The 53486-nt window shown below is 40.9% G+C and overlaps 1 protein-coding gene and 2 long non-coding RNA genes across 3 annotated transcripts; all 3 read left to right on the top strand.

Annotated features, from left to right (window-relative positions):
• Positions 1–11024: 11024 nt before the first annotated feature.
• Positions 11025–13524, top strand: LOC145431417 (uncharacterized). The gene is made up of 2 exons (XR_013911723.1): positions 11025–12274; positions 12453–13524. It is a non-coding gene; the product is annotated as an uncharacterized LOC145431417 (long non-coding RNA).
• Positions 13525–28389: 14865 nt separating this feature from the next.
• Positions 28390–28796, top strand: LOC145431416 (uncharacterized). Its single transcript, XR_013911722.1, has 2 exons — positions 28390–28531; positions 28615–28796. It is a non-coding gene; the product is annotated as an uncharacterized LOC145431416 (long non-coding RNA).
• Positions 28797–41550: 12754 nt separating this feature from the next.
• Positions 41551–43454, top strand: LOC145431415 (claudin-4-like). The gene has a single exon (XM_080307155.1). The coding sequence runs from the start codon at positions 41886–41888 to the stop codon at positions 42570–42572; it is 687 nt and encodes a 228-aa protein (XP_080163281.1). The 5' UTR covers positions 41551–41885; the 3' UTR covers positions 42573–43454.
• Positions 43455–53486: the final 10032 nt, after the last annotated feature.

The raw sequence follows: 53486 nt of genomic DNA, 5'->3' as shown, positions 1-53486 counted from the left end.
ATTTGAGAATAAATGTAAATATATGTGTGAAAATGTAAGGAAAAACAATCACGTGTACTTGTAATGGTGTGAAGATATATTCACATTTCTCTAATTCAGATCAAATATATTTGCATTAGTCTTTATATTGTAAGATAAAAACACTACACTAGTAACTGACACAAGCACTGCAACACTACACTTTTATGCTAACAACAGCTTGTTGAAGGAATACTCCTGACTTTCACCTGCGCAAACCACGCTTGTCTTAAAGATTCAGAAGCTAAAACGATGCACTTCAGACCTAAAGGGAATATAAATGCCTGATGGTCTGCCTACAGGAGGGCTCTTCCCTAGAAGAACTTAATGCTCCATTTCTGAATGGAGTGATTAGATCTAGTATAAAGTTTATTTGTGATCGGCAAATGAAGATTTCTGAAGCTACTGACTCTTGTACTAAAAAACGAATTACTCAAAGCTTTTCAACACGGTTCTCTTTACTTTACTGACATCTGGCGGCCAAAAATATTAAGAGCACCTTGAATCTACAAATTGAAATGAACTACCTCATTGTAACTCTACAGAGCTGAATCTTCTGTTTAATATCGTCTGACAGTTCTGTCTAATATCGGGCTACTGCTGTTACAATGTATTTTGTTGGGTGAAAAAACTATGTTTGATTAATTAATAACGATAAAATATAACTATATGCACAGTGTGTGCAACAATGGCAGTGCTGATTTTATCAGCACTGCTCAGTGTTAGTCATTGTTAATCTTCAAAACTGACTAGGTTACTTTTACACATATAGCACTGTCAAAAGTGTTAATTTAACACTCAATTTAACACTGGAGATTTTGCTGTGATAGAACTCTAAAAATGTTTCCTGCAATCATTAGTCACCAAATTTACTGCATAATTTACAAAATTTACATAATTTAAAATAGACAAAAGTAAAGCTCACGCTAATAGGTCTTTGGAGTTGACGTCACGCCGCAATGTATATTGGGAGCTGTTGAAATCTCCCAATTCTTTGAATCTTTGGGCTGAAGGAAGGACAGTACTCGGTGTATAAATGCTCAATCAACAATCATTTATTTCCATACAATTCAATACTTATGAGCATTAGAACCATCATGATGGGGAGACCTGCCTTAGGGCTGGGACAACGCGTCGACGTAATCGATTACGTAGACGCAAAAAAATCTGCGTCGATGCGTCGTCACTTTCAAAAAAAGACATGGCGGCAGCGAGTAGCGGAATCATGAATTTATTTATTTTTTTCTCAAATCTTTATTTAAACATCAGTACAATACAAAATGGAATTAAGCAGTATTACAATAATGGTGTTGTACTTACAGAAGAATTGTATGCATAGATAAACAAATACAAGAACAGTATTCAAAAACAACAATATAAACATGCTAGGGGGAAAGTAACTAATCAAGCCAAAGAATAAAGTGATTGAAAGATCTTAAATTTTTCACAAACACCAATAGTTTTTATAGCTTTTGGGTTAGTGGAGTTCTTAATAGAGTTAAGATACTGTACAAGTTCAAAGGAGAATACATAAAAAGAGGGATGTCTTCCTAAATATTTGGACTTGTGAATATGAAATTTAGCCATTAAAAGTAACAAGTTAATCATATATCTGTTATCAAAATTGAATTGTTTTTGATGTTTGTGCAGACCAAACAAAACATATTTCCAAAACAGTACAAATCCTTTAAATATATTTTCTGAAATAAAAACACATAAACTCTTGTACAAGGTTACAAAACCAAAAAAGATGTATAGTATAGTATAGTAGATTCCTTGGAAGTTTTACAAAAGCTACAGCTTGTATCAATGTCTAATTTGAATTTGCTTCGAAGATAATCTTTAGAAGGATAAATTCTGTGTATTAATTTATAAGAAATATCTTTAATTTTGTTGGTAATTAAAAACTGATTAGGGAGTTTCCAAACTTCGTTCCACATAATACCATCTGACAGCCGGTTCCAGCAAAAAATAACATATGGTAGCGTGGTTATGGTACTCTGAAATAAAGCTCTAATCGATTTATTGTTGTTTTTAGATTGCTTAGAAAAGCAAATCTTGCCAACAAAAGTTTGTATGGGAGATGTCAACGGCCTGTGGAATGAAGTGATATTAGGTTGATTCTTAAACAGCATACAAACCCCTGATGGTATTGAGCCAAATACTTTGGTATAATCATGACGATTTATAGCTAAATTGAAGTGTAAACAAAATTCTTCATAGGAGAAAAGCGTACCATTTGAGTCAAATAATTGGTTGACTAAAACAATGTCATTCCTAAACCAACTATCTAAGAAGAGAGATTTTCTTTTAAATAAAACATCCTTATTATTCCAGATATAATAACTGTGTGGACTAAAGTTATGCTTGTAAATAAGGGTCCAAGCTAAAAAAGCTTGACGATGAAAAGCAGAGATTTTTAAAGGGATTTTATCAATATCAAAATTACAAGTAAGGAAAAATTCAGTGCCACCTAACTTAGAAAACATGAACACAGGTATAGCATTCCAAATGGAAGTAGGATTAGTAATTAGATTTTTCAACCAATTTATTTTGAATGTGTTATTTAAAGTGTCAAAATCTAACACATTAACTCCTCCATTGACATAGGAGTTCATAAGAACTGTTTTTTTAATGTAGTGTGTCCTATTTTTCCAGATAAAGTTGAAAATTAACTTATCAACCTCTTTTATAAGCTTTTTATCAAGGTGCAATGCCAATGCAGCGTATGTAAGACGAGAGATGCCTTCTGCTTTAGTTATTAATACTCTGCCTTTTAACGACAAATCTCTTAAGAGCCACTGATTAAATCTGTGTTTGAGTTTCTCTAGAATAGGATAGAAATTTTGAGTTATTCTACTTTCCTGGTTCTTGGTTATTATGATACCTAAATAACGAACTTCTTGTTTAAGTGGAATGTTACACAAAGCTGTTTTCGAGCAGTCTTTTATCGCCATAAGTTCACATTTAGGAATATTCAAGTATAATCCAGAAGCTTTGGAAAATATGGAGATTGAGTCAATAGCAATAGAGATTTGATGTTCATCTTTTAGGAATAATGTAGTGTCATCCGCTAACTGTGTTATGAGTAAATCTTTGCCAATTAGCGATATACCTTTTACATTGCTTGATTTCATATGGTTAGACAATAGTTGGGCAATTAACAAAAACAGGTATGGAGAAATGGGACAGCCTTGTCTTATCCCTCTTTGTATGTTAAATCTGGGTGAAGTACCGTTTGTTAATTTAATACTGCTGTTACTGTTATGGTATAATGTTTTAATCGCTGTAGAGAAGTAAGAGCCAAAACCATACTTATCCAGAGCTTGAAATATAAATTCATGCTCCACCGTATCGAAGGCCTTGTAGAAGTCTAAAAATAATATGAAACCATTGCAATCTATGAGGTCAGAATAATCCAGAACATCTAAAACCAATCTGATATTGTTAGTTATGTGTCTTTTGGGCATAAAGCCAGATTGTGTTTCATCAATAACAGAGTCAAGAACCATCTTAAGTCTGTTAGCTATAATTAGAGCAAATACTTTATAATCATTATTTAGCAACCTAATCGGTCTCCAATTATCAATCATTAATAGGTCCTTATTAGGCTTCGGGATCAATGTAGTCAGACCTTGATTCATCGTAGTGGGAAGCTGTTGGTTTCCTATGCTTTCTGCAAATACCTCAAGAAGAAAGGGAGACAACTCTTCAGAAAAAGTTTTATATAATTCAGCAGTAAGACCATCCGTACCTGGAGATTTATTATTTTTCAATAGCCCAATTGCAACTTTGACTTCTTCTAATGAGATGGGTTGATCACATAATATAGATTCTTCTTGGCTGATAGATTTGACATTCAGCGATTCTAAGAGATGATTTGCAGCTTCCTGAGAAAATGTAGAACTATAAAGTTCCTTATAGAAATGACTACAATATTTAGAGATTAATCTGTAATCCTCTGTTATAACTCCATTTATCATTAATTTGCTAATATTATTTATACTTGAGTGTTTCTTTTCTAAACTGAAGAAGTAATGGGAGTTACGCTCACCTTCTTCAAGCCATTTAGATCTTGATCTGATAAAAGCGCCTTTTGCTTTGTCTGTGTATAAACGATCTAATTTATCTTGTAATTTAGCAAGGTTCATTTTATCCTCTTCAGTTAAAGTGTCAATTCGTTTATTAGATAACTGTGTGATTTGAGAGATTATATTTTCTTCCTCCAATCTTTTGGATTTTGCATTAAGGCTGCCAGTCTTTCTTAAATATTTGCCAATTTCAAATTTTAATAATTCCCAGTTATTACCATATTTTAAATCTTCTTGAGCTATAGACCAAAAGTTTGAGATCAGTTCTTTAAGATCCTTTTTCACATCGTCTTTTTGTAATAATGAGCTGTTGAGTTTCCAGTATGTAAATTTAACAACAGAAGAATTAGGTAAAGAAGTTAGATTTATTTTAATATATATGGCTTTATGATCTGTTGCTGGAGAAGGCCAAGCACCTACATCTATGCTATTGCTGTCAAAGCTCTCTGAGACTAACCAAAAGTCTATCCTTGAATGTCTCGAGTTAGAATTGTTGCACCAAGTAAACATTTTGGACTGAGGAAATTTGAATCTCCAAATGTCTGTAAGTTTCAGGCGTACCATAACAGCCTTCAACGTGGTATTAATTCTTTTCGAATGTCCTGGAGGAAATTTATCTAATTCAGCATCCATAATACAGTTAAAGTCTCCACCTAGTAATAATTTTGCATTTGGAAATTTATTTAACCAGCTAGATATTTTTTTTTCAATCGTCAAAAATAAATGATCATTTTCTAGCTTCGTGTTAAACCCATATATGTTAGTAACAATTAAGACTAAGTCATTATATCTTATGCCTTGACATATGTAATGACCTGCAGAATCACATTCTGTATGTAAAACATCCCCATTATATCTGTTTTTTAGGATTGATACCCCAGCTGATCGTTCAGTTCCATGAGATAACCATATAGAATTTCCCCATTGAGATCGCCAAAAACTAACATCGTCGATAGTAGAGTGAGATTCTTGCAAAAACACAAAGTCAGATTTAAGTTGCTTTGCATAAAGAAAAGTGGCTTTACGTTTTAAGTTGTTACGAAGACCCCTAGCATTAATAGAAACAAAAAACAAAGAACACAAGTTGACAAAGAAAAGATATGTATTAAAAAGTAAATCGAAGATAAACTTTTTAACCTAACACTGAGATCAGCACTAGAATATGAGAATGTTCACAGTATAGAGTAAATATATATATATAAAAAAAAACTTTAGACGCCTAATAAAAGCATAACAAAAAAAGTTTTACCTATTTAACAGTAATTTGGCTTTTTGCTAACACCAAAGAGCAATTTAGACAGCCAACTATTAATATCTACAAATATCAGGCACATCAATATAAAGAACACCTTGTAAACAAACCTGAGAAGAACTAAGGGTCAGGGAATATTGAAGAGTTTATGTGTGAACTTCAGCACCATTTACAAAGCCTCGACCTCCAATAAAGTAAGCAGACTTCCCTTCTTCACGTGCTTTCTGTATAATGGGCCACAGCTTCAGTCTGTTTTCTTTGTCCTCTCTCGTCAGGTCTTCAGTAAACCTCAGATGATTATTTTGAAGGAAAGTATTGTTCTTGGCAGCTTTCCACACCGCATCACGAATTCTTCTTGAGATGAACCGGATGATGATCCCTCTGGGTCTCGGGTCATTTTGTTTTGGTTTCCCCACTCGATGAGCGATGTCTAAGACCTCTGAAAACTTTTCCTTCTCCGCAGGTAGAACCGTTTGGCATATCCCAATCGCCTTTGCGCGCACATCTTCCTTCTCCAACTCCGGTACCCCATACAGTCTCAGATTCCAACGGCGGTTGTAGCGTTCAACTTCAGATATGCGTTCGTCACATTTCTGTGTAAGCGTTTCGTTTTTCTCAACCCTTTTCTCAATGACCATAATCTTATCACTTATGTCCTTTAAATCCGTACGAACTGTTCCTACCATTTCTTCAATTGCGTCACTTCTGGTGTTGATCAGATTAATCAAAGTGTTGACCGCATCAGCTTTCAGGGAATCGTCATCAGAGTGACTGGTAGACAGTGTTGGTTTTTTAGCCACTGGAGGCTTGGAAGGCGTAACTGGTAGGGGTGGAAATTCTTCTTCAACCATCTGCTGACACTCCATTTCTCTTATGTAGCTATGGTCGCTAGCTAGCATGCTAGTTGCATGTGGTTTGCCCGAGTTACTCAGCCTTTTCTGAGCAGATTTCGACATGTTGTTGTTGCAGAATTTGGTTTCAGGTTTAGCAGGTTTAGTGCGTTGATCTTCAAAAAAGTCTTGAAAGTTACAAAGACGTCAAATAAGCGTTGTAAAAATGCTTTATATCTTTCTAGTGCTGAGAGCTCGAAAAGACACTCCTCATCACGCCGCCATCTTGCTCGGCCTTCGGTCTAGCGGAATCATGAATGAGGCAGTTGCAGTCAACTTAAATCACTCCACCCGAACACGCAGTTCTACAGTATGGGATATTTTAACAGAAAAGGAAGTGATTCAGTCGTTTGCCGGCTTTGTGAGGTGGAAATGGCCTATCATAAAAGCACGACGGCTATGCACCAGCACCTCAAACGACTGCATCCAGGAGCAGCTTCTGCAAAGGACAAACCACCGTAAGTTTTCAACTTTTTTTCTAACGCTAGTTTTTACCTGTTAATTCATCCAGACCCCCCCACGTAGACGTACACTCACTCATAGACACAGAGATAAACACCCAACCTCCGTAAATGCAAAACTCATTTAAGCTGCTTAGCAGTAACATATAGCAGCTGCTGTTTAGTTGTTATTGTTTTTTTGTTTGTGGCCCATGCTGGCAAAATGAGTCGGAATGCACGCAGGCTGATTATCAGAATCGGCGAAAGACAAAAATGTGAGACAGCGAATTGGCCGCAGGAGAAATGTTAACAAGGATAATGCACCACCTGCTAAACGTAGCCGTCGTGGACACTATTACAACATTGTTAAAGTGCTTGCAAAAGCAAAATGACAATGAACTCTTGATTTGTCAAATTTAATGTGTTTAATCCTATTTGAACGCTGTTTTAATACATAATGCTTCTCCAGCTTGATCTTAGAGGTCAAAGTTATGCCATCTAATGACTAGAAAGCAGTGCACCAGTAAAGGTGCCATCAGCTATGGCTATTTAAACGTTATCTTTTCCAGCCATCATGATTACTGCATATCATATGTTCAACATTGGGGATTATTATTAACCTCTTACTGTTATGCTATGAAACCACATGGCATAACAGTATGTGTGTGTGTGTGTGTATATCTATCTATCTCAACCAGATCCTTATCAAATTATTTTGATATTATGCTTTCCATATAATTATTTTGTAATTATTCGAATTCATCTGTGTGCTGTGTGTGATTTATGATTTCAGGAATAAACAGAAAAGTCTGGAGGACTACTGTCAGAGAAGAAGTACACCATGCATCCCCCAGGAGGTGGCTGTACTTACTGAGAGCGTCTTATCTATGATTTTAAAAGACAAGAGACCACTTGCTGTGGGTGAGGGATTCAAAGAAATGCTGACCACTTTCCAACCAGGTTACACTCTGCCGTCTAAGCGTCATTTTACAAGCATGATGGAGAGAAAGTATGAAACTTCAGTGGAGAAACTAAGGAAAGAACTAAAAAAGGCCACATCCAAAATCTCCCTTACCACTGATGCTTGGACAAGTCTGGTCACAGAGTCCTACTTAGGGGTAACTTGTCATTTCATTATTTGTTCAAAGACGCCATTGCTGCTGTTTGTATATTATTAATTTTTTGCTATGATTTCCTTTGTTATATTTGTTTTGCAAAACATTAAATTTTTTGTTAAAAACAGAAGATTGTAGTACAATGTTATTGTATTTTGTTTTGTGAATGAAGAGCACTTTTTGGCAGAAAGCAAAGTGAATGTTACATTTTGTTTGTTTAAAGACACCATTGTTGCTATTTATTTGAAATGTTTTGTTAACTTTTCCTTAATTTTATATATGTTTGCACATTTCATTTCTTGTTAAATGCTATCTCTATTGTATTGATTGTACGACCTCTATAACTTTATTTTGCAATTTTTTTTTTATTAAAAGGTCTTCAAATGAATAAATTTGTGTTTTTCATTTATATACATAAATTAGTAAATGTGAAATTGCTATACAAGTCAAATAATGGGGGAAAAAAATCGTTAATCGAATCGAATCGAAATCGAATCGGATTGAAAAACGAATCGTTAGATTAATCGATGCATCGAAAAATTAATCGCTAGATTCATCGATTAGGAAAATAATCGTTTTGCCCAGCCCTACATATAATACAAAAACCAAATATGTACATTTCAACTTTTAACTATTTAAATTTTCAGCTTTTTCCTTTTAAACAAATTTAAAGTGAAACAACACAAAACGCTGCAAACCACAACACAATTAAATTCAAATATGAAAACGTGAAAACAAAAAGAAGATGCACATTCTCTGTCATATGGGTCTGCATGAATAAACTTTCTGAATCCTTTATCATCCGCAACTGAGAATAGTTGTGGATGATTACAATACCTTTCTAATGTGTTGTTGTTGTCCCTGGCTCTCTTTCTCTGTCTCTCCCTCTTGCTCTGTTCCTGTGCTACTGCGAGTGTAACTACCGCCCCTTCCCCCTCTTCCCATCGCAAAGCACAAGGCTCGCGTGTGCATGTGCATGGGGTTGAGACGCACTGGTGACACCTGAAAGCATAGCTCAAGCTCTGGTACCAGTATCCTGGAGAGGGATTGGACTCTATTCCAGTCTTGAATTGCCCTTGGTAAGAGGTGGCTGTCATAGAAAGGTATTCTTAAATCACCTCATCTTGCTGTCTTTTCGTTTGAGTTTTTAATTGGCAGACAAGGGGGATTCTTTTCTGCGCCTTCAGGCTGATCAGTGGGCCCTGACTGTCATATGCGGTTATGTACACATCCTTCTTGGGTCACTAGGTGCAGTGCTTGAGAGTACTCCATTTGGTGACTCTGCTATCCTACTTGGAAAATTCACAGATCCCGTGGGCATTTACAGAGAGACCAGGATTGGTGCAAAGTGAATGAATAAAATGTTACAGTTACAGTTTTCAAGGAAGAGATGACAGCATGGATGTTCTTTTCTAAATCCGGCCACTATGGAATTCCCTGCCTGAGCATCTCAAATGGGCAAACTCTGTAACCTCTGTAAAATATCTTTCTAAAACTTCCCATTTGGCTTTTCATAACCACTAATGCCTTTTAATGTCCTGGATTATATATATCTGTGTGTATCTAGTGGTTTTTAACTTGTTCAATTGTATTTATCTAAAAAAGGTTGTATTTGTTTGTTTTATCATTGTTCATTGCTTTGTACTACACAGTCTTCAGACTCAAACAACATTAAGCTGGTTTGGGATGAAGTGGACAGAAGAGTGAAAGCAATTCACACACATTCATGGGAACTTCTGCAACAGAGTTTCAGAAAATATGACTAGTATGTGAGGGATGCACTTTCCACTTCCCCTCTAAGTTACTGAGCAGCAGTTTTGTCAAATATAAATTACGGCAGCTCTCAAGAAGACACTTTCCTCCTTGAAGAGATTTACAGAACTTCACCATGAGAGCAGACTGTAGGCAGCGTCTGGGTTTGACCTTGGCTATCTTCGGCTTTCTGGGGACCATCACCACCTGTGCTCTCCCCTCATGGAAAGTCACAGCCTTCATTGGTTCCAACAACATCACTGCTGAGTTCATCTTTGAGGGCTTGTGGATGTACTTGTCGCCATCATCATCGGGTTCTTTGCAGTCTTGCTTGGTGTGATTGGAAATAAGTCCGTCAAGTAACTGTGGGACAAAAAGCAAGAGAGGAAAGTATATAGCTATAGCTTCTGGAGTTGTCTTCATCATTGCAGGCATCTTCGTGCTTATAGCAGTTTGCTGGAGTGCTAACACCATCATGAATAATTTTTACAAACCTTTCATGAAGATGGAGCTTGGAACCTTGCTCTACATTGGCTGGACATCTGCAGGACTCCTGCGCCTGGGAGGAGGCCTCCTGTGCAGCTAGTTTCAAAGGGTGAAACTAAATGTGAGGTCACGTACTCTAAAGCTCACTCCTATGGAGGACCACAAGAGCCCCGTGCATCAAAATAAAGAATTCTTTAGAATTTAGTATATTCAGATTGTTAAAATACATTCACAAATGTACCATGATTTCACAAATATCTGTCTGTTATTTGAAAGACTGAACTGTTGAATTCAAATGTAATGCTATGGGAAAGTATATAACATGATTCCTATAAGCTTGTGTTACATCACATAAGTATTATTATTATCATTGCTATTTAGGGCGATCGTGGCTCAAGAGTTGTCAGTTCGCCTTGTGATCAGAAGGTTGCCGGTTGAAGCCCCGGCTCGGACACTCTCGGTCGTTGTGTCCGTGGTCAAGACTCTTCACCTACCGCCTACTGGTGATGGCCAGAGGGGCCGATGGTGTGATATGGCAGCCTCGCCTTTGTCAGTCTGTCCCAGGGCATGCAATCCATTATTATTTAAACCAACTGTTAACTGTATATTTCTGTACATTTGCGTATTATGATTCATATTGCCACATTCATTGAACTTGTTTATAGGTAATTTCATTGTTTGATCACATTAAAATCACCTTTGTGCTCAGACTAGAACCTCTGTCTGAGGGGCTTTTGACCTTCATTACAGTTAAACACACTGTTAAAAAAACATCTTAAAAAAACTGTAATATTCCGGCAGCTGGGGCGCCAAAATACTACCGTAAAATAACAGGAAATAACTTTCTCATAAAAATACAGTTATTTTCAGTAATGAAAATAGAGTTTGTTGCGCTAATTTTACATGGGATTCTGCCTTTTCCAAGTGCTTTTAGACAGTCATCCCATACATGGTCCACCCGTTAAAGGGGGACAGAGGGCCAAAGAGGGAAAAGAAGCATAAAGAATTGACACCTAGTGGGTAAAAAGGGTATGTGTAATATCTGGAGATATGTGCTGCACTTTCATTCCCAATAACATGATCCCAGATGGTTCTGTAACTAGAGCCCTGGGAAGATTCAGGACATCATTTAAGAAAATTAATAAATAGAATAGAATAAATGCATGAATATTTGGAATTGATGATTCATTGGAGGAGTGGATGGCATCTGTCCTTGGGCAATGGAAGGGGTGTATTATGTCCATTAGGGTTTCCTTATCTGTTTTTACAGCTTAGTTGGGTAATTTGTGGTGCTGTGCCTTCTATCTGAGGATGCTTGTTAAGGTTGATTAAGGTTATTCTTCAATAGAAGGAAGGCTAATCAATGCCGTAGCAAACAACCCGGAGCCGTATGACACCAGCTGCTTTCTGGACCGAGACAGGAATATAAAGGACCGAGCTTGGAGGAAGATATGTAAAGAGATCGGGCAACCTGGTAAGTTCATTCATTTCTCTTAAGTTTTCTCTAAAGTTTTCACTGACCCGGGGAAGCCGCACAAAAGCTAGCAAGCCACCGCTATTTTCCCACTGATGTACAAATACCGTTCTGCTTTTAGGCATGTTGTCATTTAAGAATATATTTTATTGTTTATTAATAAACAGCACACAGTGGTCCCGCTGTTCATCCGTCACTGCCTCTTTTTTTTTATTTTCTTTTTCTTTTTTTTGCACCGTACAGCATTGCATTCTGCAGCCTGATTGACAAATCTGCTCCGTGTCGTGTCTCCTGCGCTTGCCAAATTTATCATGTTTGGTTTTGATAACCATCACGTCCAATAGAAAAAACAGCACAAAAACACCCATAACTATGAGCCTCATTCGGAAATAGACACCTGCACCGCGAGGGAAAAAGGCGCACGAAAGTGGTGGGCAGATGAAGACAAACGGCGGCATAATAATACTTTTACGTTTTGCAATCTACAAAGGTTTGCACTTTGAGAATCAATTGTGGGAACTGTGACCAATGTTCATGTGTGTGTGTGGAAAAAAGTGTATAAAGTGCGTGGCCAGGGGCTAGTTATTCGGAGAACCCCTGCTGCAATAAATGAGGGACCACTGTCTACTCTATGATTATTATATTCAACCTGTTAACATTTAATACTGTATTGATAGAACCAACTGATGAAGCAGAGCATCCACAGTTGCTTCTCCTGGCTGCCCAGTCCCTGAGCTCCTGCTGCTGCACCCACAGGTATGTACAGCAAACACTGATACCTTTTTAGTCGGTGGGATTGCCTGTGATCACCTTTACTAAATATCTACAACCAATCTGATCATATCCTGTTTTTGGTTTGTTTGTTTTTTTCAATGTTGAAATTAAAATCCAGTAGCAGCCTTCTCATTTCTTTGTGTTTTGTGCTGTTTTACAGGCCCACAGGGGAGGACGGCTCCGAGGCAGATGAGGGACGGGTCCCAGGACGGTCCATCGGTGGTGGAGCTGGCCACCCTGGTGTCCCTGAAGAGTCCACACCAGTCTCCAATGGAGCATTTGTAAAAGGTTAACATATGTGTTAAGTTGAAATGTGTGGCTGGTAAATCTGGATTACACTAATAGTTAAAAAATTAAGAGATAAAAAGACTTGTGGGGATGTTGGTTCAGTTTGTGTCTTCATACAGGGAAGTGGAGGGAACACCCCAGTTGTATTTTGGTCTTTGTTATGTCGTTCAGTGTTAAATCAGTATTTTCTAATTACACTTTACATCTTCCATGGCATTACTTAAAAAATACCACTAGGTGGCGCATAGCGGCCAGGAGGAGCGTAAACCCCCCTGGGAGGCAAATCTGCAGAATAAATCCTGCAGTTGAAACGTAAACAAGTTCATGATCTGTGCCTCTTTATTTCAATACACAGGTGGGTTACTAGTCCTCAAAATGACTAATAGGTAACACAGTAGAAGCAATAAGACTGTTGTGAACTCGTGAATGAAAGTATACCGTTATAAGTTAAGTACTGTTTAAGTATTGTGTTTTGAATGAGATCGTGATGTGAACGTGATCGTGCTAGGCTAATGGACTGGCTAGCGGGGGAAGTGAGCCTCAAGTACCGTAGCGATGCTAAGGCACGTTCTCAGTTGTGTGTTCTCTATATGTCTTGTTGAAGTAAGACAGGATGCAAAGGCTGTAATTAATGCTTGCATAGCTGCTCATGTGCTGTATACGAATGGTTATACTGTGAGTTACAGTACATTGTATTTCTTGATGCAGTGATATGTATGTGTAACCGGAACAAAGGCTGAGGCAACCTGGTCACTGCGAGCCAATGTTATCTATATTTATGATGGTTAATGTATACTCGGCAAGGTTATTCCTGTACTTTTGACAATGCGCTGACAGCTGTTATGCCACACGTTACAAAGAATTGCTGGGTCTTATGAGAGGCGATTAATGATTTGTTCCCCTGTTGATGAGCTGAATAAATCCTGCAGTTGAAACGTAAACAAGTTCATGATCTGTGCCTCTTTATTTCAATACACAGCTGCAGGATCTAGGATCGCACCCCTCCCAGGCACCTGTCACACCAGGGGGGCAACAATCGTGGGGGCTCGTCCAGGATTAGTGCCTCCTCTTGACGGCAGCTAATCATAAAGTAATAAACTAAGACCAACGTGCTACGTCTGCTCCATCTGTGGTACCAGAATGGCGGCTGTGCAGGAGCTGCGACGAGGAATACAGAGTGGCTGCAGATGAGGACTGTGAGCTGGGTGCAGAAACAGACTCTGTGGTAACACCTTCAGTAGTTAGTGTGAACGCAGATAGAACCTGCATGGTAACCAGTCAAGTAACTGATGTTATAAAACTGGCAGATGTTGCAGCGCTCCTGCCTCGTAGAGAATTCAAGCTCCACAGTGGACAGATTTCTGACTCAGATTCAGATGTTAGTTATAGCTCTCTGTGTAGACAGATTGATGAAGGGCTAGCTGAGAATTTTACAGAAGCAGAGATAATCCGAACTGTCCTAAAGATTATTAAACCAGGTACATTTAAGGATATGCTAATGACCAAACCTGGATTAACGGTGGCTGAGCTCAAACGGTTCCTCAGAGCACACCTGAGAGACAAGAGCAGTGCAGAGCTATTTCAGGAGCTTAGCAATGCTAAACAACAGGACAGAGAAAGTCCACATCAGTACATGTACCGGCTAATGGGGCTAAAACAGCGTGTGATGTTTGCTTCTCAGCAGAGTAGCTCAGAGTTCCAATATACCAGTCAACTGATTCAAGGAGTATTTCTTCACTCATTGTATCAGGGAATGAGTGAGAAATACGCTCATGTCCGAAGAGACCTAAGGCCTCTCATTTCTAACATGAGTTGTGCTGATGACTTTATTCTAGAGATAATGACCAAGTCAGTTAGTGAAGAAGTTGAGAGACAGACTCGCCTAGGTCAGACACAGAAAGCAAAAGCAGTCACAGTTAGTGCCATGCAGCAGGGTGAAAGACAACCCGCAGCTCAGCCTCCAGCCGAGGTCCAAGCCACCGTCCTGCAAACCCAAGCTGAAGTTCAGGCACAACGAGCAGCCCTGCATGAACTAACAGCACAGGTGTCTGTTTTGGCCAAGGCTATTGAGAAGGCTCTCACTTCAGAGGGAAGTCCCTCTGGGTCCACACAGGTCAGCTCACTTAATACTGCCCAACCATCCAAGTCCTCTGTGAAAGGAAAATGCAGGCCCTGTATAACCCAAGGGATTGCCAGTTGTAACCACTGTTTCCGGTGTGGCCAGGAGGGACACCGGGCGGTGGGCTGTCTGTCCAAGAACAAATCGGGAAACATCAGAGGGTCACTGGGGAGGGACCACCAGTGATCAGACAAGAGCCAGGGTCCCAAACCATTGTAACAAACCATGAGAGCAGGACTCCAACTGATAATCAGCCACTCCTAAGGAAGAGAGCGGGGAAAGGAAACCGTGTAGCTCGACTGATAGGCAAAAGGTGTATGCTTACCTGTCACCTTAATGGGGTACCAACTGAGGTGCTACTGGACAGTGGTGCTCAGGTCACGATAATGGCAAAGTCGTGGCTAGAGAAGCACCTACCAGACACAAAAGTCAGGTCGCTTGAAGAGTTTTTGCCAAATGATCCACTCAGAATAACAGCAGCTAATGGGACGGATGTCCCCTTTGAGGGTTGGGCTGAGGTACTTGTGGAAATCAGAAGTGAAAAACATGGCCAGATAGCCATACACGTACCCATGCTAGTGAGTCAGAGCTGTGTGAACGGTTTGTTACTAGGTTTCAATGTGATAGAGGAGCTCATCCTTGAAAGTCTGGAAAGATCAGGGAGTGTCATGTTAACACTAGGAAGGCCCAGGCTTCTACCTTTCTACCTTTAAAACCCGGAGAGCAGCCAAATGGCTGGTAGGCTTTTAGCTAAGCTTTAGCTTCAGGCAAGTGGAAGCTAAATTGGCTAGTCATTCATATGTAAATTGGGTTGTTACCTGGGAATTCTGGAGGGAGGGGAGTGGGGGTGTGTGGATGAGGGGGTGGGGGAGCTGCTAAAAGCGGTGAGCTTCCTTTTGTTTCATCTTGATGCATTCTCAATCATCCAGGGAAACAAATCTCCAAAAGTCACCAACTTGGAGTGTTTCAGTTTGCCATCTTAGGGAGAAATCAACACACATGGGTGTATGTCCTTTGTTGCTGAGATTTATTGATAAAAACAGTACAAAAAATCAACCATTTGTACACATTTTTACAAATAATTATAAAAAGTGAGTGAGTACATTTCAACATTTTCAGCAATCACTCACAATCCTGGCACTGCCATGGTATCTGTAGTCTGCATTTACCTTGGCTTGGCTTCCTGATCAATTGTCCACTACCAAAAGGAAGCCAAGCCCTGTGATCACACCTTGTTTTGTTGTAAAGGGTGGCAGGGCTTGGCTTCCTTTTGGTAGTGGAGCATTGATCAGTCGTCCATTGTGGCATCAATGTGATCACACCTTGTTTTGTTGTAAAGGGTGGCAGGGCTTGGCTTCCTTTTGGTAGTGGAGCATTGATCAGTCGTCCATTGTGGCATCAATGTGATCACACCTTGTTTTGTTGTAAAGGGTGGCAGGGCTTGGCTTCCTTTTGGTAGTGGAGCATTGATCAGTCGTCCATTGTGGCATCAATGTGATCACACCTTGTTTTGTTGTAAAGGGTGGCAGGGCTTGGCTTCCTTTTGGTAGTGGAGCATTGATCAGTCGTCCATTGTGGCATCAATGTGATCACACCTACAAAGTTACAAAGTTTTCAAAGAAGAACTCAAGCCACTTCTTCTATCTTGCTTCAACTGGACTCTGAATCAGGGAATAGCTCCACCATCATGGGGAGAAGCTATTATAACAATCTTACCCAAAGAAGGAAAAAACAAAGAATACTGCAAGTATTGTAGAGGATATCTCAGAGATGGAAAAAATAACACTCAACATTAGACTGATGGGAGGTAAATACGACAGACTATGGAGGAAGTGGAAAACATTCAGAAGTGACACAAATGAAATAACATAATAGGTTTTCTTTTTTTTTCTGCAATGTGATAAATGGAGAAAGATATGTAAACTCCAGACTCTGTTTGTTTATATGTATGTCTGTTTGTTATTTTCTTTACTGTATGTCCACAATGATAAAATAACCTAATAAAAATCAAAGTAAAAAAAAAAAAAAAAAAGGTAGTGGAGCATTGATCAGTCGTCCATTGTGGCATCAATGTGATCACACCTTGTTTTGTTGTAAAGGGTGGCAGGGCTTGGCTTCCTTTTGGTAGTGGAGCATTGATCAGTCGTCCATTGTGGCATCAATGTGATCACACCTACAAAGTTACAAAGTTTTCAAAGAAGAACTCAAGCCACTTCTTCTATCTTGCTTCAACTGGACTCTGAATCAGGGAATAGCTCCACCATCATGGGGAGAAGCTATTATAACAATCTTACCCAAAGAAGGAAAAAACAAAGAATACTGCAAGAATTATAGACCCATTTGTATGTCTGTTTGTTATTTTCTTTACTGTATGTCCACAATGATAAAATAACCTAATAAAAATCAAAGTAAAAAAAAAAAAAAAAAGGTAGTGGAGCATTGATCAGTCGTCCATTGTGGCATCAATGTGATCACACCTTGTTTTGTTGTAAAGGGTGGCAGGGCTTGGCTTCCTTTTGGTAGTGGAGCATTGATCAGTCGTCCATTGTGGCATCAATGTGATCACACCTTGTTTTGTTGTAAAGGGTGGCAGGGCTTGGCTTCCTTTTGGTAGTGGAGCATTGATCAGTCGTCCATTGTGGCATCAATGTGATCACACCTTGTTTTGTTGTAAAGGGTGGCAGGGCTTGGCTTCCTTTTGGTAGTGGAGCATTGATCAGTCGTCCATTGTGGCATCAATGTGATCACACCTACAAAGTTACAAAGTTTTCAAAGAAGAACTCAAGCCACTTCTTCTATCTTGCTTCAACTGGACTCTGAATCAGGGAATAGCTCCACCATCATGGGGAGAAGCTATTATAACAATCTTACCCAAAGAAGGAAAAAACAAAGAATACTGCAAGAATTATAGACCCATTTGTATGTCTGTTTGTTATTTTCTTTACTGTATGTCCACAATGATAAAATAACCTAATAAAAATCAAAGTAAAAAAAAAAAAAAAAAGGTAGTGGAGCATTGATCAGTCGTCCATTGTGGCATCAATGTGATCACACCTTGTTTTGTTGTAAAGGGTGGCAGGGCTTGGCTTCCTTTTGGTAGTGGAGCATTGATCAGTCGTCCATTGTGGCATCAATGTGATCACACCTTGTTTTGTTGTAAAGGGTGGCAGGGCTTGGCTTCCTTTTGGTAGTGGAGCATTGATCAGTCGTCCATTGTGGCATCAATGTGATCACACCTTGTTTTGTTGTAAAGGGTGGCAGGGCTTGGCTTCCTTTTGGTAGTGGAGCATTGATCAGTCGTCCATTGTGGCATCAATGTGATCACACCTTGTTTTGTTGTAAAGGGTGGCAGGGCTTGGCTTCCTTTTGGTAGTGGAGCATTGATCAGGAAGCCAAGCCCTATATATATGATACAATCTCACTACACTTAGCCTAATCCTTCATTGCCCTGAAGAATTCTGTGGTGTACGGACCTCCTCTCCAAGGAAAGAAAATGCAGAGAAGACTCACCACTCAGCAGGCCTTGGAAATGATCCTGAGGGAAGTCGACCCTTGTGACTCGGATGGAGAAGACCTACAAGTTCAGCCGGATTCGGACTCAGAGCTGTCTGATCAGTCTTCCGGTTAGTTGCATTTCATGTTATTTCCTATTTCATTTCAAATAAGTAAGTGGATGTAGTTTGTAAGTAAGATATTTCAGACATTATTCTGATACAGAGGAGGAGATACTGGACCTTCCCATTGCTCACAATTTGAATTTGTTCACACTGCAGATGAGGAGACTGCTTCTGCACCTAAAAAGAGAGCTTGTTTGGGGACTGAGACAGCGAAAGATGGCACAGTGTGGCGTGAAGAACAGGTGGGGACCTGTCTCCCTTTCACCCCAATAGAAGCGTACGCTGCAGATGGAGAGCCAACGGCTAAGGCCAGGAGAAATATCACGAGTCGCCTTCGGAGCTTCCTGTGTTTCATCACTCTTGACATGCTTCGTAGCATTCAAGAATGGACTGTTCAACATGCACAGCAAACGGAGCATGTTCATTGGTTCATGGACCTCCCTGAACTAATGGCATTTATTGCAATTGTCATCTTGCGGGGGGTTACCAGGGTTCCATCTCTAAATGACTGCTGGTCAGCAAACCTGGGAAACCCACAGATAATTGGAACTATGGCACGAAACCGCTTCAAAGAAATCATGCAACACCTACGCTTTGATGACAAGTCCACCCGCAGTGATCGAGCAAAGACTGATAAGTTCGCTGCAATTTCCAGTTTGTGGGGATCATTTGTCACCAACTGCATCACGTGCTACAACCCTGGTCTACATATCACCGTTGATGAACAGCTTTTCCCATCAAAGACTCGGTGCAGTTTCCTGCAGTATATTGCAAGTAAGCCGGACAAGTTTGGGATCAAGTTTTGGGTGGCTTGCGACCTAAAATCCAAGTACATTTGCAATGTCTTCCCATATCTTGGCAAGGACCCCAGTCGTCCCACTGGGGAGAGACTTTCTGAAAATGTAGTAATGAGGCTGATGGAACCATTCCTAGACAAGGGCAGAAATGTTACCACGGACAATTTTTTCACATCGCTTTCACTTGCGCAAAAACTTCTTAGACGGAAAACCACCATCCTCGGCACAGTCAACAAGATTCGCAGGGAAATTCCTCAATCCACTAGACAGACAGATCGCAATGAATTCACCACTCAGGTATGTTGCAGGTCTTTTCTGGTTCTATGTTTATGTGTTTCATTGTGTGTAAAAGTGCTATGGAAATAACAATTTATCTTATTTCTTAGGTGTTTTCAACCTCTGCTGCCACGCTGACGGCGTATGCGGCCAAACGGAAGAAGACAGTCTATATTCTTAGCAGCATGCACGGCGTGGTTCAGACTGATAACACTACCAAAAGGAAGCCAAACACTGTCACCCTTTACAACAAAACAAAGTGTGGCGTGGATGTGATGGACCAGATGGTTCGGGAGTACACTGTCCGCAGAGGAACACGGCGCTGGCCAGTTGCCGTGTTTTATAACATGATTGACATGGCAGCACTGAATGCACATGTGCTGTATCAAGCATGCTCCGGGACGAAGGAAAGACGGGTGGACTTCCTGGTGGAGCTTGCAAGGGAGTTAGCTCACTCTCATGTAGCTGCGAAGAAGGCAAGAAAAGAACAGTTGCCTTTGACACAACCCTCCACACCGAGCCCTGGAAAAAGAGCCATGTGTCAGGTCAAACACAATTGCAAGAACAATCATGCCACTGTGCGATGTGTTCACTGCAACAGATACACATGTGGTAAATGCAGACTACAGATACCATGGCAGTGCCAGGATTGTGAGTGATTGCTGAAAATGTTGAAATGTACTCACTCACTTTTTATAATTATTTGTAAAAATGTGTACAAATGGTTGATTTTTTGTACTGTTTTTATCAATAAATCTCAGCAACAAAGGACATACACCCATGTGTGTTGATTTCTCCCTAAGATGGCAAACTGAAACACTCCAAGTTGGTGACTTTTGGAGATTTGTTTCCCTGGATGATTGAGAATGCATCAAGATGAAACAAAAGGAAGCTCACCGCTTTTAGCAGCTCCCCCACCCCCTCATCCACACACCCCCACTCCCCTCCCTCCAGAATTCCCAGGTAACAACCCAATTTACATATGAATGACTAGCCAATTTAGCTTCCACTTGCCTGAAGCTAAAGCTTAGCTAAAAGCCTACCAGCCATTTGGCTGCTCTCCGGGTTTTAAAGGTAGAAAAGCCAAATGGCTGGGCTCTGGGCCTTCCTAGTGTTAAGTGATTTGCTAGCAGAGGCATTAAAACTCCATCGAGATACTGCTGAAACAATTGTTTCTGTTGTCAGCGAAACCCCAACGGGCCAACAAACTAGGAATGAGATGATCAGATTAGGAAAGAGAGGTCTCACAGTTCCTAGTGGCCAAATATGTCAAGTGAAATGCCATATCAGGGGTTGGCCTGAGGAGGGGACAATGTTATTTGAACCAGCATTAAAAAGAGATGTCCCAGATGGACTGGATTTATTTCCTGCTTTAGTTAATGTGTCTCCTGGTGCATCTAAGACTGTAAAAATCCCAGTCTGCAATTCAACCAAACATGATATCTTCTTGCCACCAAGGATGGCCTTGGGCTGCATAGAAGGAATCATAGACAGCAGGCCGATTGATTTTGGTCCCCCTTATCAGCAGTCAGGGCAGTCAAGTACTGATACACATATACGTACCACGCAGGGTAGCCAAGCCAGTCACAACAGTATCCCAGAGACTTATACATCAAAAAAATGGCATCCTCCTGTTAACTTGGAGCATCTTGATCAGCAGCAGCAGGAAGTTGTGCGTCAGATGCTCTTTGAGGAATCTGATGTGTTTGCTAAAGGGGAGGGAGACATAGGTTGCATACCCAACTTGCAGCTGAAGATTAATGTAACCGACAACAATCCAGTCCAAAAGTGCTATAACTCTATCCCTAAGCCTTTGTACCAGGAGGTTAAAGACTATGTAAAGAATCTCCTAGACAGAGGTTGGATCCGCAAATCTGTGTCCTCTTACTCCTCTCCAGTTGTCTGTGCCCGTAAGAAGGACCAGAGTTTGCGGCTATGTGTGGACTTTAGGGGACTGAACAAAAAAACAGTCGCAGATCGTCATCCCTTGCCGCGCATACAGGACTTACTTGACAACCTGGGTGGTAACACATGGTTCTCGATATTAGATCAAGGAAGCGCATATCACCAAGGGTTTGTAAGCGAGGAATCCAGACACCTTACAGCTTTCAGCACACCGTGGGGGCTTTATGAATGGATTCGAATCCCATTTGGTTTGACAAATGCACCTGCAGCATTCCAAAGGTGTATGGAGGGAGTGCTGGACGGAATTAGAGATGAGTGCTGTGCTCCATATCTTGATGATGTGTTGTGTTATTCTACATCCTTTGAGGCACATGTCAACCACCTCAGACAAGTTCTGGGCCGCATGAGAGAACACGGAATCAAACTGAGACCTGCGAAGTGTGAGTTGTTCAAAAGAGAGGTTCGTTATCTTGGACGTTTAGTATCAGCAGATGGAGTTAAGATTGATCCAAAGGACTTGGAGGCCGTCATGGCTCTGAAAGATAAAGTGCCTCACACTGTTGGAGATGTTAAGTCCTTGCTGGGATTCCTGGGGTACTATCGCTCCTTCATTCAAGACTTTTCCCGGTTGGCCAAGCCGCTGTTTGAACTTCTCCAGAAACCTAGCAATCCTGACAAAGGTAAAAACAACAATCAACATGAGACAAATGGAAACAAAAGCAGAGCTAAGAAGGAAGAAAAAGGACAGCTGCCATCAAAAACACCCATCAGATGGGCAGCAGAGCACCAGGCTGTTTTGGCTAAACTTGTGGATGTGCTGACGACTCCACCCACCCTAGCATACCCAAACTTCAACCTTCCATTCATTCTACACACAGACGCATCAGGTGACGGATTAGGTGCAGTGCTGTACCAGAGTCAGGAAAACAAGTTACGTGTCATCGGATATGGCTCAAGAACACTGACATCGGCTGAGAGAAACTATCACCTTCACTCTGGTAAGCTCGAGTTCTTAGCACTCAAGTGGGCCATCTGTGATAAGTTTCGAGACTACTTGTATTATGCCCCGACATTCACAGTCTACACTGATAACAACCCCTTAACATACATTCTGAGCACTGCCAGACTAAACGCCGTTGGACATAGGTGGGTTGGTGAGCTAGCTGACTTCCACTTTGACATCAAATACAGACCAGGGAAGCTGAATATAGATGCAGACACCCTGTCAAGGTACCCAGTAAAACTCCAAGACAGAATGGCAGATCACACAGAGACTATGTCATCAGAGGTTGTGTCCACAGCATGGCAAAGAAGCAAAGCAAGGCAGGGAGATGAGGTGCCCGGGGCAGCAGCCTTACAGGTGAATAGGGGAAATGCAGACACTGTGCCACCTGAGAGTATTTCCAATATTACATCTGCAGATATTCAGGCAGCACAGCAGGATGATACAGCCATAAAGGAGGTGCTTTCGCTAAAGCTCAGAAACTGGACTCCTAATGAAAGGGATAAGAGAAAAATGAGCAAACAAACGAAAAGACTGCTTTACGAATGGAAGAAGCTAGTGGTGGAGGAAGCAATACTGTATCGACTGAATCGTCAGCATCAACAACTTGTGCTTCCTGAAAAGCTAAAGCCCCTGGTGCTGAAAGCACTTCACAATGACATGGGTCATGTTGGCGCCGATAAAGTAACACACCTTGCCCGGGAACGGTTTTACTGGCCCAACATGCAGGATGACATAGAGGACTATGTAAACAAAAGGTGTGTCTGTATTAAACAGAAACGTCCTAATCTTCCCCAAAGAGCTCCGATGGAACATATAACCACCAGCAGTCCTCTCGAGTTGCTTTGTATTGACTACCTACACCTAGAGCAAAGTCAGGGCTATGAGTACATTCTTGTTCTTGTCGACCACTTTACACGCTTTGCCCAGGCGTATCCAACAAGGAATAAATCTGGGAAAACCGCAGCTGACAAAATATTCCATGACTTTATCCCTCGCTTTGGATACCCAGAGAAACTCCACCACGATCAGGGGAGGGAGTTTGAGAATACCTTGTTCAGCAGGTTAGAACGGCTGGCTGGTATTGGTCATTCACGAACAACGCCATATCACCCGCAAAGCAATCCAGTAGAGAGACTTAACCGGACCCTCCTTCAAATGTTGCGTACTCTGGAGGAGGAGAAAAAGATTCAGTGGAAAGACCATCTGGCTCATGTTATACATGCCTATAATTGTACAAGGCATGAGGCCACTGGGTTCTCCCCATTTTTTCTTCTATATGGCCGATCTCCACGTTTGCCTGTGGACTTGTTGTTTCCGCCCAAAAGAAATCCTGAAACATCGGATCGACAGTCATATGCACAGAAATGGGAAAAGAAGATGCGTTTTGCATATGAAATGGCAGCAAAAAACAGTGAGAAATCCTCTGCTAAGGGCAAGAGACAATAGGACCGTGCAGTGAGAGGTGTTGTTCTCTGTCCAGGCGACCGAGTGCTCGTGAGAAACCTGTCAGAACGTGGTGGACCCGGCAAGCTGCGGGCTTACTGGGAGCAGGTAGTGCACCGTGTGGTGGAAAGAGTCGACAATGGACCGGTTTACCGAGTACAGCCTGAAAAGGGTCCCAAAACAGTGCGAGTACTCCACAGGAACCTACTGCTTCCAGTAAATGAACTGCCCCTGGAGGAAACTCCTCTTTCACAACCTGAAGAGAGACCGTACAAGGTAACAAAACAGAAAACGGCAGTTGTTGACACACATGACCAAAACACAGACAGTTCTGATGAAGAATACTCTTACCAAAAGATTCCATGTTACAGGCTGCGATTTAGAGAGAAAGAACAACCACCGACAGTACACCATCCTCAGGTTGAGCAAAGACTAAGAGCCACAGCTCATGAATTCCACCCTTCCGTCGTGGAGGAAACTAACATCCCAGAACTGGGCGATAATGTACCACAGAGACACTACAGAGCTTTGGAGGACGCCGCCCTGGAAGACGAACATCACACTGAGCCAGACCTGTGTACCAAGCCACCAGTTAACCCAACAGTTGATGGGAATAAACCACCGGAAGAAATAGAGATTTCGAGGAGAACGCAGCGGACTGCCAGGCCGAGAGAGATGTTCACCTATAACACCCTGGGACAACCATCATACCAGCAATGGAATGCAGGGGTGAACTCTCTCCTGCCCACATACCCTCTGCAGGGTATTCCCAGTACTCTTCCACTCCCATACTTCACATACCCACATCCATACCTGGACACCTGTTACCTTCAACCACAGTAACTAGAAACATACATCCCTTAACATGACAAAAGTCAGGAGACCTATATAAAAAAAAAAGGGGAGAGTGTAAAAGGTTAACATATGTGTTAAGTTGAAATGTGTGGCTGGTAAATCTGGATTACACTAATAGTTAAAAAATTAAGAGATAAAAAGACTTGTGGGGATGTTGGTTCAGTTTGTGTCTTCATACAGGGAAGTGGAGGGAACACCCCAGTTGTATTTTGGTCTTTGTTATGTCGTTCAGTGTTAAATCAGTATTTTCTAATTACACTTTACATCTTCCATGGCATTACTTAAAAAATACCACTAGGTGGCGCATAGCGGCCAGGAGGAGCGTAAACCCCCCTGGGAGGCAAATCTGCAGAATAAATCCTGCAGTTGAAACGTAAACAAGTTCATGATCTGTGCCTCTTTATTTCAATACACAGGTGGGTTACTAGTCCTCAAAATGACTAATAGGTAACACAGTAGAAGCAATAAGACTGTTGTGAACTCGTGAATGAAAGTATACCGTTATAAGTTAAGTACTGTTTAAGTATTGTGTTTTGAATGAGATCGTGATGTGAACGTGATCGTGCTAGGCTAATGGACTGGCTAGCGGGGGAAGTGAGCCTCAAGTACCGTAGCGATGCTAAGGCACGTTCTCAGTTGTGTGTTCTCTATATGTCTTGTTGAAGTAAGACAGGATGCAAAGGCTGTAATTAATGCTTGCATAGCTGCTCATGTGCTGTATACGAATGGTTATACTGTGAGTTACAGTACATTGTATTTCTTGATGCAGTGATATGTATGTGTAACCGGAACAAAGGCTGAGGCAACCTGGTCACTGCGAGCCAATGTTATCTATATTTATGATGGTTAATGTATACTCGGCAAGGTTATTCCTGTACTTTTGACAATGCGCTGACAGCTGTTATGCCACACGTTACAAAGAATTGCTGGGTCTTATGAGAGGCGATTAATGATTTGTTCCCCTGTTGATGAGCTGAATAAATCCTGCAGTTGAAACGTAAACAAGTTCATGATCTGTGCCTCTTTATTTCAATACACAGCTGCAGGATCTAGGATCGCACCCCTCCCAGGCACCTGTCACACCAGGGGGGCAACACATTTCCTCCTCAGCCTTGTTCCTGCTCTGGAGAGCAGCTGGTCCTTTTTATTCCTGTCTCTCTGTAAATACTTATATTTTATATATTTATGTTTAATGTTTTTCTGTTTGAGAATTCTAATATTATTTCAAATAAATTTTTATAATGACTAATGTCTCAGTTCTACTACACAGCAAATGTTGGCACACGACTTGACACATGTAGAATTTATTTCATATTATACTAAAGACAAAATATACTAATACAGTGGGATGCAAAAGTTTGGGCAACCTTGTTAATAGACATTTTCTTGTATAAATCGTTGGTTGTTACAATAAAAAATGTCAGTTAAATACATCATACAGGAGACACACATAGTGATATTTGAGAAGTGAAAAGAAGTTTACTGGATTTACAGAAAGTGTGCAATAATTGTTTAAACAAAATCAAGCAGGTGCATAAATTTGGGCACCACACAAAAGAAATGAAATAAATATTTAGTGTATATCAATGTGTGTGTCTCCTATATGATATATGGGGTGCCTTTGTCTGGATGTGCTTCCCATCCAGAGCTCCACAGCACAGAGGAAAGTTCCAGCGCTCCTGGAATCCCTCTGTGATGGACCGCCAGTCTCCAGGTGAAGGGACAGCCATGAAGTCGTCCACTAGACAGTCCCAGATGGCCGTCGCTGCCTGGGGGGTGATCTGACACACCGACTCTGTAACTGAACGCTTGGTCCTGAAGGAGTCCGCGGTGACAAGGAACCTGGACAAAATTGTTCAAAATCAGTATTATGTGTACTGCAGTTACAAAATACATTATTCAAATTCCAAAATACTTTTGTGATGTCAGATTTAAATCAAAAAAACTTAAATCTTACATAAAACATTTTGTAATTATAAGGATAATTACAAAATGTATATTAGATAATATCTAAAACAGTTGTGTTTTGTTTTAACGTTAACATATCATAATTTGATTGGTAGCAACTTTCACAACTACAGTGTGCCAATCACTCATAATTCCTAAACATGTCAATCAGGTAGGAATGAAGTGAGATATTAATAGAAATAAAGAGTTGTATGTTGACATGTAGCCCTTTCCTTGCTTAAATCATTAATATTTTTGAAAACTTAATCTGTGATAAGACAGCTTATCAAGATAGAACCATGTAACTAGAGATGAACCAAACTGTTCAGTTTTATCTAACTCTGTTTTAATAAAGGCTGGTGACCCCTGTTATAGAGTCTGACAGCTGCAGGGATTATATACAAATATTCAACTATCCCAGAATCAAACCAGGTCTAAATAAAAAGGAGTGAGTATCACTACAAAGGTTAACTCAGTGGTCCTAATGCTACAGTTTGATATCAGCAAACACCAAGCGCATACATTGATGTGACACCACAGCCATGCTATCATCGCAAACACTGATAACAGCATAAATCGAATTAAATCGGGGCTTGATGAGACCTTCTGAGTATCACTAGAAATATTATAAACAGTCCTCTCTGTACCACAGTTTGCTTTCAGTAAACACCGACAGCATTCACTGTTAGCATAGCACATCCATGTTAGCAGTGTATAAATGGATGGTTTAGCATATGTTAGCACAGGTATCAATAAAGGACTACCGTATTAAATACTTTTACTAACCTCAGGCAGATGGACAGGCGCTCTGCAGGTGGGATTGAGCGCCTGTAATTGGTGTCTAGGCGGGCGATTCTGGGACCTGATTGGTTGTCGCGGCGCGATTTGATGCTGGAGTTCAGATTTTTCCAACTCAAGCGGGGACGCGAAAGGCGTGTATACACAAAATGCAACACATAAACTCACGCGCGTGGTTTTTTTCGCGAGTCAAACGCCTGAAACGCGCTACACTCACGCGCGTTTCAGGCGTTTTCGCGACGCAAATCTGTTTCCGAATTTTCGCGGGAGCCGCAATCGCGGGTCAGCACGCCTTTCCATTGACTTTACATGTAAGCCTGACGCTCTGCCTGCCTCTATCGCGTTCGGTGTGAACACACCGTAAGGTTGGGGATCTGAAGACAACATGATGATGCTTAATGACTTTTAGTAATGCCGATCTACTCTGATCAGATCAAAGGAGGGACTGTTGGGAATAAATAATTTTCAGTGCCTCAATTATGCTATTCTTTTTTATTAAGTGTTATAAAGTTATATAGTGTAGTATTAAGTGGACACAGCCCTGAAAATAAAGGGGAGTAGAAAGCTGCAGACTCTCGCTCATACTTGCCTGGGAAATTAAAGATAAGAGGAAACCATTTTCTGTGGAAAGTTACTGGAATTGTTTAGTCTAGAATGAGAGAGCTTCTGTAATAAAACTGTTAGGGGCACACCACCATTTTGAGATCCGCAGCAGCGTGTCTTGCAGGACGCATCTCCCTTCTAGAAGTAATAAATGGTCTGCTGAACAGTGTTTTGTTGTTTTGTCTTCTATCGGATGTGTCGTGGTCTGGGTGGTTTTCCACAGCATCAGCTCCTCCCCACTGGGTGGAGTCTTTGTTGTTCCTCACCTGATGGCAATCGGACCAGCAGTATTTATGACCGGCGCACTCAACTGGTCTTCGCCAGATTATCTGCCAACTTTAGTCAGTTCTCGGCCTCACGTCCGTTCCTTGGTGACTAATCGTGTGTATTAACCGTATCTCTGTTTTTTTCGTCAGCCTCTGAAAACCACCTACCAAGCTCTCCTGGATACCAGTTTGCTGCCACCGGTAATCCCTCTCCGTTTTGGAGCTGCCATTTTCTCCTGCCTGCCTCCCTGCCTTGCATGCAGCACCCACCTGGACCTCTCCTGCCTCCCCCCTCCACGCAACCCCCACCTGCAAGCTTGTAAGACAGCTCAGTGTACTATTTTTTAGATTCACTCGCAACCCTCTGTGGGATTCCCCTGACTGCTCTGTCCTCTGTTTCAGTGCCCGGGCCCGCCACAGTTTTCCCTGCCCAGTACCTGCACCCAGTTATCCCTGCCATCTAGTTTTCACCACAGTATTTTTCTCTCGCCTCAGACATCTAGTTTATGTTCATTGATTCTAGTCTGCACTTTCTGTTAGCCTCTGAGCATTGTAAAAATAAAGTCTCTTTTCGTTACACCTCACCCCTGGCCTCCGGTTTTGAATCTGCGCTTGAGTCCATCCCATGTCCACGGGCCACTGCGCCTGACAGTATGCCTCTGAGAAATCAAAAGAACTCGATGAAGTGTTGATATTTACAGTGGCTAATGCACTTTTCTGTACTTTAAGTCCTGTACACCTGTGGTAGTAAGGTTTTGACTTATTTCTTCACTTTTATGGGGTAGCTAATTTCAGTGTGTTGACTCATGAATTCCTTTTGTGTGCGCTGCTACAGTCCTCCACTCATAACAGTGCTCTGTGTTACGACCCCCTCTGCTAGCGGACATGGAGGAGTAACATACATAAGCCCTCACACGGGAAACTAAGTGAAATAAAGGTTTTATTGCAAAATTCAAACAGAAAACTGACAGGGCTGCATTCAGCAGACCACTGTGCAGCACTTACGTGGAGTTACATAAAGTACCAATGGATAATTACCAAGGTAATAAGTAATTTGGGCTAGTATCAGAAGACTGAGAACGACTCTTAGAGCTCTGGTACACGAATGACAGAGAAACCAGACAAACACAGTTGTGTGGCTTTAAAAGTACTTTAGTGATGTTAAGCCTTGTAAAAGAAATTTGTAAACAACACAGTATCACAACAGGTTTTAACAGAATGTCAAGTATAAAAAATTTCCCCCAAAGTAGCAAAAAAATAGAATTAAATAAAATTGTGCACAAGTAAAGTAATTAGTCTTTTTTAAGTCCAAATGGTACCAGTGGGGCCCATAGAATTCGTCTGACAAGGAGTGTGTGTGTGATTGTCTGTCCTACCGTACTACTTGTACAGTAGAGGATTGTAGTCCATCAATGTGCAAATGAGTGTGCGTGTATATGTATATCGCCTCCTAGGATCTTGGGTTGGCTCGCCATCCAGTGAACACTGGAACACTCTGGGTTCTGGAATCGCTGACCTGGTCTTTGGATTTGTCCCACATAAAAACCTGACCTATAAACAATGGCCAAATATATGTCACGTGCCCTTTAAGGATAACTCTCACAAATTAAACTAAAGTAGTGTCACAGTGCAGTAACCACTATTCAGATCAGCTATCGTCAATTCAATCATCATCAGTTCAGTCATGTTGTACAACATTAAAATATCAAGTTTCAAAGGTCAAAGTATCAATATCCAAAATTTCACAGTATCAAGGTTCAAGTATTTGTAACCTGCAGTAGCACTAAAGATTATCTACAAGGTTTTAAACATTCAGGAATTATAGTCACCATATAATTCACTTTCATTGTAAACATTAATTACATCCATCAAAATAAACTCACTGTACATATATATCTAATCACAAATAAATACGTATATTACCCCTTTTAAGAAATGGAATAATATGCAAATGCTTATCAGAAATTGAACAAAGTGCAAATAATCAATTTCAATAACACGTAAACACAAGGACTCAGTCCACAAATAGGAGTATTAAAATAGACGTGCTTAATCCCGCTTGTACCATAGGCCTACTAGTACAAGTGGAAATACACTAAAAATTACCTCCAAGTGTTTAATACTGAGTATTGTAAAACAACTGATTGACATCAAAATTTAAACAGGAAGCAGGATAAAGTCTGATTACAATTATCTCTCATAAGGTTATTTTTAGCTGCTTTAACCATTTACAGCTTTTCACATGTTAATGACTTAGTTAATGATCTAACTAGCATAACAACAGTGCGTTTCAGAGACAACGAACAACTGTACCCACACTCCGCACATCACGTGTCTGATTAGCCACATTTAGCTTACCGCCGTCGAGTGGATGCTCAGCATTTACGTGGAGCCACAGCTCAGTAAACCCTCCGGTTTCGCTCTGCCCTTGACAACAACAAGTGCAAATACATAATTTGTGAAAAAAATCAGTTTAGATGGTATTTCTTTTAACTCGTTAGAGGTTAATTTCTCCAGCTTACCGATAACAAAAGTTTTAGTCCGTCTGCTCTGTTCGGCTGTAGAAGCAAGAGACTGAAAACTTGGGAGCTGGTACTAAGGAGGGACAAGAGCTGCCTAGAGCTTCACCGATTGGCTGACATGTGAGGAGTGGAGTAAAACAATAGGCTCTCATCAGAGCTCATCAACCCTCTGAGAAAACTTAACCCTTGTTTGACCAGAGCATATCATATATAATCTGCATCCCTTCTATGTTTAAATAATTATTTTGATCTCATTTCACTTTCATTAACCGGGACAGTAAGAACAGAACAATGAACATTAAATGTTTTAATTTTTCTTCTCTTTCTGTTTGAGATGATTTTAGGAACTGGGTTACACCCTCCCCTCTTGAATTCATGCAAGTCCCTTTGCATGTCTACTGTGAACTGCATCATCTAAGAACAGTAATTCAGCTTTAGCATTTAAAGAGTGAAATGAAAGCTGTGGTTAAACCTGTGGTTAAACCCTGAAATAATGATTTGACCACAGTGACAAGGGGATTTCCCAATTCAGCATAGTCTAGCCTTTTTGGTGGCTGGCGACTTCTTTCTGATCTTCGGACAGGAATTCCTTTGCTTGTTTGTTCATCTCTCTCTTTGTTTACTGTTTCCCTGTCAAATATCAAGTCCTCTCCTTCCTCATCGCTCCCTAACATGTCTGGGAGAAGTAGGATTTGTTCATCCCTCATGTCAGGGCGATCCATAGAAGGTAAGTCTCTTTCCTTTTCAGGTTCGTCACGTCCAGGTAAGTCTCTTTCCGGTTCAGAGTCGTCATTTCCAGGTAAGTCTCTTTCATACGAGGCTTCTCCATAACTCGGGTTCTGATTGTCATAAGGTTGGTTATGGTCAGCATGACTGGCTGGAACAACATCGGAGATGGTGTCTGCACAAGCTGGAGTATTACCAGCCAACTTGTCTTGATCTGCAGTCACATCATCTTGACTAAGACTTGATTTATGGGTCAGCAGAAGATCTCGCTTGACAATGTACGCCGAGTCATTTGGCACTGATCTATCTGCAAACCAGTGGACTGAAACAATATCATCCTCGTCCGAGGGGTGATCTGCTCTTTCATTGTCTTTGTGAGTGGTCTGTCGCGTTCTGGGCCTTTTCTTTGGTTCTGGTTGTTCAGGTTTCACTTCCTTGGCTGCAGAGAGGAACCCACAAGGGAGTAAGAGGTCTCTGTGTAGGGTGCGTATGGGGCCATCCCCGCCCTCTGGTTTAACAGTGTAAACGGGGAGGTCTCCAGCTCGTTTCACCACCACATAGACGGTCTGCTCCCATTTATCGGCGAGTTTGTGTTTTCCTCGAATGCGTATGTTTCTGACCAGCACTCGGTCCCCGATTTCCAAGGTAGATGTGGTCACATGTTTGTCAAATCTAGTTTTGTTCCTTTCGGCTACCTTTGCAGCACTCCGTGTAGCTATTCTATAGCTCTCCTCAAGATGAGATTTGAGGTCCTTAACATATTGGGAGTGTGACTTGTTTTGTTGTTCTCTCACAGGTAAACCGAAAGCCAAATCGACAGGCAACCGTGGCTGACGCCCAAACATCAGCTCATATGGTGTGAATCCAGTTACCTCGTTCTTGGTACAGTTGTACGCATGAACTAAAGGCTTTACAAAATCCTTCCAATGTAACTTGTCTTTGTTCTCCAGAGTTCCAAGCATACTTAAGAGTGTTCGGTTAAAACGCTCCACTGGGTTGCCTCTGGGGTGGTACGGCGTAGTCCGAATCTTCTGTATGCCTGCTACTTCACACAGCCCCTTGATCAACTGAGACTCAAAATCAGGCCCTTGATCGCTGTGTAATTTTTCATGAATGCCATAGTGTACTATGAAATGGTCCCACAGACACTTTGCGACAGTCCGAGCTTTTTGGTTCGATGTTGGGATAGCGACTGCATATTTAGTAAAATGATCTGTGATGACAAGAACATCTTTCACGTTACTGCTGTCTGGTTCAATGGATAGGAAATCCATGCAGACTAACTCGAGGGGTCTTGTCGTCATGATATTCACCAAAGGTGCAGCCTTCTCAGGTAACGTTTTCCTGCGTACGCACCTGTGGCAGGTCTTTATCTTTTTCTCCACATCTGAGGACATTCTTAGCCAGTAGAACCTGGCTCTGACCAGATCGAGTGTGCGCTCTATTCCCATATGACCCATATTGTCATGTAGGCTTGTCAACACAGACTCTCGCAGGTCTTCAGGTAAGACCAACTGGTAATGTTTATTACCGCCTTCTCTTCGTGTTCTGTAGAGAATGTCATTGCACAGCTCGAACCTGTTCAACTCTCTCAGCAACAGGACTACGTCTGGAATTTCTTTCCTCAATGTGGGAGGGGGTTTCTCCCCACTCTCCATCTGGGTAATAACATGTCTGATGCACCGATCAGATCTCTGGCTGTCTCTGAGATCTGCCGGTGAGAGGTGGGGAATGATGTGTAAGCCTCCCAATGTTTCTTCCTGCTCAAAGCTGTCAGGTACAGCATCTCCAGAAATGGCAAGACTTTCGACAAGGGTTATACCTGCATCATCACCCAAAGCTTCAGAGGTGGTTGAATGATAAACAAACTGTCTCTCACAGATAGCATGAACAATGTCCTGATCGACTGAGTCAATATTGTCTGGATCTGACAGATGTTGTTTTGCGAACTGGCATATCCGGTCTCTCTCTTTTTGAGATGTAAGGTCATCAGGTAGCCTGCCATGAGGACGACGCGAGAGTCCATCGGCATCTCCATTTTGTTTTCCAGAACGATACTGGAGTCTGAAATTGAAGGTAGAGAGGGCCGCCAACCACCTGTAACTGGTTGCATCGAGTTTTGCTGAGGTGAGGATGTAGGTCAGAAGGTTTGAGTCTGTGACAACGGTGAACTGATTGCCATAGAGGTAGTCACTCAGCTTCTCTGTTACAGCCCACTTTAAAGCCAAAAACTCGAGCTTATGTGCTGGATAGTGGGACTCACTACTTGACAAACCTCTACTCGCGTAGGCGATAACCCGGAGCTGTCCCTCCTGCTCCTGGTATAAAGCTGCTCCAAGGCCCGTAGTGCTCGCATCCGTATGAAGGATGTAAGGCAGGTTTGGGTCAGCAAAGGCCAGGACTGGAGGCGACGTTAGCTTGTCAATGATAGCCTCAAATGCTTTCTGGCATGCAGGGGTCCACCGTCCATAAAACGGCTCCTTTGGATCGTGATACTGATTACTCCTCCCTTTTGATTTGCAATGCTTCCTCAGTGGTGGATAACCGGACGTTAGATCGTTCAGTGGTTTCACAATACTTGAGTAGCCTTTAACAAACCGTCTGTAATATCCACAGAACCCAAGGAAGGATCTCAGCTCCTTAAGGTTCTGAGGGACTGGCCAAGTTTTAAGTGTGGCTGTCTTTTCTGGGTCGGTTTCTACTCCGTGTTGAGAAACAACATGCCCCAAGTACCGAACTGAGGACTGGAAGAATTTGCACTTCTCGGGAGACAGCTTTAACCCATACTCCTTTAAGCGTTCCAGGACTTTCATGAGTCTGGCTTCATGCTCCTCAAGGGTTTTCGAGAAAACTATGAGATCATCCAGGAAAACAACAACTTCCTTCAGATTTATGTCCCCCATGCATCTCTCCATAAGCCTCTGAAAAGTACTTGGCGCATTTGTCACTCCCTGTGGCATACGGTTGAACTCCCAGAAACCTAGGGGACAGACAAAGGCAGTCTTGGGCTTATCACTCTCTGTAACTTCGATCTGATAATAGCCGGACTTAAGATCGAGTGTACTGAACCACTTGGAACCTGAGAGTGCGGTGAAGGTGTCATCCAGTCTTGGGAGGGCGTATGCATCTTTCACTGTTTGTAAGTTTAACTTACGGTAGTCAACACACAGACGTACCTGACCGTTCTTCTTCCTGACCACAACAATTGGCGAGGAGAATGGGGACTCGCTCTCGCGGATTACTCCAGTTGCGAGAAGCTCTTGCAGATGCTTTCAAACAGCCTCTATGTCGTGCGGGTGAATCGGTCGGGCTCTGTGTTTGAATGGTGTCTCATCTGATAGCTTAATGTGGTGTTTGACCTTGTCCGTCCTTCCAAAATCCAGATCAGTCTGGGCGAAGACCTCTGGCATACTGCTCAGCTTTTGAGTAATGCGGTCTTTCCAGTCAGAAGGGATGGGAGAGTCGGCAAAGTCAAATGTCACACTAGAGGTCCTGGATGGTTCACACTCTGATGGCTCACTCACAATTTGTTTGTGAGATAGGACAGTCTGTATTGCACTGAGTTCTGCAATCACACTCTTTGCTGGGATGGTAATGTCATGCTCTGACTCATTGGAAACTACTACAGGTAGCTTGCACAACTGGTTACTTGGCAAGTCAAGGAGACAGGTTTGCACCAAAAGCCCCCCAGGCAGGGAAGATACTGAAGGATATTCCAACAGGGCAGATCTCTCAGTGTAAAATCCCTTGATTGATACTGTCCCCTCAAGAACGACTGTTTTCCCAGCTGGGACGTTCACTTCATCGTTGCCACGCATCCTCACTAATCCAACGTCTTCATCTGAACCTTGCTTTTGCCGCAACTCCAGTACTTTGAGTACGGTTCTGTACCCATGAGGAATGGGATGATAGCCCTCTGGGTTTGCCTCTCTGTACATTTCATACACTACATCAAGAGTGTTTGTTCCTATCAATACACAAGACTTCGTTAATGTCCCGGTGTCTGGGACTACTAGAGCTAGCGTTTTGACTTCTAGTTCAGCACCAAGAAAGTCTTTAGGAAAGGTGATTCCAATCTCAACATAACCCAGGTAAGGTACAAGCTGCCCATTGGCCCCTTCAACCTCCAGAAGGTCATGTAGTGGCTCTATCTGTTGCTCAGACAAATACTGGTCATAGTAAGACTTAGTGACAGTGGTCACTTGAGAACCTGTGTCAAGGAGACAACTGCACACCTTACCTTTGATCGTGACTTGACCTGTACTCTTTGTGCCTATGAGCCTCTTAGGTAGTCTGAAAGGTTGTTCTCCAACATGGGATTGCCTCAAAGTGGCCTGTGCTCTTGGTTTAGCTTGACTTCCAGATTTAGCGGGACGATGTTGACCTGCTTCAGTCCCAGTTTGCCCCACAACTGAGACTGCGTCTAAAAATCCTGGTCAGCAGACGAAGTGTTTTGCATCTCCCAAATGCGACGCTTCTCTCTCAATTGCTTCCTCTTATCAGCGACAAGAGTGGGGTCTGGGTCATTACTGCAACTTGCTGAGATGTGGCCATCCTGACCACACTTGAAGCAGTACCATGGTTTTGGCTGGGTACTCCGCCGCAAGTTGGAAGGCTTCGCACTTGTGACCTTGACGCTAGGTGTTGCCATAGCCATCTCACGTAAATCACACTCAGCCTTGTCCTTAGGCTTCGAGCTTTTCTTCTGTTTCTTTGCCATCAAATTAGTAAGCTGACTCTGTAGGGATGCAACTTGCTTCCTCAGATCTGTCAACGGGTCAGAATCAGATTGAGTCACTGCCTGTAGCTCACTACAGGTGCAAGTCTTTTGACAGTGTGCCACAACCCGCTGCCGGATTGAGCCAAGGTGTTTCTTCATCCGTGTAGCTTTAGCTGCCAGTCTATCTTCTTCTGTTCGGAGCATTAATAGAAGTTCTGAGAATGTTGGAGGTTGGCTTTTCTTGTTTTCAAGATTAAGATCCGAGAGCAAGGTGTGGTCCCAACATCCACGACAAAACTGCTTGAGAATGTGTTTATCGGCATCCCCAGCAGAAACTCCTCCCCTCTTCAGAGTAAGGTTCAATGCGCCCTGAAGACGGCAGAGGTACGCAGAAGCCTTTTCACCAGGATCCTGAAGGGTGTTCATGAATTGGGCGAAAAGCTCCTCTCCATCTTCCACTGTTCCAAAAGCTGCATCCAACAACTGAAGGTAAGTTTCAGGTGCAGCTTCTGGGCTCAGTCTGTTGACAATGTCAGCTGCAGGGGACAACAAGCTCTCAAAGATCTTCCTAGATTTTTGAAGTTCAGACATGGCAGGGTCTTTCCTGAGAAGTTCGACATGTGAACGCCATGTGTCATAATCTGTCTCACCGCTGGGTCTGGGGATCCTGCCAGAGAATGACCGGAGTCTCATTGGAGAATATGAATGTGCAATCAAGTCATCTTTCTTCACGATGTGTTCCACAATGACTTTCTGAATTTCAGGTGGGGTGGCTGTAGCTCAGGTGGCAGAGCAGGTCAGCCACTAATCAGAAGGTCGGTGGTTCGATCCCAGGCTGCATCCTGGCTGCATGCCAAATATCCTTGGGCAAGATACTAACCCCATGTTTGCCTACTGGTGGTGGTCAGAGGGCCCGGTGGCGCCTGTGTCCGGCAGCCTCGCCTCTGTCAGTGCGCCCCAGGGCAGCTGTGGCTACAATGTAGCTTGCTATCGCCAGTGTGTGAATGTGTGTGTGAATGGGTGAATGACTGAATGTAGTGTGAAGCGCTTTGGGGTCCTATGGACTAGAAAAGCGCTATACAAATGAAGGCCATTTACCATTTGAAATGGTTTGCCGTACTAAATGGGCTCGTTTTGAAATCAACAGGTAGGTGTGGCTCCGCACCACCTTGAATCAATCCTACCTGTGGTGGATCTTCAGACAACTGCTGGCGTGCAATCTCAGAAGTTTCAAGAGAGGGGTGAAGCTGGTTCCCCCTGTTTGGATCATCAACTTGCATGGAGGAGAGCATGCATTCATCATCGGTCTCTGAACTCCCAATGACTTCACTGATCTCTGTCATCATCGACTTCAGTACCTCTTCAAAACTTTTGCCACTCAGTTTTGCCACCTGCTTTATTTCATCTAAGTAGGACTTAGTAGCACTGCCACCCACCTTGGCAGTGTAAACGCTGGAGAGAGCTCTTACATGGTATTTCACACCGGGCTTCCCTTCAACTTCATATGTGTACGGCAAAAGATCAGTTAAGGCATCAATGGAGTTACCACTTCGGTACTCAACGATCAGGTTTTTAAAAAATTCTGAGTTTGGATCTACAACTGGGACGGCTCTAAAGGTACCATACTGCTTCAAAAAGTCAAGAACCCCTTCATCATCCAATGAATTGAGTGTACCACTAACAATTACTGCATTGGGGACTTTGATACCTGAGCTCAATACAAAATCCATCTTGTGGTAATAACAAAAGATGTTTCAATGACAATACACACTTTAAGGAGGTTTCACTGCTGATATTCATGCACCAAAGAGCTCCTGGCTGGCTCGCCACTTTTGTAGCACTTACGTGGAGTTACATAAAGTACCAATGGATAATTACCAAGGTAATAAGTAATTTGGGCTAGTATCAGAAGACTGAGAACGACTCTTAGAGCTCTGGTACACGAATGACAGAGAAACCAGACAAACACAGTTTTGTGGCTTTAAAAGTACTTTAGTGATGTTAAGCCTTGTAAAAGAAATTTGTAAACAACACAGTATCACAACAGGTTTTAACAGAATGTCAAGTATAAAAAATTTCCCCCAAAGTAGCAAAAAAATAGAATTAAATAAAATTGTGCACAAGTAAAATAATTAGTCTTTTTTAAGTCCAAATGGTACCGGTGGGGCCCATAGAATTCGTCTGACAAGGAGTGTGTGTGTGATTGTCTGTCCTACCGTACTACTTGTACAGTAGAGGATTGTAGTCCATCAATGTGCAAATGAGTGTGCGTGTATATGTATATCGCCTCCTAGGATCTTGGGTTGGCTCGCCATCCAGTGAACACTGGAACACTCTGGGTTCTGGAATCGCTGACCTGGTCTTTGGATTTGTCCCACATAAAAACCTGACCTATAAACAATGGCCAAATATATGTCACGTGCCCTTTAAGGATAACTCTCACAAATTAAACTAAAGTAGTGTCACAGTGCAGTAACCACTATTCAGATCAGCTATCGTCAATTCAATCATCATCAGTTCAGTCATGTTGTACAACATTAAAATATCAAGTTTCAAAGGTCAAAGTATCAATATCCAAAATTTCACAGTATCAAGGTTCAAGTATTTGTAACCTGCAGTAGCACTAAAGATTATCTACAAGGTTTTAAACATTCAGGAATTATAGTCACCATATAATTCACTTTCATTGTAAACATTAATTACATCCATCAAAATAAACTCACTGTACATATATATCTAATCACAAATAAATACGTATATTACCCCTTTTAAGAAATGGAATAATATGCAAATGCTTATCAGAAATTGAACAAAGTGCAAATAATCAATTTCAATAACACGTAAACACAAGGACTCAGTCCACAAATAGGAGTATTAAAATAGACGTGCTTAATCCCGCTTGTACCATAGGCCTACTAGTACAAGTGGAAATACACTAAAAATTACCTCCAAGTGTTTAATACTGAGTATTGTAAAACAACTGATTGACATCAAAATTTAAACAGGAAGCAGGATAAAGTCTGATTACAATTATCTCTCATAAGGTTATTTTTAGCTGCTTTAACCATTTACAGCTTTTCACATGTTAATGACTTAGTTAATGATCTAACTAGCATAACAACAGTGCGTTTCAGAGACAACGAACAACTGTACCCACACTCCGCACATCACGTGTCTGATTAGCCACATTTAGCTTACCGCCGTCGAGTGGATGCTCAGCATTTACGTGGAGCCACAGCTCAGTAAACCCTCCGGTTTCGCTCTGCCCTTGACAACAACAAGTGCAAATACATAATTTGTGAAAAAAATCAGTTTAGATGGTATTTCTTTTAACTCGTTAGAGGTTAATTTCTCCAGCTTACCGATAACAAAAGTTTTAGTCCGTCTGCTCTGTTCGGCTGTAGAAGCAAGAGACTGAAAACTTGGGAGCTGGTACTAAGGAGGGACAAGAGCTGCCTAGAGCTTCACCGATTGGCTGACATGTGAGGAGTGGAGTAAAACAATAGGCTCTCATCAGAGCTCATCAACCCTCTGAGAAAACTTAACCCTTGTTTGACCAGAGCATATCATATATAATCTGCATCCCTTCTATGTTTAAATAATTATTTTGATCTCATTTCACTTTCATTAACCGGGACAGTAAGAACAGAACAATGAACATTAAATGTTTTAATTTTTCTTCTCTTTCTGTTTGAGATGATTTTAGGAACTGGGTTACAACTGGGCATATAATCAGCACACAACTAACACGCACATGGGAGTGAAAAAAACTAAAGCAAACTAAGGCTAACGTGACAAGCAGTAACACCACAAAAAGGGGTGGTGTTACTGCAAGGGGGACAAACTGGATGTTCAGTCCTCGGCAGCAGCCCACAATGTGAAGAATCTTCAGCACAATCAGCCACTAATTGCTTCTTGGAGCGTCACAGGATCCCAGACAGCCAATTGTCTATGTGGGTTGCCACACTGCAATCTGCATACAGGGGGCTGGCACGGGTTTCCAGATACCAGTCGTCAGCAAGTCCTGGCACGCTTGGATTTGCTTGAAGAAAAAGGCAGTCTCACTCCCTCTGAGGCTCAGGGCTGTAACACTCTGCATTAATAAAAACTTTTAGATAAAAATCAGTGATGAATGAAGGGAATAAACAAGCTATTTAGCCAATACGTGACTGAATTATCACCTCAGTGATGTCTGGCAGTAACATTAAAATACTTCCATCAAAAAAAGATGACTTTTCAAAAATACTAATTTCTTCCTTAACTTTTTTTCCACAATGTTTTACACCAGCATGAGAAAATATTGCCAACCTGACAAAGAATCCCACCATAGAAACCTACTAGACACTAAAACACTAAATATGAAACCCACATATGGGTCTGACATTTAAAATAAATGAAGCAAACAGACAGAGGGACCAAAACCACTCTGACGTAGAGAGACACAGAGGGGCACAGAGGAGAATTCAGGGGGCAAACAAAAGAAGAAACTCTTAGTCAAACATAAACATAACGATTACAATAAAATTACAAGAATTAATATTTAACAACACAAACAAGGAGGAAAAAACCAAAAGAAATTAAAAAGATTAACACATGTTCTGAGCATGTGGTAAAAGGTTTGATTCCATGTTGTACTTGTGGTCACTGGTTTGTAGGGTTGTTTCTGCAAAGTATACATGTTTCCGCCCATAAAAAAACAAGGCCCAGGTGCAACCGCATGTGGAGGGGGGCAGGGGTGGCATGGCATGGTGTGCAGAAGGGGCTTGAGCACCTGCACCCTTTTGAATGTATATGTGTGTGGAGTGATGCCTGTGCCCCTCAACAATAATTTTTAACTATCAATCACAATTTTGCTAATTAAAAGGATCTGGCTTGCATCAGTCACATGCAGTGTTGGGGAGTAATGGAATACATGTACCAGAGATTGTGAGACAGATTAGAAATGGCTACGGGGAAGTGGTGACTGGAGCTGAGAAGGGCAGCCCTAGGGAACTGGATCACAGGGAGAGACAGAGAGACAGAAAGGGATCCTGTAACAGATGGAGAGTTTGTGTTTGAGGTGTAGTGGTACGCCGGAGGGCAGGCAAGCGGGTGAGGAAGCCACCAGGGAATGAACAGAAAATGTTTTTACTGAGGAACTGCCTAGTTACCACTATGGAGCGCATAACAAACTGGTGAGAAAAAGCAGGTTGCACAGGTTTAAGTAGGGGGATGACGGATGGACAGGAGACCAGCAGCCATGGGTGGAAAAACCCCAGACACTCCAATGGACCACAGCCATACATTCTTCCTGGAAACTATATTACCATTTACTGTGAATAAATCTCACAAATTTCAGTGATAATGAACAAATCTAGGATTTTTTTTTTATTTGCACTGAAATAGCTTAGTTAGTTACTTTTTAATCATTTAGAAATTTATGACAAACTTGAAAAAAGTTAACATTAAAACTATAATTGTCACTGAGATGTGGCATTTTTCAGTTTTGATGATCCATATTTAGTACGATCCAACCAAATATTACCTGCATTTTTCAAATTATTTATTTTGGGTTAAGTTTTTATGTGTTCTGTTTTTTGTCATTATGTGTCACCTTCTTTTGAAATCAGTTTCAACTCAGAGGCAACAATAAAATCTGTCATCTCTTTTAAAAGTGTGAACAGGTACAGAGGAAGCCACAGTCTAATTCTGAGTACTATAACCAAATGATAACCACATCCTTCTCAGCTCTTCAGATAAATTACCGAACCTCCTTTGAACACATCATCTTTGGTGCTTGGAGAGAGTCACAGAGCTTCATTATGGTGGCTTGCGAAAGACAGCTTCTAGGCCTGGCTTTGGCCTGCATCGCCTTCATGGGAAGCATCATAAGCTGTGCTCTCCCTACATGGAGAATCATGACAGCCTTCAAAGATGTCAAAATGCTCATGTGCATTGCGGAGGGTTTATGGAAGAGATGTGCGATCTTACCAACAGGTGAAATGCATTGCATGGGGTACGAGTATATACCGTTACCTGCAGACATGAAGGCTGCCAGAGCACTTGTCATCATTGCCATTATCATTGAGGTCCTTGGGATCCTGCTTGGTGTGGCTGGGAGAAATTTTATGAACTTTGTACCAGACGAATGGCAAAGGAGCAAAATGGCTCTGACTTCTGGAATTGCCTTCCTCATTGCAGGATTCTTTGTTCTCATCCCAGTCAGCTGGACAACCAACACCATCAATGATCATTTTCATCCTACCCAGTCTACTTATGGTCCTGATCATGGGGTACTTAAAAAGATGGAGTTGGGAGCCGCGCTCTACATTGGCTGGTTCACCACCGTCCTTCTGTTCCTGGGAGGAGGCCTCGTCTGCAGCTCCTTTTTCTGCAGAAATGGAACTGAGTAAAACATTACTCCAACTCTGAGTAAGCAAGGCCTTACTTATCGCTTTTAAAATAAGGCCTATTTTCATACATCGAGCAGTTTTTTGGAAATAAGAAAAAGGTTTTATGAAAGTTTTCACCTTAAGTTTGTCAGTGGAATGAGTAGATTAACAAAGTATAAAATCAGATTAAAATGGATAGAAATCTTTACAATTTGATTGTGTAACTTGCTTCTGAATGTATTTTGAGGTATCCTACACCATTATAATCACCTTTCCTATTTTTTTTTTTCATTTATTCTTTTTGTTATTTACTCTGTTGCGTGGAGACAGACTTTACTTTTTTTGGTAAACTGCTATGATTTCTGACTATGTATCCACTGGTTTAAGTCTATGTTATATATTTCATTACCATCTCTTTATTAAATTGACTCAAAATTGATGATCATGGAATTATTTTTTCGTTCTTAATATAAATATATTTGATTGATTGTTTACAAGTAAAATTGATCTCAAATGAAAATAATATTTCTGAGCATGTAAAATAATCTTTTGCATCTCTTTTTTGTCTTTTTTTTTTTTTTGTTTGCTTGTTTTTGTTTTGTTTTTGTTAAAATGGCTCAATAGGGCACCGGTTAGCTTTAAGCGGGCAATCACATGCCAGTGGCCAGCCAGGTTCGAGTCCCCTCGCAGTTTTTGTTGCTCATAAGTTTGGAGACAGATTTGACTTTTTCAGGGATCTGTGTAAAGTCATAACCATGTCCATTTAAAACCGCTATGAAATCTATGCATTGTAAGTCTATGTTTTATCTTTGACTATCATCTCTTTATTAAATTGATTCAATATTGATGATCATGAAATTGTTTTTACATATGCTTTTTGAATAAAAATATCTTTTTGTGTGATTGTGTACAAGTGAAATTTATATCAAAAGAAAATTAATATTTCAGAGCATGCAAAATAATATGTATTTTGGTGCCTTTTTTAACATTAAAGCAGTTTAATAAACATAGTAAGAATGAGTTTGCAAAAGACTGAACATTGTCGAGTTTTGCATTGAAAAATAAAACGACAAGATGATTAAAAAACTGTTAACAAAGACCACACTGCCAAAGTTTAAAAAGTTTAAAAATGATACATTAAAAAAGAGAATTAAGTGTTTGAGTTTTTTAAAGTTTCATATGTGTTACATCTAATCATAGATGACAAGTCAGAATTGACAAAGTGTCAGTTTTACTTCAACACGTCTGTTTTGTCAAACAGTAACTACCAAAAGGATTTAGTTTAGACTGGAGAAATTTCAAAAGGTGTTTTGTAGAATACTTTTGTCATTAAATTTTTAATTACAAATAATACTAAATAATGTTTGTGGGCAATACTTGTCTATCGTGTAATGAATGTAATTAACTTTATGGAAAATTTAGATCAATGTCCGTTTTTGTTTTTTTGATGAATTACCACCCCTTCCTAAAAAATAAAATAATAAATTAATAATAACAATAAATTCACACACTTGTTGCAGGTTTGTTTTCTATGTCAACCAGATGTGGGCCAGGTCTGGAAATTATGGCGCTATTCATGTTCCTATTTTCCAATTTTAGTTAGAAGATCCAAATGCCACGTTGCAATACTATACTGCAATATAGTATAGTATATTGCAGATTGAACCCACAACCTAGTGAGGGTTCACTGAGTGGCTGTAGCTCAGGAGGTAAAGCAGGTCACCTACTGATCGGAAGGTTAGTGGTTCAATCCCTGACTCTTCCGTTCAAGAGTGTGAATGTAGTTGGATGTAGAGAGATTGGGTGAATGTGGCATGTTATATAGAACACTTTGAGTAATCTGGAAGAGTAGAAAAGAACTATATAAGTGTTGTCATGTTACTTTTGCATTAATATGTTCCAGCACATGTTGTTATTACATGGCTTGATTAAGGTACCCATTAGGCTGTAGTGATGTGTCGGTCATGAACGAAGCGGCTCTTCGAGCTGACTCTCTGAAGTGAACAAAGAGTCACTTCAAAGAGTCACTTTCTTTCTCTCACCCTCTCTCTCGCTCTCTCTCGCACTTTTTTCCGCTTCACTCCGCACGTGAGCCTTGTGCTTGCGCTGGGAAGAGGAGGGAGGGGCCGTAGTTACACTCACAGTAGCACAGGAACAGAGGAGGAGGGAAAGGGAGAGAAAGAGAGTCAGGGACAACAAAGTCACATTAGAAAGGTATAGTAATAATCCACAACTATATTCAGGTGCGGATGATAAAGGATTCAGTAAGTTTATTCATGCAGGCCTATATGACAGAGAATGTGCATGTTCTTTTTGTTTTCATATTTTAATTGATATTTTATTGTGTTGTGGTTTGCAGTGTTTTGTCTTATTTCACTTTTTTTTTCAACTTTCTGGGAGTTTGTTCCAGATATATGGAGCATAAAAGCTGAATGCAGCTTCTCCGTGTCTGGTTCTGACTCTGGGAACTGATAAAAAAAACAGATCCAGATGACCTGAGGGATCTGGAAGGTTCATACTGGGTCTGGAGGTCACTGATGTATTTTGGTCCTAAACCATTCAGAGCTTTATAGACCAGCATCAGAACTTTAAAGTCTAACCTCTGACGGACAGGCAGCCAGTGTAAAGACCTCAGAGCTGGACTGATGTGGTCCACTTTTTTGGTCTTAGTGAGGACTCGAGCAGCAGAGTTCTGAATGAGCTGTAGTTGTCGGACTGATTTTTTTAGGTAGACCTGTAAAGATGCTGTTACAGTAATCAAGCCTACTAAAGATGAATGCATGGACTAGTTTAGAATATAGTATAGATTGAAGTTCTCTGGTGACCTGTAATCTTTTTTTTGGCACCAAAGACTATTACTTCAGTTTATTTTTTTGTTTAGCTGGAGAAAATTGTGGCACAACCAGTCATTAATTTCCTCAATGCATTTACCAAGAGCCTGTACAGGACCTCGGTCTCCTGGTGACATTGTGATATATATTTGTGTGTCATCTGCATAGCTATGATAGTTTATTTTGTTGTTCTTTATAATCTGTGCCAGTGGGAGCATGTAAATGTTAAACAGAAGGGGTCCCAAGATGGAACCTCGGGGAACTCCACATGTGATACTTGTCTGCTCAGATGTGAAGTTACGTATTGATACAAAATATTTCCTGTTTTCTAAGTATGTTTTGAACCAGTTTAGTACAAGACCTGCCCAGTTTGAGTAATATGTTGTGGTCAACTGTATCAAATGCTGAACTGAGATCCAGTAAAACTAAAACTGACATTTTTCCACTGTCTGTATTCAGACATATGTCATTAAACACTTTGTTCAGAGCGGTTTCAGTGCTGTGGTTCTGTCTAAAACCTGACTGGAAGGCATCATGCCAGTTATTCTGTTTTAAGAAGTAATTGAGCTGTTGAGAAACTGCTTTTTCAATGATCTTACTTAAAACTGGGAGATTTGAGATCGGCCTGTAGTTGTTCATTTGTGTCTTGTCAAGATTGTCGTTTTTCAGTATAGGTTTAATTACAGCAGTTTTTAGTGGTTCTGGAAACACACCTGACATTAAAGAAAAGTTGACGATCTGTAACAGGTCTGACTCCAAAGTCTTTGAGGCCTTTTTGAAAAACTTGTTTGCAGGACATCTAAACAGCAAGAGGAGGAGTTCAGTTGATCTAAGATGTCCTCCAGGTCTTTGCTGTTAATAGTGAAACTGTTTGATGGTGTTTATGGTGTGAATCTGCTGTTGATGTACCAATTGCTTGTCTAATCTTTTGGATTTTTTCTGTGAAGAATTTGGCAAAGTCATTGCAGGCCATGGTCGATTGAAGTTCAGCTGCCACTGACACAGGAGGGTTTGTTAGCCTGTGAACTGTAGAAAATAAGACCCGAGCATTATGACTGTTTTTGGTGATGATGTCAGAGAAAGTTAAGTAGTGATGGGCTAATGAAGTTCTCTGAAGAATTGACTCTTGTACTGAAAACCGAATTACTCAAAGCTTTTCAATACAGTTCTCTTTAGTGACATCTGGCGGTGAAAAATATTAAGAACAGCTTGAAACTTCAACTACCTCATTATAACTCATGATAAAAACACAAGATGTTTAATATCATGCGGCAGTTCTGTCTGATATCGAGCTACTGCTGTGGTGCTTTAACATGTATTTTGTTGGGTGAAAAACTATGTTGATTGTTTGATTAAATAATAACAATAAAATATAACTATATGTATAGTGTATTTCTTATGTATGTTTTAGACCCAGGGTGGATGAACTTTTATTCTTATATTTATTGTCCAAAAACATTTGTAGTACATGAAATACATTAATGCAATTAAGAAAGTGTGTGTTTGCCACATTTTGTGCTGACACAGGTTTAGCATCTGACCCCACTGCTGCCACTAAGGCAGTGTAATTCTGTACAAAATGCTATTTTCAGAACAAATAATTAAGACAATTTTTTTTTCTGTTTCTCTTTTTTTTTAGTTTTCAACACAGATGGGAAACTTCTGTTTCCTGCAATCCTCAGTCATCTCTGTTTTTGAAGTATTTTTTCTTTAAAATTGCAGGCCACCAAATGTACTGCATTGCAGTGGTGTAAAAAATACATATTTAAAATGTACCAAAGTAAAGCTAACACTAATTATGTGTATCCTATTGGTGTTAGGTACCTAAATGTGTGTTATACATCTCACAACCAGTAGATGGCACCAAGCTACTGGTGTATGTAACTTTGAGAGTTCCAAGTAACAAGTGCCAGTGACACAACCTAACCCAATGTCACGGTCGGGCGGATTACACACAGTAATCCGGCGTGCCCGTGTGGCGTGCTGGCTAGCGGTGGGTTGGAACAGACAAGCAGTTATTCTAGTAACGATCAGTGCACGAAGTGGAGCTTCGGAACTGGCATTACAGACGGAGAGCGAGCGGAGCCGGGATGAGAAAAAGAGTCGAGAGGAAAAACACTCACAGTTGGTGAATCAGGCGGCAACTGACGTCGGCAAGGTTTCGGAGCTCCTGACATGAAGAGAACGATGTCTGAGCGGCGAACAGGTGGGTGACGTCTCTCTTTTAAACCCGGCCCCATCATCAGCTGATCACCGGCTGACACCCAACTTATGAATGTTTTAAATATATTATTTTATTGTAATTGTATATTGTATTTTTACAATTTATCACTGTGGCATTATTAACTTAAGACCAGAAATATAAATAGACCAGAGTTATAATAAGGAGGACAGGCAGGGCTTCCACTCCTTTAGAGGACATGGACAGACCAGTGAACAAGGTGGAGAAGTCCATTCGTCAGGTGTTGAGGAAGATGAACATATTCAGGATGACATTGATTCTGGTTCTGTCTTGGTTAAATCCCAAGTAGTCCTGATTTTGAACTGTTGTAGTTGTTGTGATATTTTGATACCATGGTAGCATTTGCTGAGTATTGTTTTTGATGATATTATACAAAGGACCCTGTTTCTGCAATGCCCTTTGTTTGAACCTCATCTCCTCTTGCTGTGTCAACTGAAGATTTTATGGTGTGAAACTAGATACTAAGGTTGGAGGGAAAACACCAACAAATCACTCTTACTTATCACTCCCTTGCAGATGTTTCTGGGTTGTGTCAGAACTCACGGATGTAGAAGACTTCTGTGTAAGATTTATAGGCCTTGTGAGTGCATCTTTATTGCCCTTGCTGAACAAAGGATTCCAACTGTCGAAGGACACCACCCCACCCAGTGGGCAGGGTCTGAACTGAAACTTGTTGTCTGCCTATAAAAACTGCTGCACAAAGAATAAACTTTGAGTTAGTTTGGGATGACAATTTAGAACAGTCTCCGCGTCTTTTTGTTCATCCAAACTGCTCCCGGTACCCCGGCCGGTGCCGTAATTAACCGTTGATCATACTTGAGAATATTTTAATTGTTATAGGTTAAAGGATGAACTCTGATGATGAAAGCCCACGCCTCAGAGAAACCCGGAATGGAGTTTCTTACAATTTGGTGTCAGAAGTGGGATCCGCTGACAAAGGTAAATACTAGGGGTGCAACGATACACAAAATTCACGGTTCGATACTTTGGTGTCACGGTTCGATATTTTTTCGATACAAAAGAAATGTTCATGCCTTTTTAATTTGTCATTTATTAAAATTATAAATATATATTTTAACTCAAAAGTACAGTTTTTAAATTTAACCCTAACCCTTGTGCGTGTTTTTTATTTTGACAGCGAATACGCACCTGCGGACCACTTATGTGCAGCCCTGGTTATTTAGCTCGTCATATTGCAGCCACAGAAATTCTTTTGTCCATGAAACCATAAAGCTGCACTTTCTTTTTGCCTTATAGTCTGATTTGTCATAACTTCTCCGTTTTGTGGTAAGCTTTTCTTTGGCTGTCACTTCTTCACCCTGACCTGTCTTATTTGGCTCAGCAGAACTAAAATATATATCTGTCTGTGAAGGTTCTCAGTCATCCAGGTCATCGTAGTCAAATATATATCCTGCTGCTTTTACACACGCACTCACATAAGCTCAGCGATTCTCTGCGCGATCAACCTCTCACATGTTTAAGCTTGCTGCGGGAGATTTCACTTGTCATGTTTGCATAGTAAGCTAACAATTAATAAGACGATGTCAGAGGAATTGGTGCACAAATTATCATCACTCACAGATCAGTTCTGTCGCTCTCTATACACAGTTCGCGCGATTGCAAAGTGAAAGCAAAAAAACAAGCGCAAATTCAAACGCGATTTCAATATGTCACATATTGACAGTGGCTCACCGATGCCAATGACATAATTACCCAGCTACATTTATGAAAGAATGCAAAAGCATTGACATATATTTTTCCTTCCTACAATAGCCCGACAGGCAGGGCAGAGATAGATTTTGGTAGCCCGACTGAAAAAAATCGCTAGCCCGATATTGCGAGCCCTGTATCTGATTGAGGAATCACTCATCTTGGAAAAGAGAGTTTATTACAGATAAATGTCTCTTTCCAAAATAAAAGCTATACTATCCGCTTCTTCTGGGCTATATTCTCAGCAGCATATTAAACATATCAGGTCTCCATAAGGAGAATCCTGTGCTAACAGCTGTCTAAATGACTCGGCTAAAGTTTGTAGCATGCGTGCTTGTTGTTTTTGTCTGCTTCCACTTGTCTTTGCACTAGGATGATGTCGGCATAAATGTGCAGTCATATTCGTTGTGTTCCCACTAGTGCTTTCAGGTTAATCTCGTTGAAATGACCTTAACGCCACAACACGGCAAATCTCCGTTAACGAGCTACCGCCGATCGCCCCGTGCATGGGGCTAGACGGCCAACACGTTAACGAGCTAACTGCGCTAACACACTAGTTCCCACCCACGTAATTGAGCATTGCATGGCACATCCAACATACTGTTTTACTTTAGTCCATGACTCGCTTACCTTCAGGGTCATACGTCACATGAAAACTAAAATAATTCCAAACGCCAGATCTGAATGAGGGTGGGGGAGGTCCACTTCTGTCTCGCTAGCTTGCCCTGCGCTCTTCCTTCTGACGATGCTGTCTGTGTTGAGCGCTCAGTGAATCTGCGTTTGACTACTCCGCCTAGGCTGCACTCTCGAGCCTAGGCGGAGTAGTCGAACGCAGATTCACTGAGCGCTCAACACAGACAGCATCGTCAGAAGGAAAGTTGATCAAATAAATTACAAATTTTGTATTGTTCGATACATATGCGTACCGAACTGAAAGCACTGTATCGAACGGTTCAATATCGATACGAATATCGTTGCACCCCTAGTAAATACGTGTCTTTTTTATTTTATAAGACTGTATTATACCTTTCTCAGTGACCGATATATTAAGAAATGGGATATGCTGACGAGCTTTCCTTAGTAGCCCAAATTATAAATGGGATACACTGACGAATCTTCCTTAGTCCCCGTATAAAGCCTGTTACTAAGTAAATTAAAATAGAAAGACACAGGAAGTTGCCTGCTGTTCTGAAAACGCATGCTAAGAAAGCGAGAAGTTGCTCGTTAAGTGAGAAGTTGCTCACCAAAAAAGACACAGGAAGTTGCCTGTTGTTTTGAAAACGCATGCTAAAAAAGCGAGAAGTTGCTCGTTAAGTGAGAAGTTGCTCACCAAAACAGACACAGGAAGTTGCCTGTTGTCTTGAAACGTACGTTAAAAAAGTGAGAAGTTGCTCACTCAGAGAGCTAGCAAATAATTAAATGAACCTCAGATGTGCCATCCTTCAAGTGTGTAAACTCTACGTAGATGAAAAAGTGAGTGTGAATGTGTTTGATGTGTGTGAGCGGTGATTCTGCAGATCACCAGCTATTGTAAAGAGACAAATTTACATTGTAGACGAAAAATAATCATAGGAAAAAGGTTTCGTGTTGATCAGCCGAAAAACAACTACAATGTCATTTTATGCGTTTAAGAAAGGATTGTTTACAAAAACACAGAGAGAGAGAGATGTGTGTTGATTAAGCAGTGACGATAATAACGAAAATGTCTTAGTTTGTCACTTTCAGGTGAAAAGCAGACCTGAATCAATTTTCCACATGCAGCGGTCGGACGAAAAGTTATAGTTTAACAATTGGAAACATTCAAGCCAAGTTTCTGGCTGACTTATTTACAGCATGATCTGTCTCAAAACTCTCACTCTTACCTAAAAAAACCTGATCAGCAGCGGCAGTGTCGGAGCAGAGGCTGCAGAAGCAAAAAAAAAAAAAAAAAAAAAGCAGCAGAAGAAGAAAGCAAACCCATTTTCCTATCTGATTGGATGAATTCCACGGAGGGGCGAGCAAGATCTCTTTTTTGTGTCTTTTTTGTTTTGTTTGTTTGCTTGTTTTTGTTTTGTTTTTGTTAAAACGACTCAATAGGGCACCGGTTAGCTTTAAGCGGGTAATCACATGCCAGTGGCCAGCCAGGTTCGAGTCCCCTCGCAGCCCTTTGCCGCATGTCTTCCCCTCTCTCTGCCCCTGCTTTCCTGTCCTCTTTACACTGTGCCTATTGAATAAAAAGTTGAAAAAGGCCAAAAAGAAATATTACAGAAAACGGTCAATAACATATTATGAATGACTTTATAAAAAGACTCATCATTTGAGAGTTTCCCATTTTAGAATAAAATGACAAGATGTTAACAAAGACTTGACTCGGTGTGTTTTTAAGTTTACAAATGATACATTAAAAAAGACAAAGTTTTTAGGTTTTTAAGTCGTGGAAGATAAGTCGGAGTTGACAAAGTGTCAGTTTCTGTACTTCAACACATCTGTTGTGTCAAACAGTAACTACCAAAAGGATTTAGTTTAGACTGGAGACTGTTTTTTTTGTTGAATGTTGTCATAAAATTTTTAATTACAAATAATACTGAATTATGTTTGTGGGCAATACTGCAGGCTTTTTTGCATTTTTTTCTTCGAGACAGTTGTTTACTTCTATTTTACAGAACACTGAAAGAAAATCTAGGAATTTATGCACATTTAATACATTTTAATATATTTATCAGTACATTTGAGAATAAATGTAAATATATGTGTGAAAATGTAAGGAAAAACAATCACGTGTACTTGTAATGGTGTGAAGATATATTCACATTTCTCTAATTCAGATCAAATATATTTGCATTAGTCTTTATATTGTAAGATAAAAACACTACACTAGTAACTGACACAAGCACTGCAACACTACACTTTTATGCTAACAACAGCTTGTTGAAGGAATACTCCTGACTTTCACCTGCGCAAACCACGCTTGTCTTAAAGATTCAGAAGCTAAAACGATGCACTTCAGACCTAAAGGGAATATAAATGCCTGATGGTCTGCCTACAGGAGGGCTCTTCCCTAGAAGAACTTAATGCTCCATTTCTGAATGGAGTGATTAGATCTAGTATAAAGTTTATTTGTGATCGGCAAATGAAGATTTCTGAAGCTACTGACTCTTGTACTAAAAAACGAATTACTCAAAGCTTTTCAACACGGTTCTCTTTACTTTACTGACATCTGGCGGCCAAAAATATTAAGAGCACCTTGAATCTACAAATTGAAATGAACTACCTCATTGTAACTCTACAGAGCTGAATCTTCTGTTTAATATCGTCTGACAGTTCTGTCTAATATCGGGCTACTGCTGTTACAATGTATTTTGTTGGGTGAAAAAACTATGTTTGATTAATTAATAACGATAAAATATAACTATATGCACAGTGTGTGCAACAATGGCAGTGCTGATTTTATCAGCACTGCTCAGTGTTAGTCATTGTTAATCTTCAAAACTGACTAGGTTACTTTTACACATATAGCACTGTCAAAAGTGTTAATTTAACACTCAATTTAACACTGGAGATTTTGCTGTGATAGAACTCTAAAAATGTTTCCTGCAATCATTAGTCACCAAATTTACTGCATAATTTACAAAATTTACATAATTTAAAATAGACAAAAGTAAAGCTCACGCTAATAGGTCTTTGGAGTTGACGTCACGCCGCAATGTATATTGGGAGCTGTTGAAATCTCCCAATTCTTTGAATCTTTGGGCTGAAGGAAGGACAGTACTCGGTGTATAAATGCTCAATCAACAATCATTTATTTCCATACAATTCAATACTTATGAGCATTAGAACCATCATGATGGGGAGACCTGCCTTAGGGCTGGGACAACGCGTCGACGTAATCGATTACGTAGACGCAAAAAAATCTGCGTCGATGCGTCGTCACTTTCAAAAAAAGACATGGCGGCAGCGAGTAGCGGAATCATGAATTTATTTATTTTTTTCTCAAATCTTTATTTAAACATCAGTACAATACAAAATGGAATTAAGCAGTATTACAATAATGGTGTTGTACTTACAGAAGAATTGTATGCATAGATAAACAAATACAAGAACAGTATTCAAAAACAACAATATAAACATGCTAGGGGGAAAGTAACTAATCAAGCCAAAGAATAAAGTGATTGA

Source organism: Astatotilapia calliptera, chromosome 10 (assembly GCF_964374335.1).
Source record: "Astatotilapia calliptera chromosome 10, fAstCal68.1, whole genome shotgun sequence".
Taxonomy (NCBI): domain Eukaryota; kingdom Metazoa; phylum Chordata; class Actinopteri; order Cichliformes; family Cichlidae; genus Astatotilapia; species Astatotilapia calliptera.
The sequence above is the reverse complement of the archived record's forward strand: the minus strand, read 5'-3'. Positions and strand labels throughout refer to the sequence as shown.

What these genes read in the sequence shown, in the direction of transcription:
- LOC145431415 (XM_080307155.1), top strand. Translation starts at nt 41,886, where the DNA reads ATGATAACCACATCCTTCTCAGCTCTTCAGATAAATTACCGAACCTCC.